Genomic DNA, 69,924 nt, shown 5'->3' on the forward strand with positions numbered 1-69,924 from the left:
TTCAGAATTACACATTGCCTTGACTTTCTTCCATTCAATTTTGATAATATTATACACATATCACTCTTTACGTTTCAATTCCTTCTTAAATATTTACATTGTCATGTTTGTTTGATACACCTCCCCCTCCTCTGCCTCCCCGCCCCCTCCACTCCCGAACTTCGCCCCATCGATCCCTGCCCCTTCCCCTCACTAACCCCACCCCATTGATCCCTGCCCCTCCCCCTCACTAACCCCACCCCATTGATCCCTGCCCCTCCCCGCACCAAATCCCCATCGATCTGCCCCTCCCCCTCCGCTGCCTGACCCCGCCCCCTGTCCCGTAACTCCGCCCCTCCTGGAGCCGCGCCCCCTCCTGTAACCCCGCCCCACCCCTAACCCCGCCCCTTCTCTTCAAACCCCGCCCTTCCATTCCAAGACCCTCCCTCTATCCCAACCCCCACGCCCTCTTTTCTCCCTCCCCTCCTCACCCCCATTGCTTGGTGAACCAGGCTTTGCGATCAGGACTGCGCCTGCGCTCGCCCCGATCCGGCGGTTGCCGGAGGGGGCGGGGCGATCAGTTTGAAAGCCGCGCTCGAGGCTCCGAGACTGGCTGCGCGCGCGGAGGGGGAGGCTCGAGCTGGGTCTCGGGTTGTCTGAGGCGCGCGTTGTCTGAGGCCCGGGCCCGGGGACAGGGGACCGGGGACCGGGACTGGGCCCGTGGCAGGGGACCGGCCCAGGGCGCCGGGGCAGGGGACTGGGCCCGTGGCAGGGCGCCGGGGCAGGGGACTGGGCCCGTGGCAGGGGACCGGGCCCGAGGCAGGGGACCGGGCCCGTGGCAGGGGACCGGGCCCGAGGCAGGGGACCGGTGCCAAGCGGAGGAGCTATTGCGCTGAGTCACTTTGCTGCTGAGGTGAAGAAACCCTGGAGTTATTGGCGTTGACTTCTATTTTGTGTATTGAATGTCAATAACGCCAAAAATACGCTGCAGGGTTAAAATCAGGTTGCAATATGTGGTTTGGGATTTGAACCCCTAATCCAGGGGAATGCAAAAACATTTTGGTGATCTCCCAGTGCCTTGGCCAACATTCACCCCCACCATCAGGATCTCTGAAACAGATCGGGGCGGCATGTTGGTGCAGTGGTTAGCACTGCTGCCCCACCACACCGAGGACCCGGGGTCGATCCCGGCCCTGGGTCACTGTCCGTGTGGAGTTTGCACAATCCCCCCCGTGTTTGCGTGGGTTTCACCCCCACAACCCAAAAAGATGTGCAGGCGAGGTGGATTGGCCACACTAAATTGCCCCTTAATTGGGGAACAAAGAATTGGCTACACTAAACGTACATATAAAAAAGAAACCGATCACCTGATTGTTATAACATTGTGGAGCCTTGCTGTGCGCATGTTGGCTGCCCCCCCTTCTCGCTTTACAGCAGATCTTTGTCCCAGTTGGTGTAAAGTGCCTTTGGATGTCCTGTGGTTCGTGATCGATGCTCTACAAATGCAAGTGACTCCTTTTGTGCAGTACTGGAGGGAGGGACAACACGATGGTTAGCATCTGTGCCTCACCGGGCCTGGGACCCGGGCTTTTCTTTAGTTGTTTAATGCTTTTTCCTTTGTGGAGATGGGCAACTCTTTGAGTCCTTGGCTTGAATTAAAACATTGCAATGTTAACAGTACCAGACCAGACCCCCCCCCAATTTATATTAGGAAACCGGAGAAGAAACCCCAACAATTTTCCAATTTGTACACTATGAGGAAAGGATGCTGTATGCCTGGGAGTGATTCCACTAACAAAAACAAAAACGTATTAAAACAAACATTATTAACACAGGATTAACCCCATTGACATCCAAGGAGAAAACAGCTTTTCAATGAACAGTTTAGCAGTTCTTTTTTAAAAAGTCTGCGCTGACTTTCTCGTCTACTTCTAAAATTTCAATGGGGCAAGATCCACACTCGGGTCAAATGGCACTTATTAATAAAGTGTGGGGGAATCAGCTGGATGGCTGGTTTGTGACGCAGAGCAATGCCAACAGGGGGGAGTTCAATTCCCGTACCGGCTGAGGTTACCAGGAAGGCCTCGCCTTCTCAACCTTGACCCTCGCTTGAGGTGAGGTGGCCCACAGGTTAAATCACCACAAGTCAGCACTCTCTCTCTCTCTCTCTCTCAAAGGGAAGAGTAGCCTATGGCCCTCTGGGACGAGGGTGGCTTTCATTAATAAAGTTAACACTCAGGATTTGTTCACAAAGTCCTTGGGGAGAAACTTTCAGAAGGCAGTCTGAGAGACACAACTCTTTTCCTCAGAATCCAGAGCAGGGCTGGAAACGAAACTAAAAAGAGACGCAGCTCCTGCCAAGAGTGACATCACAGCCTGCCTAGCTGTTAACCCTTAATCACAGACATATAATCTGGATACCTTAACCTCAGTCCTTTTTAAAAAATATATATTTTATTGAAATTTTTCAAACAAAAGTTTTTCCCGTTTTTACAACTCAACAAGGGATTATACATTAAACATTATTTAAATAATACAGTGAGCTTACAACAAAACTGAAAAGAAAAAACAAATAGCAAAAACACAAAATAGTGCTCCCCCATCCCCCCTGGGTTGCTGCTGCTATCCTTTCTGTCTTTTCATTATCGTTGCGCGAGATAGTCAAGGAACGGTTGCCACCGCCTGGGGAACCCCTGAAACGATCCTCTCAACGCAAATTTTATTCGTTCCAATCTTATGAACCCTGCCATGTCGTTTATCCAGGCCTCCACGCCCGGGGGCTTCGCTTCCTTCCACATAAGTATAATCCTTCGCCGGGCTACTAGGGACGCAAAGGCCAAATGTTGGCCTCTTTCGCCTCCTGCACTCCCGGTTCTTCTGCAACGCCAAATATAGCTAACCCCCAGCCTGGCTTGACCCGAGCCCCCACAAAAAATTTTTTTTTAATGTTTATTTTATACATTGGAGTGTTGGTGGCCCAGACCGAGGGGGGTTTACACTGTTACCCGCCCCTCGGTGTACATTTGCTGGGAAGACCTTACACAGTGGTCTTTCCCCATTGCGCTTTGGCGGCTGCTGCCCCAAGCTTGAGTGCGTCCCTCAGCATGTAGTCATTGACCTTGGAATGTGCCAGTCTGCAACACTCGGTCGAGGACAATTCTTTGCACTGGAAGATCAGCAAGTTTCGGGCAGACCAAAGAGCGTCTTTTACCGAGTTGATGACCTTCCAGCAGCAGTTGATATTTGTCTCGGTGTGTGTCCCTGGAAACAGTCCGTAGAGCACAGAGTCCTGTGTCACAGATCTGTTTGGGATAAACCTTGACAAATACCACTGCATCTCTCTCCAGACCTTCTTTGCAAAGGCACATTCCACAAGGAGGTGTGTGACCGTCTCATTTCCCCCACAGTCACTCCGAGGGCAGCGTGCATTGGTGCAGAGCCTTCGGGTGTGCATGAAGAATCTGACAGGGAGGGCCCATCTCACCACCAGCCAAGCTAGGTCTTGGTGCTTGTTTGAAAGTTCTGGTGATGAGGCGTTCTGTCAGATGACTCTGACAGTCTGCTCAGGGAACCATCCAACGTCCTCCACGGTCTCCTTTTCCCTGAGGGCCTCGAGGACATTACGTGCTGACCACTGCTTCATTGCCTTGTGGTCAAAGGTGTTTTCCTTCAAAAACTTTTCCACGAAGGATAGGTGGTACGGCACGGTCCAATTACTTGGAGCGTTCCGCGGCAATGAAGCCAGGCCCATCCTTCGTAACACCGGGGACAGGTAGAACCTCCGTATGTAGTGACACTTGGTGTTTGCATACTGGGGGTCCACGCACAGCTTGATGCAGCTGGACACAAAGATGGCCAACAGGATGAGGGAGGCGTTGGGTACATTCCGCCCTCCCTTCTCCAGAGGTTTGTACATGGTGTCCCTTCGGACACGGTCCATCTTGGATCGCCAGATAAATTTGAAGATGGCCCGGGTGACTGCTGTGGCGTAGGGTCTGGTTATGGGCCAGACCTGCGCCACGTACAGGAGCACCGAGAGTACCTCACACCTGATGACCAGGGTTTTGCCCGCAATGGAGAGGGAGCGTTGCTCCCACCAGCCCAGTTTCTGTCTTACCTTTCCTATGCGCTCCTCCCAGTTTTTGGTGCACGCCCCAGCAGCTCCGAACCATATCCCCAGCACCTTCAGGTAATCTGACCTGACAGTGAAGGGGACAAAGGACCGGTCGGCCCAGTTCCCAAAGAACATGGCCTCGCTCTTGCCCCGGTTTACCTTGGCTCCCGAGGCCAGTTCAAACTGGTCGCAGGTGGTCAAGAGCCTGCGTACAGACGCAGGATCCGAGCAGAAGACGGCAACGTCGTCCATGTACAGGGAGGCCTTGACTTGCATGCCTCCACTGCCTGGGATCGTCACTCCTCTTATGCCCGGATCCCTCCTGATGGACTCGGCAAAAGGTTCTATGCAGCACACAAAAAGGGCAGAGGAGAGAGGGCAGCCCTGCCTGACTCCAGATTTGATCTGGAACTTTTCTGATTCCCACCCATTGATTGAGACTGCGCTATAGATGTTTGTGTAGAGCAGTTTGATCCAATTGCGAATTCCCTCCCCAAACCCCATTTTGGAGAGCACATCCATCATGTAGGTGTGTGATATTCTGTCAAAAGCCTTCTCCTGGTCAAGGCTGATGAGGCAAGTGTCCACCCCCCTGTCCTGCACGTAGGCGATCGTATCCCTGAGTAGCGCGAGGCTATCAGAGATCTTCCTGCCGGGTACAGCACAGGTCTGGTCAGGGTGGATCACCGACTCCAGAACAGACCTGACCCGATTGGCTATGACCTTTGCTAGAATTTTGTAGTCCACATTCAACAGTGAAATGGGTCGCCAATTTCGAATTTCTTCCCTTTCCCCCTTCTGCTTGTAGATGAGGGTGATGATGCCTTTCCTCATGGACTCTGACATGCTGCCTTCCAGAAGCATACTCTCGTACACTTCCAGCAGGTCTGGGCCGATCCAGTCCCACAGAGCCGAATACAACTCAACCGGTAAGCCGTCGCTTCCGGGCGTTTTGCTCGTCTCGAAGGACTTAACGGCCTTCGTCAGCTCGTCCAGAGTTAGTGGTTTGCCCAGGTTTTCCAGCTCGCTGTCGCCTATGACCTCCGTGATAGTCGACAGGAAAGTCTGGGAAACAGTGCTATCTGTTGGCTTCAGGTCATACAGTCCGGCATAAAAGGATTGGCTGATCCTCAGGATGTCAGACTGCGATGACTTTTCAGAGCCATCTTCTTCCTTCAGGCTGCTGATCACAGAGGTCTCTCTGTGCACCTTTTGGAAGAAGAAGCGTGAGCACTTTCCGTCCTGCTACACGGAGCGGACTCTGGAACGGAAGATAACCTTGGAGGCCTCCGAGGTGCAGAGCGAGGCTTGCTGGCTCTTCACCTCTTGGAGGTCCTCCTTGACATCCACCCCCATCGACTGCAGCTGGAGCAAATTTTGTATACTTTTCTGGAGCCTGGACATGACCCCTCATCTCTCTCTTACCTTTTGAACGCCCTTGAGGATGAAAAACCTCTTGATATTCCCCTTGATTGCTTCCCATCAGAGATGTGGGGCCTCAAAGAGGGGTTTCACGGTTCTCCAACCTTTGTAATCCCTCCTGAGTTCCTCGATGTTCTCAGGGGTCAGCAGTTTTACATTTAGCTTCCACGTCCCCCTGCCTACCCCCTGGTCTTCCTGCAGGTGGCAGTCGGCCAGTAGGAGGCAGTGGTCAGAGAAGAACACCGGCGTTACGTCGGTGGACCTGACCGTGAAAGCTCGGGACAGAAAAAAGAAGTCTATCCTGGAGCGGACGGACCCGTCTGGCCGTGACCATGTGTATCTACGCTGCGCGCCGTCTGCAGGGTTGCTGCAGACGTCGAGCAGCTTGGCGTCTTTTACCGTTTCCATCAGGAGTCTGGACGTAGCGTCTAATTTGCTGTCGGCTTTGCTGGATCGTCCAGCCGCATCGATGATGCAGTTGAAGTCACCACCCAGGATGACCGGCTTGGAGGTGGCCAACAGCAGTGGGAGTTGCTGAAGGACTGCCAGCCGCTCACTTTTTACGGCCGGGGCGTACACATTAATAAGTCTGAGAGGGGTGTTTTTGTATTTCACGTCTGCTACGAGGAGGCGCCCGCCCACCACCTCCTTAACGTCGGAGATGGTGAAGTTGCCTCCCCGCAGCAGAATACCCAGGCCGGAGGAGCGGCAGTCGTTCCCTCCTGACCAGATGGATGGCCCGTGGGACCACCAGCTCGACCAGCGCCTGTAGTTGCTGAGGTGCGGAATTCCCCACTCCTGCAGGAACAGTAGGTCAGCTTTTACATTTGCCAAATAGTTGAGTGTGGCTACACACCGCGAAGTATCTTTGTTGCTTCGCACATTTATGGATGCAATTTTTAAACCCATTATAAAAAGGTAGATTTACCAGTCTCAAGCGTCCAGAGTCTATACAGTTGGCTGTTCCAGCTGTTGAATGTTCCCCAGCATGCCGGTGGTGCTCGCAAACTTTAGCACAGTTGCAGGGCTGAGAAAACTGTTCTGGTCCGTACTGGCCCCGTGATTTGGATGCAGATGCATTGGGGGGGTGGTGTAGCCCTGGGGTTCGTCGTGGCAGTCAGTAGGTGTTGGGGTTGCAGGCCGGTCTTCACCTGGGTTGTTGCTGCTCGTTGCTATCGGGGGTTGGTCTGTGACCTTGTTTTCTTCCCGGTCGGTAGTCTGGGGGGTCTGTGCCTTCCGTTCCACGTTGGTGCTTTGCGTGCGTTGCCTCTTTATTTGAGGCCGATTCTTGCCCTGTTTTCCCTCATCGGATGAGGTGTCGGCACTAAGTGCGCCGGCTGAGAGGTGTCGCTTTTTGCCACTACCCCTCAGGGGGTTCTTCAGTTTGTTTTTTTGTTTCCTCTTTCGTTTGTCCCTGTTCACGGTTTCCCAGGGCTCTTTATTCTTTGTCCCATCCTCTTCCTCTTCCATTGAGTGTTCCTCATCAGATGGGGCTGGGGCTGGGTTGTCAGGAGGTGCTGGGGCCTCCTCTTTTTGTTGGGGGCCCTTCTGTTGCTTTTCCTCATTCTGAACCGTGGTGTCTTTTTCGGTGGAGGGTGTATGCACCTCCTCTCTGGTCGCCTTTTTGACTCCGCTGCTGATGATCTGTGCATATGTCGCCCCGCGGTTCGGGCAGGCCCTGTAAAGATGGCCGGCCTCCCCACACAGGGTGCAGCACTTGTCTTCCTTGCAGTCCTTAGTCATGTGTCCCTCCTGCCTGCAGTTCTTGCAGAAGGTCACACTGCAGTTTGCGGCAACATGCCCCGTTTTGCCACAGGCGTGGCATACTCGTGGCTGTCCCACGTAGTAGAGGTAGCCACGATTTACTCCAATAGCGAAATTGGAGGGGGGATGCAGGATGGCTCCGTTGCTGTCCGTTCTTAGGGTCACCTTGACCTGGTGCTCACTTGTCCAGATGCCGAAGGTGTCTTTCACTTGCACGCTGTCACTTTTCAGCTCAGCGTACCTGGCGAGGAACATGAGCACATCAGACACAGGGACGTGGGGGTTGTACGTGTGCAGTGTAACAACCCGATTTTGCTGTGCCGGTAGCGTAAACAGAGGCTCCGCAGTCAGGATCGACAGGGGACTCTGGTTACCTTTTTCCTTGAAGACGTTCAAGAATTTGATGCACGCTGCGACGCTCTTGAAGGTGACATCAAAGAAACCATTCTTGGGGAAGTTTTGCAAGCAGAAGATTTCTGTTGCTTTAAACCCACAACTCTCGAGCAGCACCCGCTTCACGAAGAGTATCCGATCCAAAGGTGACTCTCCATCCGTTTTCTTCACTGTGACTCGGACAGTGTTTCGCACTCCCCAGCCTGGTGGTCGGGATGCAGCTGCATCCATAGCTCGTACGTTGGGTGTGAAACTGTATCGGCGTTAGGCCTAAACCCGAGGTTTAGGCCAGCATGTAGATCCACCAATAGCAGCAAAGCTCCAAACGTTTCCTCTTTTGACGACTTCAATCCCTCAGAGTTCTCCAATCCACAATCGACATCGAAATCCTCAGCTTCTCTCAATCAAATGAGACTACACTTGATCTTAGCCAAAAGGCCGAGAAGCCGAGTAATGCACATTCAAGAGTGAAATGGGTGGTCAATTTCGAATGAGTTCCCTTTCGCCGTTGTGCTTGTAAGATGCGTTTGGTCATTCTTCATGACACCGGGGCCAGGTAGAAGGTGAGTAGCAGCAGCCACTTGCCGAAGCATTTTGTTGTGTGCTGAAAGAACTGAATAAAGTGTATATTTGTATGTGTTTGAGCTGTTTTTTGAGTTTGAAATTCCCCATCAAGGGGTGGTGTGCACCGTTGCTGGAGATACTGCAATACCAGGTCGATGCATGGAGTGGACGGAGCAAGCCCCTATTCCATCTCCCTGCTCCAAAAATCAATTTAATATATGGTCCCCAGATAAGGGACGTATCAGATATTAAACTGATAAGAACAGATTTTTTTTTTTTTTTTTTCAAAAAAATATACTTTATTCATAAAAATTTATCATGAGCATTACAGAAACATTTCAAATTGTCTTGACTGTACATTTCCGGCAGGGTTACATGTTGCCTTGACTTTCTTCCATTCAATTTTGATATTGTCGTACACATATCACTTTTTACATTACAATTCCTTCTTAAATATTTACAGTGGCATGTTTGTTTTATACATTGGAGTGTTGGTTGCCCAGACCGAGGGGGCTTTACACTGTTACCCGCCCCTCGGTGTACATTTGCTGGAAAGACTTTACACAGTGGTCTTTCCCCATTGCGCCTTGGCGGCAGCTGCCCCAAGCTTGAGTGCGTCCCTCAGCACGTAGTCCTGGACCTTGGAATGTGCCAGTCTGCAACACTCGGTCGAGGACAATTCTTTGCACTGGAAGATCATCAAGTTTCGGGCAGACCAAAGAGCGTCTTTTACCGAGTTGATGACCTTCCAGCAGCAGTTGATATTTGTCTCGGTGTGTGTCCCTGGAAACAGTCCGTAGAGCACAGAGTCCTGTGTCACAGATCTGTTTGGGATAAACCTTGACAAATACCACTGCATCTCTCTCCAGACCTTCTTTGCAAAGGCACATTCCACAAGGAGGTGTGTGACCGTCTCATTTCCCCCACAGCCACTCCGAGGGCAGCGTGCATTGGTGCAGAGCCTTCGGGTGTGCATGAAGAATCTGACAGGGAGGGCCCTTCTCACCACCAGCCAAGCTAGGTCTTGGTGCTTGTTTGAAAGTTCTGGTGATGAGGCGTTCTGCCAGATGACTCTGGCAGTCTGCTCAGGGAACCATCCAACGTCCTCCACGGTCTCCTTTTCCCTGAGGGCCTCGAGGACATTACGTGCTGACCACTGCTTCATTGCCTTGTGGTCAAAGGTGTTTTCCTTCAAAAACCTTTCCACAAAGGACAGGTGGTACGGTACGGTCCAACTACTTGGAGCGTTCCGCGGCAATGAGGCCAGGCCCATCCTTCGCAACACCGGGGACAGGTAGAACCTCAGTATGTAGTGACACTTGGTGTTTGCATACTGGGGGTCCACGCACAGCTTGATGCAGCTGGACACAAAGATGGCCAACAGGATGAGGGAGGCGTTGGGTACGTTCCGCCCTCCCTTCTCCAGAGGTTTGTACACGGTGTCCCTTCGGACACGGTCCATCTTGGATCGCCAGATAAATTTGAAGATGGCCCGGGTGACTGCTGTGGCGTAGGGTCGGGTTCTGGGCCAGACCTGCGCCACGTACAGTAGCACCGAGAGTACCTCACACCTGATGACCAGGGTTTTGCCCGCAATGGAGAGGGAGCGTTGCTCCCACCAGCCCAGTTTCTGTCTTACCTTTCCTATGCGCTCCTCCCAGTTTTTGGTGCACGCCCCAGCAGCTCCGAACCATATCCCCAGCACCTTCAGGTAATCTGACCTGACAGTGAAGGGGACAAAGGACCGGTCGGCCCAGTTCCCAAAGAACATGGCCTCGCTCTTGCCACGGTTTACCTTGGCTCCCGAGGCCAGTTCAAACTGGTCGCAGGTGGTCAAGAGCCTGCGCACAGACGCAGGATCAGAGCAGAAGACGGCAACGTCGTCCATGTACAGGGAGGCCTTGACTTGCATGCCTCCACTGCCTGGGATCGTCACTCCTCTTATGCCCGGATCCGTCCTGATGGACTCGGCAAAAGGTTCTATGCAGCACACAAAAAGGGCAGAGGAGAGAGGGCAGCCCTGCCTGACTCCAGATTTGATCTGGAACTTTTCTGATTCCCACCCATTGATTGAGACTGCGCTATAGATGTTTGTGTAGAGCAGTTTGATCCAATTGCGAATTCCCTCCCCAAACCCCATTTTGGAGAGCACATCCATCATGTACAAAGAACAAAGAACAAAGAAATGTACAGCACAGGAACAGGCCCTTCGGCCCTCCAAGCCCGTGCCGACCATACTGCCCGACTAAACTACAATCTTCTACACTTCCTGGGTCCGTATCCTTCTATTCCCATCCTATTCATATATTTGTCAAGATGCCCCTTAAATGTCCCTATCGTCCCTGCCTCCACTACCTCCTCCGGTAGTGAGTTCCAGGCACCCACTACCCTCTGCGTAAAAAACTTGCCTCGTACATCTACTCTAAACTTTGCCCCTCTCACCTTAAACCTATGCCCCCTAGTAATTGACCCCTCTACCCTGGGGAAAAGCCTCTGACTATCCACTCTGTCTATGCCCCTCATAATTTTGTATACCTCTATCAGGTCTCCCCTCAACCTCCTTCGTTCCAGTGAGAACAAACCGAGTTTATTCAATCGCTCCTCATAGCTTATGCCCTCCATACCAGGCAACATTCTGGTAAATCTCTTCTGCACCCTCTCTAAAGCCTCCACATCCTTCTGGTAGTGTGGCGACCAGAATTGAACACTATACTCCAAGTGTGGCCTAACTAAGGTTCTATACAGCTGCAACATGACTTGCCAATTCTTATACTCAATGCCCCGGCCAATGAAGGCAAGCATGCCGTATGCCTTCTTGACTACCTTCTCCACCTGTGTAGCCCCTTTCAGTGATCTGTGGACCTGTACTCCTAGATCTCTTTGACTTTCAATACTCTTGAGGGTTCTACCATTCACTGTATATTCCCTACCTGCATTAGCCCTTCCAAAATGCATTACCTCACATTTGTCCAGGTTAAACTCCATCTGCCATCTCTCCGCCCAAGTCTCCAGACAATCTAAATCCTGCTGTATCCTCAGACAGTCCTCATCGCTATCCGCAATTCCACCAACCTTTGTGTCGTCTGCAAACTTACTAATCAGACCAGTTACATTTTCCTCCAAATCATTTATATATACTACAAAGAGCAAAGGTCCCAGCACTGATCCCTGTGGAACACCACTGGTCACAGCCCTCCAATTAGAAAAGCATCCCTCCATTGCTACCCTCTGCCTTCTATGGCCTAGCCAGTTCTGTATCCACCTTGCCAGTTCACCCCTGATCCCGTGTGACTTCACCTTTTGTACTAGTCTACCATGAGGGACCTTGTCAAAGGCCTTACTGAAGTCCATATAGACAACATCTACTGCCCTACCTGCATCAATCATCTTAGTGACCTCCTCGAAAAACTCTATCAAGTTAGTGAGACACGACCTCCCCTTCACAAAACCGTGCTGCCTCTCACTAATACGTCCATTTGCTTCCAAATGGGAGTAGATCCTGTCTCGAAGAATTCTCTCCAGTAATTTCCCTACCACTGAAGTAAGGCTCACCGGCCTGTAGTTCCCGGGATTATCCCTGCCACCCTTCTTAAACAGAGGAACAACATTGGCTATTCTCCAGTCCTCCGGGACATCCCCATGTAGGTGTGCGATATTCTGTCAAAAGCCTTCTCCTGGTCAAGGCTGATGAGGCAAGTGTCCACCCCCCTGTCCTGCACGTAGGCGATCGTATCCCTGAGTAGCGCGAGGCTATCAGAGATCTTTCTGCCGGGTACAGCACAGGTCTGGTCAGGGTGGACCACCGACTCCAGAGCAGACTTGACCCGATTGGCGATGACCTTTGCTAGTATTTTGTAGTCCACATTCAACAGTGAAATGGGTCGCCAATTTCGAATTTCTTCCCTTTCCCCCTTCTGCTTGTAGATGAGGGTGATGATGCCTTTCCTCATGGACTCTGACATGCTGCCTTCCAGAAGCATACTCTCGTACACTTCCAGCAGGTCTGGGCCGATTCAGTCCCACAGAGCCGAATACAACTCAACCGGTAAGCCGTCGCTTCCGGGAGTTTTACTCGTCTCGAAGGACTTGGCGGCCTTTGTCAGCTCGTCCAGAGTTAGTGGTTTGTCCAGGTTTTCCAGCTCGCTGTCGCCTATGACCTCCGTGATAGTCGACAGGAAGGTCTGGGAAACAGTGCTATCTGTTGGCTTCAGGTCATACAGTCCGGCATAAAAGGATTGGCTGATCCTCAGGATGTCAGACTGCGATGACTTTTCAGAGCCATCTTCTTCCTTCAGGCTGCTGATCACAGAGGTCTCTCTGTGCACCTTTTGGAAGAAGAAGCGTGAGCACTTTTCGTCCTGCTCCACGGAGCGGACTCTGGAACGGAAGATAACCTTGGAGGCCTCCGAGGTGTAGAGCGAGGCTTGCTGGCTCTTCACCTCTTGGAGATCCTCCTTGACATCCACCCCCATCGACTGCAGCTGGAGCAAATTTTGCATACTTTTCTGGAGCCTGGACATGACCCCTCGTCTCTCTCTCACCTTTTGAACCCCCTTGAGGATGAAAAACCTCTTGATATTCCCCTTGATTGCTTCCCACCAGAGATGTGGGGCCTCAAAGAGGGGTTTCACGGTTCTCCAACCTTTGTAATCCCTCCTGAGTTCCTCGATGTTCTCAGGGGTCAGCAGTTTTACATTTAGCTTCCACGTCCCCCTGCCTACCCCCTGGTCTTCCTGCAGGTGGCAGTCGGCCAGTAGGAGGCAGTGGTCAGAGAAGAACACCGGCGTTACGTCGGTGGACCTGACCGTGAAAGCTCGGGACACAAAAAAGAAGTCTATCCTGGAGCGGACGGACCCGTCTGGCCGTGACCATGTGTATCTACGCTGCGCGCCGTCTGCAGGGTTGCTGCAGACGTCGAGCAGCTTGGCGTCTTTTACCGTTTCCATCAGGAGTCTGGACGTAGCATCCAGTTTGCTGTCGGCTTTGCTGGATCGTCCAGCCGCATCGATGATGCAGTTGAAGTCACCACCCAGGATGACCGGCTTGGAGGTGGCCAACAGCAGTGGGAGTTGCTGAAGAACTGCCAGCCGCTCACTTTTTACGGCCGGGGCGTACACATTAATAAGTCTGAGAGGGGTGTTTTTGTATTTCACGTCTGCTACGAGGAGGCGCCCGCCCACCACCTCCTTAACGTCGGAGATGGTGAAGTTACCTCCCCGCAGCAGAATACCCAGGCCGGAGGAGCGGCAGTCGTTTCCTCCTGACCAGATGGATGGCCCGTGGGACCACCAGCTCGACCAGCGCCTGTAGTTGCTGAGGTGCGGAATTCCGCACTCCTGCAGGAACAGTAGGTCAGCTTTTAAATTTGCCAAATAGTTGAGTGTGGCTACACACCGCGAAGTGTCTTTGATGCTTCGCACATTTATGGATGCAATTTTTAAACCCATTATAAAAGGATAGATTTACCAGTCTCAAGAGTCCAGAGTCTATACAGTTGGCTGTTCCAGCTGTTGAATGTTCCCCAGCATGCCGGTGGTGCTCGCAAACTTTAGCACAGTTGCAGGGCTGAGAAAACTGTTCTGGTCCGTACTGGCCCCGTGATTTTGATGCAGATGCATTGGGGGGGTGGTGTAGCCCTGGGGTTTGTCGTGGCAGTCAGTAGGTGTTGGGGTTGCAGGCCGGTCTTCACCTGGGTTGTTGCTGCTCGTTGCTATCGGGGGTTGGTCTGTGACCTTGTTTTCTTCCCGGTCGGTGGTCTGGGGGGTCTGTGCCTTCCGTTCCAGGTTGGTGCTTTGCCTCTTTATCTGAGGCCGATTCTTGTCCTGTTTTCCCTCATCGGATGAGGTGTCGGCACTAAGTGCGCCGGCTGAGAGGTGTCGCTTTTTGCCACTACCCCTCAGGGGGTTCTTCAGTTTGTTTTTTTGTTTTCTCTTTCGTTTGTCCCTGTTCACGGTTTCCCAGGGCTCTTTATTCTTTGTCCCATCCTCTTCCTCTTCCATTGAGTGTTCCTCATCAGATGGGGCTGGGTTGTCAGGAGGTGCTGGGGCCTCCACTTTTTGTTGGGGGCCCTTTTGTTGCTTTTCCTCATTCTGAGCCGTGGTGTCTTTTTCGGTGGAGGGTGTATGCACCTCCTCTCTGGTCGCCTTTTTAACTCCGCTGCTGATGATTTGAGCGTATGTCGCCCCGCGTTTCAGGCAGGCCCTGTAAAGATGGCCGGCCTCCCCACACAGGTTGCAGCACTTGTCTTCTTTGCAGTCCTTAGTCATGTGTCCCTCCTGCCTGCAGTTCTTGCAGAAGGTCACACTGCAGTTTGCGGCAACATGCCCCGTTTTGCCACAGGTGTGGCATACACGTGGCTGTCCCACGTAGTAGAGGTAGCCACGATTTACTCCAATAGCGAAATTGGAGGGGGGATGCAGGATGGCTCCGTTGCTGTCCGTTCTTAGGGTCACCTTGACCTGGTGCTCACTTGTCCAGATGCCGAAGGTGTCTTTCACTTGCACGCTGTCACTTTTCAGCTCAGCGTACCTGGCGAGGAACGTGAGCACATCAGATACAGGGACGTGGGGGTTGTACGTGTGCAGTGTAACAACCCGATTTCGCTGTGCCGGTAGCGTAAACAGAGGTTCCGCAGTCAGGATCGACAAGGGACTCTGGTTACCTTTTTCCTTGAAGACGTTCAAGAATTTGATGCACGCTGCGACGCTCTTGAAGGTGACATCAAAGAAACCATTCTTGGGGAAGTTTTGCAAGCAGAAGATCTCTGTTGCTTTAAACCCACAGCACTCGAGCAGCACCTTCTTCACGAAGTGTTTCCGGTCCAAAGGTGACTCTCCATCCGTTTTCTTCACTGTGACTCGGACAGTGTTTCGCACGCCCCAGCCTGGTGGTCGGGATGCAGCTGCATCCATAGCTCGTACGTTGGGTGTGAAACTGTATCGGCGTTAGGCCTAAACCCGAGGTTTAGGCCAGCATGTAGATCCACCAATAGCAGCCAAGCTCCAAACGTTTCTTCTTTGACGACTTCAATCCCTCCGAGTTGTCCAATCCACAATAGACATGGAAATCCTCAGCTTCCCTCGATCAAATGAGACTACACTTGATGTTAGGCAAAAGGCCGAGAAGCCGAGTAATGCACATTGAAGAGTGAAATGGGTGGTCAATTTCGAATGAGTTCCCTTTCGCTGTTGTGCTTGTAAGATGCGTTTGGTCATTCTTCATGACACCCCCGGGGCCAGGTAGAAGGTGAGTAGCAGCAGCCAGTTGCCGAAGCATTTTGTTGTGTGCTGGAAGAACTGTGAATAAAGTGTATATTTGTATGTGTTTGAGCTGTTTTTTGAGTTTGAAATTCCCCATGAAGGGGTGGTGTGCACCGTTGCTGGAGATACTGCAATACCAGGTCGATGCGTGGAGTGGACGGAGCAAGCCCCTATTCCATCTCCCTGCTCCAAAAATCAATTTAATATATGGTCCCCAGATAAGGGACGTATCAGATATTAAACTGATAAGAACAGATTTTTTTTTTTTTTTTTTTTTCAAAAAAATATACTTTATTCATAAAAATTTATCATGAGCATTACAGAAACATTTCAAATTGTCTTGACTGTACATTTCCGGCAGGGTTACATGTTGCCTTGACTTTCTTTCATTCAATTTTGATATTGTCATACACATATCACTCTTTACATTACAATTCCTTCTTAAATATTTACATTGTCATGTTTGTTTTATACATTGGAGTGTTGGTTGCCCAGACCGAGGGGCTTTACACTGTTACGCGCCCCTCGGTGTACATTTGCTGGAAAGACTTTACACAGTGGTCTTTCCCCATTGCGCCTTGGCGGCAGCTGCCCCAAGCTTGAGTGCGTCCCTCAGCACGTAGTCCTGGACCTTGGAATGTGCCAGTCTGCAACACTCGGTCGAGGACAATTCTTTGCACTGGAAGATCAGCAAGTTTCGGGCAGACCAAAGAGCGTCTTTTACCGAGTTGATGACCTTCCAGCAGCAGTTGATATTTGTCTCGGTGTGTGTCCCTGGAAACAGTCCGTAGAGCACAGAGTCCTGTGTCACAGATCTGTTTGGGATAAACCTTGACAAATACCACTGCATCTCTCTCCAGACCTTCTTTGCAAAGGCACATTCCACAAGGAGGTGTGTGACCGTCTCATTTCCGCCACAGCCACTCCGAGGGCAGCGTGCATTGGTGCAGAGCCTTCGGGTGTGCATGAAGAATCTGACAGGGAGGGCCTTTCTCACCACCAGCCAAGCTAGGTCTTGGTGCTTGTTTGAAAGTTCTGGTGATGAGGCGTTCTGCCAGATGACTCTGGCAGTCTGCTCAGGGAACCATCCAACGTCCTCCACGGTCTCCTTTTCCCTGAGGGCCTCGAGGACATTACGTGCTGACCACTGCTTCATTGCCTTGTGGTCAAAGGTGTTTTCCTTCAAAAACTTTTCCACAAAGGACAGGTGGTACGGTACGGTCCAACTACTTGGAGCGTTCCGCGGCAATGAGGCCAGGCCCATCCTTCGCAACACCGGGGACAGGTAGAACCTCAGTATGTAGTGACACTTGGTGTTTGCATACTGGGGGTCCACGCACAGCTTGATGCAGCTGGACACAAAGGTGGCCAACAGGATGAGGGAGGCGTTGGGTACGTTCCGCCCTCCCTTCTCCAGAGGTTTGTACGTGGTGTCCCTTCGGACACGGTCCATCTTGGATCGCCAGATAAATTTGAAGATGGCCCGGGTGACTGCTGTGGCGTAGGGTCGGGTTATGGGCCAGACCTGCGCCACGTACAGTAGCACCGAGAGTACCTCACACCTGATGACCAGGGTTTTGCCCGCAATGGAGAGGGAGCGTTGCTCCCACCAGCCCAGTTTCTGTCTTACCTTTCCTAGGCGCTCCTCCCAGTTTTTGGTGCACGCCCCAGCAGCTCCGAACCATATCCCCAGCACCTTCAGGTAATCTGACCTGACAGTGAAGGGGACAAAGGACCGGTCGGCCTAGTTCCCAAAGAACATGGCCTCGCTCTTGCCCCGGTTTACCTTGGCTCCAGAGGCCAGTTCAAACTGGTCGCAGGTGGTTAAGAGCCTGCGTACAGACGCAGGATCCGAGCAGAAGACGGCAACGTCGTCCATGTACAGGGAGGCCTTGACTTGCATGCCTCCACTGCCTGGGATCGTCACTCCTCTTATACCCGGATCCCTCCTGATGGACTCGGCAAAGGGTTCTATGCAGCACACAAAAAGGGCAGAGGAGAGAGGGCAGCCCTGCCTGACTCCAGATCTGATCTGGAACTTTTCTGATTCCCACCCATTGATTGAGACTGCGCTATATTTGTTTGTGTAGAGCAGTTTGATCCAATTGCGAATTCCCTCCCCAAACCCCATTTTGGAGAGCACATCCATCATGTAGGTGTGCGATATTCTGTCAAATGCCTTCTCCTGGTCAAGGCTGATGAGGCAAGTGTCCACCCCCCTGTCCTGCACGTAGGCGATCGTATCCCTGAGTAGCGCGAGGCTATCAGAGATCTTCCTGCCGGGTACAGCACAGGTCTGGTCAGGGTGGATCACCGACTCCAGAGCAGACCTGACCCGATTGGCGATGACCTTTGCTAGAATTTTGTAGTCCACATTCAACAGTGAAATGGGTCGCCAATTTCGAATTTCTTCCCTTTCCCCCTTCTGTTTGTAGATGAGGGTGATGATGCCTTTCCTCATGGACTCTGACATGCTGCCTTCCAGAAGCATACTCTCGTACACTTCCAGCAGGTCTGGGCCCATCCAGTCCCACAGAGCCGAATACAACTCAACCGGTAAGCCGTCGCTTCCGGGAGTTTTACTCGTCTCGAAGGACTTGGCGGCCTTTGTCAGCTCGTCCAGAGTTAGTGGTTTGTCCAGGTTTTCCAGCTCGCTGTCGCCTATGACCTCCGTGATAGTCGACAGGAAGGTCTGGGAAACAGTGCTATCTGTTGGCTTCAGGTCATACAGTCCGGCATAAAAGGATTGGCTGATCCTCAGGATGTCAGACTGCGATGACTTTTCAGAGCCATCTTCTTCCTTCAGGCTGCTGATCACAGAGGTGTCTCTGTGCACCTTTTGGAAGAAGAAGCGTGAGCACTTTTCGTCCTGCTCCACGGAGCGGACTCTGGAACGGAAGATAACCTTGGAGGCCTCCGAGGTGTAGAGCGAGGCTTGCTGGCTCTTCACCTCTTGGAGATCCTCCTTGACATCCACCCCCATCGACTGCAGCTGGAGCAAATTTTGCATACTTTTCTGGAGCCTGGACATGACCCCTCGTCTCTCTCTCACCTTTTGAACGCCCTTGAGGATGAAAAACCTCTTGATATTCCCCTTGATTGCTTCCCACCAGAGATGTGGGGCCTCAAAGAGGGGTTTCTCGGTTCTCCAACCTTTGTAATCCCTCCTGAGTTCCTCGATGTTCTCAGGGGTCAGCAGTTTTACATTTAGCTTCCACGTCCCCCTGCCTACCCCCTGGTCTTCCTGCAGGTGGCAGTCGGCCAGTAGGAGGCAGTGGTCAGAGAAGAACACCGGCGTTACGTCGGTGGACCTGACCGTGAAAGCTCGGGACACAAAAAAGAAGTCTATCCTGGAGCGGACGGACCCGTCTGGCCGTGACCATGTGTATCTACGCTGCGCGCCGTCTGCAGGGTTGCTGCAGACGTCGAGCAGCTTGGCGTCTTTTACCGTTTCCATCAGGAGTCTGGACGTAGCGTCTAGTTTGCTGTCGGCTTTGCTGGATCGTCCAGCCGCATCGATGATGCAGTTGAAGTCACCACCCAGGATGACCGGCTTGGAGGTGGCCAACAGCAGTGGGAGTTGCTGAAGAACTGCCAGCCGCTCACTTTTTACGGCCGGGGCGTACACATTAATAAGTCTGAGAGGGGTGTTTTTGTATTTCACGTCTGCTACGAGGAGGCGCCCGCCCACCACCTCCTTAACGTCGGAGATGGTGAAGTTGCCTCCCCGCAGCAGAATACCCAGGCCGGAGGAGCGGCAGTCGTTTCCTCCTGACCAGATGGATGGCCCGTGGGACCACCAGCTCGACCAGCGCCTGTAGTTGCTGAGGTGCGGAATTCCGCACTCCTGCAGGAACAGTAGGTCAGCTTTTACATTTGCCAAATAGTTGAGTGTGGCTACACACCGCGAAGTATCTTTGATGCTTCGCACATTTATGGATGCAATTTTTAAACCCATTATAAAAAGATAGATTTACCAGTCTCAAGAGTCCAGAGTCTATACAGTTGGCTGTTCCAGCTGTTGAATGTTCCCCAGCATGCCGGTGGTGCTCGCAAACTTTAGCACAGTTGCAGGGCTGAGAAAACTGTTCTGGTCCGTACTGGCCCCGTGATTTTGATGCAGATGCATTGGGGGGGTGATGTAGCCCTGGGGTTCGTCGTGGCAGTCAGTAGGTGTTGGGGTTGCAGGCCGGTCTTCACCTGGGTTGTTGCTGCTCGTTGCTATCGGGGGTTGGTCTGTGACCTTGTTTTCTTCCCGGTCGGTGGTCTGGGGGGTCTGTGCCTTCCGTTCCACGTTGGTGCTTTGCCTCTTTATCTGAGGCCGATTCTTGTCCTGTTTTCCCTCATCGGATGAGGTGTCGGCACTAAGTGCGCCGGCTGAGAGGTGTCGCTTTTTGCCACTACCCCTCAGGGGGTTCTTCAGTTTGTTTTTTTGTTTCCTCTTTCGTTTGTCCCTGTTCACTGTTTCCCAGGGCTCTTTATTCTTTGTCCCATCCTCTTCCTCTTCCATTGAGTGTTCCTCATCAGATGGGGCTGGGGTTGGGTTGTCAGGAGGTGCTGGGGCCTCCTCTTTTTGTTGGGGGCCCTTCTGTTGCTTTTCCTCATTCTGAACCGTGGTGTCTTTTTCGGTGGAGGGTGTATGCACCTCCTCTCTGGTCGCCTTTTTAACTCCGCTGCTGATGATTTCAGCGTATGTCGCCCCGCGTTTCGGGCAGGCCCTGTAAAGATGGCCGGCCTCCCCACACAGGTTGCAGCACTTGTCTTCTTTGCAGTCCTTAGTCATGTGTCCCTCCTGCCTGCAGTTCTTGCAGAAGGTCACACTGCAGTTTGCGGCAACATGCCCCGTTTTGCCACAGGTGTGGCATACACGTGGCTGTCCCACGTAGTAGAGGTAGCCACGATTTACTCCAATAGCGAAATTGGAGGGGGGATGCAGGATGGCTCCGTTGCTGTCCGTTCTTAGGGTCACCTTGACCTGGTGCTCACTTGTCCAGATGCCGAAGGTGTCTTTCACTTGCACGCTGTCACTTTTCAGCTCAGCGTACCTGGCGAGGAACGTGAGCACATCAGATACAGGGACGTGGGGGTTGTACGTGTGCAGTGTAACAACCCGATTTCGCTGTGCCGGTAGCGTAAACAGAGGTTCCGCAGTCAGGATCGACAAGGGGCTCTGGTTACCTTTTTCCTTGAAGACGTTCAAGAATTTGATGCACGCTGCGACGCTCTTGAAGGTGACATCAAAGAAACCATTCTTGGGGAAGTTTTGCAAGCAGAAGATCTCTGTTGCTTTAAACCCACAGCACTCGAGCAGCACCTTCTTCACGAAGTGTTTCCGGTCCAAAGGTGACTCTCCATCCGTTTTCTTCACTGTGACTCGGACAGTGTTTCGCACGCCCCAGCCTGGTGGTCGGGATGCAGCTGCATCCATAGCTCGTACGTTGGGTGTGAAACTGTATCGGCGTTAGGCCTAAACCCGAGGTTTAGGCCAGCATGTAGATCCACCAATAGCAGCCAAGCTCCAAACGTTTCTTCTTTGACGACTTCAATCCCTCCGAGTTCTCCAATCCACGATCGTCATCAAAATCCTCAGCTTCCCTCGATCAAATGAGACTACACTTGATCTTAGCCAAAAGGCCGAGAAGCGGAGTAATGCACATTCAAGAGTGAAATGGGTGGTCACTTTCGAATGAGTTCCCTTTCGCCGTTGTGCTTGTAAGATGCGTTTGGTCATTCTTCATGACACCGGGGCCAGGTAGATGGTGAGTAGCAGCAGCCAGTTGCCAAAGCATTTTGTTGTGTGCTGAAAGAACTGTGAATAAAGTGTATATTTGTATGTGTTTGAGCTGTTTTTTGAGTTTGAAATTCCCCATGAAGGGGTGGTGTGCACCGTTGCTGGAGATACTGCAATACCAGGTCGATGCGTGGAGTGGACGGAGCAAGCCCCTATTCCATCTCCCTGCTCCAAAAATCAATTTAATATATGGTCCCCAGATAAGGGACGTATCAGATATTAAACTGATAAGAACAGATTTTTTTTTTTTTTTTTTTTTTTCAAAAAAATATACTTTATTCATAAAAATTTATCATGAGCATTACAGAAACATTTCAAATTGTCTTGACTGTACATTTCCGGCAGGGTTACATGTTGCCTTGACTTTGACTTTCTTTCATTCAGTTTTGATATTGTCACACACATATCACTCTTTACATTACAATTCCTTCTTAAATATTTACAGTGTCATGTTTGTTTTATACATTGGAGTGTTGGTTGCCCAGACCGAGGGGCTTTACACTGTTACGCGCCCCTCGGTGTACATTTGCTGGAAAGACTTTACACAGTGGTCTTTCCCCATTGCGCCTTGGCGGCAGCTGCCCCAAGCTTGAGTGCGTCCCTCAGCACGTAGTCCTGGACCTTGGAATGTGCCAGTCTGCAACACTCGGTCGAGGACAATTCTTTGCACTGGAAGATCAGCAAGTTTCGGGCAGACCAAAGAGCGTCTTTTACCGAGTTGATGACCTTCCAGCAGCAGTTGATATTTGTCTCGGTGTGTGTCCCTGGAAACAGTCCGTAGAGCACAGAGTCCTGTGTCACAGATCTGTTTGGGATAAACCTTGACAAATACCACTGCATCTCTCTCCAGACCTTCTTTGCAAAGGCACATTCCACAAGGAGGTGTGTGACCGTCTCATTTCCCCCACAGCCACTCCGAGGGCAGCGTGCATTGGTGCAGAGCCTTCGGGTGTGCATGAAGAATCTGACAGGGAGGGCCTTTCTCACCACCAGCCAAGCTAGGTCTTGGTGCTTGTTTGAAAGTTCTGGTGATGAGGCGTTCTGCCAGATGACTCTGGCAGTCTGCTCAGGGAACCATCCAACGTCCTCCACGGTCTCCTTTTCCCTGAGGGCCTCGAGGACATTACGTGCTGACCACTGCTTCATTGCCTTGTGGTCAAAGGTGTTTTCCTTCAAAAACTTTTCCACAAAGGACAGGTGGTACGGTACGGTCCAACTACTTGGAGCGTTCCGCGGCAATGAGGCCAGGCCCATCCTTCGCAACACCGGGGACAGGTAGAACCTCAGTATGTAGTGACACTTGGTGTTTGCATACTGGGGGTCCACGCACAGCTTGATGCAGCTGGACACAAAGGTGGCCAACAGGATGAGGGAGGCGTTGGGTACGTTCCGCCCTCCCTTCTCCACAGGTTTGTACATGGTGTCCCTTCGGACACGGTCCATCTTGGATCGCCAGATAAATTTGAAGATGGCCCGGGTGACTGCTGTGGCGTAGGGTCGGGTTATGGGCCAGACCTGCGCCACGTACAGTAGCACCGAGAGTACCTCACACCTGATGACCAGGGTTTTGCCCGCAATGGAGAGGGAGCGTTGCTCCCACCAGCCCAGTTTCTGTCTTACCTTTCCTAGGCGCTCCTCCCAGTTTTTGGTGCACGCCCCAGCAGCTCCGAACCATATCCCCAGCACCTTCAGGTAATCTGACCTGACAGTGAAGGGGACAAAGGACCGGTCGGCCCAGTTCCCAAAGAACATGGCCTCGCTCTTGCCCCGGTTTACCTTGGCTCCAGAGGCCAGTTCAAACTGGTCGCAGGTGGTTAAGAGCCTGCGTACAGACGCAGGATCCGAGCAGAAGACGGCAACGTCGTCCATGTACAGGGAGGCCTTGACTTGCATGCCTCCACTGCCTGGGATCGTCACTCCTCTTATACCCGGATCCCTCCTGATGGACTCAGCAAAAGGTTCTATGCAGCACACAAAAAGGGCAGAGGAGAGAGGGCAGCCCTGCCTGACTCCAGATCTGATCTGGAACTTTTCTGATTCCCACCCATTGATTGAGACTGCGCTATAGATGTTTGTGTAGAGCAGTTTGATCCAATTGCGAATTCCCTCCCCAAACCCCATTTTGGAGAGCACATCCATCATGTAGGTGTGCGATATTCTGTCAAAAGCCTTCTCCTGGTCAAGGCTGATGAGGCAAGTGTCCACCCCCCTGTCCTGCACGTAGGCGATCGTATCCCTGAGTAGCGCGAGGCTATCAGAGATCTTCCTGCCGGGTACAGCACAGGTCTGGTCAGGGTGGATCACCGACTCCAGAGCAGACCTGACCCGATTGGCGATGACCTTTGCTAGAATTTTGTAGTCCACATTCAACAGTGAAATGGGTCGCCAATTTCGAATTTCTTCCCTTTCCCCCTTCTGCTTGTAGATGAGGGTGATGATGCCTTTCCTCATGGACTCTGACATGCTGCCTTCCAGAAGCATACTCTCGTACACTTCCAGCAGGTCTGGGCCCATCCAGTCCCACAGAGCCGAATACAACTCAACCGGTAAGCCGTCGCTTCCGGGAGTTTTACTCGTCTCGAAGGACTTGGCGGCCTTTGTCAGCTCGTCCAGAGTTAGTGGTTTGTCCAGGTTTTCCAGCTCGCTGTCGCCTATGACCTCCGTGATAGTCGACAGGAAGGTCTGGGAAACAGTGCTATCTGTTGGCTTCAGGTCATACAGTCCGGCATAAAAGGATTGGCTGATCCTCAGGATGTCAGACTGCGATGACTTTTCAGAGCCATCTTCTTCCTTCAGGCTGCTGATCACAGAGGTGTCTCTGTGCACCTTTTGGAAGAAGAAGCGTGAGCACTTTTCGTCCTGCTCCACGGAGCGGACTCTGGAACGGAAGATAACCTTGGAGGCCTCCGAGGTGTAGAGCGAGGCTTGCTGGCTCTTCACCTCTTGGAGATCCTCCTTGACATCCACCCCCATCGACTGCAGCTGGAGCAAATTTTGCATACTTTTCTGGAGCCTGGACATGACCCCTCGTCTCTCTCTCACCTTTTGAACGCCCTTGAGGATGAAAAACCTCTTGATATTCCCCTTGATTGCTTCCCACCAGAGATGTGGGGCCTCAAAGAGGGGTTTCACGGTTCTCCAACCTTTGTAATCCCTCCTGAGTTCCTCGATGTTCTCAGGGGTCAGCAGTTTTACATTTAGCTTCCACGTCCCCCTGCCTACCCCCTGGTCTTCCTGCAGGTGGCAGTCGGCCAGTAGGAGGCAGTGGTCAGAGAAGAACACCGGCGTTACGTCGGTGGACCTGACCGTGAAAGCTCGGGACACAAAAAAGAAGTCTATCCTGGAGCGGACGGACCCGTCTGGCCGTGACCATGTGTATCTACGCTGCGCGCCGTCTGCAGGGTTGCTGCAGACGTCGAGCAGCTTGGCGTCTTTTACCGTTTCCATCAGGAGTCTGGACGTAGCGTCTAGTTTGCTGTCGGCTTTGCTGGATCGTCCAGCCGCATCGATGATGCAGTTGAAGTCACCACCCAGAATGACCGGCTTGGAGGTGGCCAACAGCAGTGGGAGTTGCTGAAGAACTGCCAGCCGCTCACTTTTTACGGCCGGGGCGTACACATTAATAAGTCTGAGAGGGGTGTTTTTGTATTTCACGTCTGCTACGAGGAGGCGCCCGCCCACCACCTCCTTAACGTCGGAGATGGTGAAGTTGCCTCCCCGCAGCAGAATACCCAGGCCGGAGGAGCGGCAGTCGTTTCCTCCTGACCAGATGGATGGCCCGTGGGACCACCAGCTCGACCAGCGCCTGTAGTTGCTGAGGTGCGGAATTCCGCACTCCTGCAGGAACAGTAGGTCAGCTTTTACATTTGCCAAATAGTTGAGTGTGGCTACACACCGCGAAGTATCTTTGATGCTTCGCACATTTATGGATGCAATTTTTAAACCCATTATAAAAAAGATAGATTTACCAGTCTCAAGAGTCCAGAGTCTATACAGTTGGCTGTTCCAGCTGTTCGATGTTCCCCAGCATGCCGGTGGTGCTCGCAAACTTTAGCACAGTTGCAGGGCTGAGAAAGCTGTTCTGGTCCGTACTGGCCCCGTGATTTTGATGTAGATGCATTGGGGGGGTGATGTAGCCCTGGCGTTCGTCATGGCAGTCAGTAGGTGTTGGGGTTGCAGGCCGGTCTTCACCTGGGTTGTTGCTGCTCGTCACTATCGGGGGTTGGTCTGTGACCTTGTTTCCTTCCCGGTCGGTGGTCTGGGGGGTCTGGGCCTTCCGTTCCACGTTGGTGCTTTGCCTCTTTATTTGAGGCCGATTCTTGTCCTGTTTTCCCTCATCGGATGAGGTGTCGGCGCTAAGTGCGCCGGCTGAGAGGTGTCGCTTTTTGCCACTACCCCTCGGGGGGTTCTTCAGTTTGTTTTTTTGTTTCCGCTTTCGTTTGTCCCTGTTCACTGTTTCCCAGGGCTCTTTATTCTTTGTCCCATCCTCTTCCTCTTCCATTGAGTGTTCCTCATCAGATGGGGCTGGGGTTGGGTTGTCAGGAGGTGCTGGGGCCTCTTCTTTTTGTTGGGGGCCCTTTTGTTGCTTTTCCTCATTCTGAGCCGTGGTGTCTTTTTCGGTGGAGGGTGTATGCACCTCCTCTCTGGTCGCCTTTTTAACTCCGCTGCTGATGATTTCAGCGTATGTCGCCCCGCGTTTCGGGCAGGCCCTGTAAAGATGGTCGGCCTCCCCACACAGGTTGCAGCACTTGTCTTCTTTGCAGTCCTTAGTCATGTGTCCCTCCTGCCTGCAGTTCTTGCAGAAGGTCACACTGCAGTTTGCGGCAACATGCCCCGTTTTGCCACAGGTGTGGCATACACGTGGCTGTCCCACGTAGTAGAGGTAGCCACGATTTACTCCAATAGCGAAATTGGAGGGGGGATGCAGGATGGCTCCGTTGCTGTCCGTTCTTAGGGTCACCTTGACCTGGTGCTCACTTGTCCAGATGCCGAAGGTGTCTTTCACTTGCACGCTGTCACTTTTCAGCTCAGCGTACCTGGCGAGGAACGTGAGCACATCAGATACAGGGACGTGGGGGTTGTACGTGTGCAGTGTAACAACCCGATTTCGCTGTGCCGGTAGCGTAAACAGAGGTTCCGCAGTCAGGATCGACAAGGGACTCTGGTTACCTTTCTCCTTGAAGACGTTCAAGAATTTGATGCACGCTGCGACGCTCTTGAAGGTGACATCAACAAAGCCATTCTTGGGGAAGTTTTGCAAGCAGAAGATCTCTGTTGCTTTAAACCCACAGCACTCGAGCAGCACCTTCTTCACGAAGTGTTTCCGGTCCAAAGGTGACTCTCCATCCGTTTTCTTCACTGTGACTCGGACAGTGTTTCGCACGCCCCAGCCTGGTGGTCGGGATGCAGCTGCATCCATAGCTCGTACGTTGGGTGTGAAACTGTATCGGCGTTAGGCCTAAACCCGAGGTTTAGGCCAGCATGTAGATCCACCAATAGCAGCCAAGCTCCAAACGTTTCTTCTTTGGCGACTTCAATCCCTCCGAGTTGTCCAATCCACGATCGTCATCGAAATCCTCAGCTTCCCTCGATCAAATGAGACTACACTTGATCTTAGCCAAAAGGCCGAGAAGCGGAGTAATGCACATTCAAGAGTGAAATGGGTGGTCAATTTCGAATGAGTTCCCTTTCGCCGTTGTGCTTGTAAGATGCGTTTGGTCATTCTTCATGACACCCCGGGGCCAGGTAGATGGTGAGTAGCAGCAGCCAGTTGCCAAAGCATTTTGTTGTGTGCTGAAAGAACTGTGAATAAAGTGTATATTTGTATGTGTTTGAGCTGTTTTTTGAGTTTGAAATTCCCCATGAAGGGGTGGTGTGCACCGTTGCTGGAGATACTGCAATACCAGGTCGATGCGTGGAGTGGACGGAGCAAGCCCCTATTCCATCTCCCTGCTCCAAAAATCAATTTAATATATGGTCCCCAGATAAGGGACGTATCAGATATTAAACTGATAAGAACAGATTTTTTTTTTTTTTTTTTTTTTTCAAAAAAATATACTTTATTCATAAAAATTTATCATCAGCATTACAGAAACATTTCAAATTGTCTTGATGTACATTTCCGGCAGGGTTACATGTTGCCTTGACTTTCTTCCATTCAATTTTGATATTGTCATACACATATCACTCTTTACATTACAATTCCTTCTTTAATATTTACACTGGCATGTTTGTTTTATACATTGGAGTGTTGATTGCCCAGACCGAGGGGCTTTACACTGTTACGCGCCTCTCGGTGTACATTTGCTGGAAAGACTTTACACTGTGGTCTTTCCCCATTGCGCCTTGGCGGCAGCTGCCCCAAGCTTGAGTGCGTCCCTCAGCACGTAGTCCTGGACCTTGGAATGTGCCAGTCTGCAACACTCGGTCGAGGACAATTCTTTGCACTGGAAGATCAGCAAGTTTCGGGCAGACCAAAGAGCGTCTTTTACCGAGTTGATGACCTTCCAGCAGCGGTTGATATTTGTCTCGGTGTGTGTCCCTGGAAACAGTCCGTAGAGCACAGAGTCCTGTGTCACAGATCTGTTTGGGATAAACCTTGACAAATACCACTGCATCTCTCTCCAGACCTTCTTTGCAAAGGCACATTCCACAAGGAGGTGTGTGACCGTCTCATTTCCCCCACAGCCACTCCGAGGGCAGCGTGCATTGGTGCAGAGCCTTCGGGTGTGCATGAAGAATCTGACAGGGAGGGCCTTTCTCACCACCAGCCAAGCTAGGTCTTGGTGCTTGTTTGAAAGTTCTGGTGATGAGGCGTTCTGCCAGATGACTCTGGCAGTCTGCTCAGGGAACCATCCAACGTCCTCCACGGTCTCCTTTTCCCTGAGGGCCTCGAGGACATTACGTGCTGACCACTGCTTCATTGCCTTGTGGTCAAAGGTGTTTTCCTTCAAAAACTTTTCCACAAAGGACAGGTGGTACGGTACGGTCCAACTACTTGGAGCGTTCCGCGGCAATGAGGCCAGGCCCATCCTTCGCAACACCGGGGACAGGTAGAACCTCAGTATGTAGTGACACTTGGTGTTTGCATACTGGGGGTCCACGCACAGCTTGATGCAGCTGGACACAAAGGTGGCCAACAGGATGAGGGAGGCGTTGGGTACGTTCCGCCCTCCCTTCTCCAGAGGTTTGTACATGGTGTCCCTTCGGACACGGTCCATCTTGGATCGCCAGATAAATTTGAAGATGGCTCGGGTGACTGCTGTGGCGTAGGGTCGGGTTATGGGCCAGACCTGCGCCACGTACAGTAGCACCGAGAGTACCTCACACCTGATGACCAGGGTTTTGCCCGCAATGGAGAGGGAGCGTTGCTCCCACCAGCCCAGTTTCTGTCTTACCTTTCCTATGCGCTCCTCCCAGTTTTTGGTGCACGCCCCAGCAGCTCCGAACCATATCCCCAGCACCTTCAGGTAATCGGACCTGACAGTGAAGGGGACAAAGGACCGGTCGGCCCAGTTCCCAAAGAACATGGCCTCGCTCTTGCCCCGGTTTACCTTGGCTCCAGAGGCCAGTTCAAACTGGTCGCAGGTGGTTAAGAGCCTGCGTACAGACGCAGGATCCGAGCAGAAGACGGCAACGTCGTCCATGTACAGGGAGGCCTTGACTTGCATGCCTCCACTGCCTGGGATCGTCACTCCTCTTATACCCGGATCCCTCCTGATGGACTCGGCAAAAGGTTCTATGCAGCACACAAAAAGGGCAGAGGAGAGAGGGCAGCCCTGCCTGACTCCAGATCTGATCTGGAACTTTTCTGATTCCCACCCATTGATTGAGACTGCGCTATAGATGTTTGTGTAGAGCAGTTTGATCCAATTGCGAATTCCCTCCCCAAACCCCATTTTGGAGAGCACATCCATCATGTAGGTGTGCGATATTCTGTCAAAAGCCTTCTCCTGGTCAAGGCTGATGAGGCAAGTGTCCACCCCCCTGTCCTGCACGTAGGCGATCGTATCCCTGAGTAGCGCGAGGCTATCAGAGATCTTCCTGCCGGGTACAGCACAGGTCTGGTCAGGGTGGATCACCGACTCCAGAGCAGACCTGACCCGATTGGCGATGACCTTTGCTAGAATTTTGTAGTCCACATTCAACAGTGAAATGGGTCGCCAATTTCGAATTTCTTCCCTTTCCCCCTTCTGTTTGTAGATGAGGGTGATGATGCCTTTCCTCATGGACTCTGACATGCTGCCCTCCAGAAGCATACTCTCGTACACTTCCAGCAGGTCTGGGCCCATCCAGTCCCACAGAGCCGAATACAACTCAACCGGTAAGCCGTCGCTTCCGGGAGTTTTACTCGTCTCGAAGGACTTGGCGGCCTTTGTCAGCTCGTCCAGAGTTAGTGGTTTGTCCAGGTTTTCCAGCTCGCTGTCGCCTATGACCTCCGTGATAGTCGACAGGAAGGTCTGGGAAACAGTGCTATCTGTTGGCTTCAGGTCATACAGTCCGGCATAAAAGGATTGGCTGATCCTCAGGATGTCAGACTGCGATGACTTTTCAGAGCCATCTTCTTCCTTCAGGCTGCTGATCACAGAGGTGTCTCTGTGCACCTTTTGGAAGAAGAAGCGTGAGCACTTTTCGTCCTGCTCCACGGAGCGGACTCTGGAGCGGAAGATAACCTTGGAGGCCTCCGAGGTGTAGAGCGAGGCTTGCTGGCTCTTCACCTCTTGGAGATCCTCCTTGACATCCACCCCCATCGACTGCAGCTGGAGCAAATTTTGCATACTTTTCTGGAGCCTGGACATGACCCCTCGTCTCTCTCTCACCTTCTGAACGCCCTTGAGGATGAAAAACCTCTTGATATTCCCCTTGATTGCTTCCCACCAGAGATGTGGGGCCTCAAAGAGGGGTTTCACGGTTCTCCAACCTTTGTAATCCCTCCTGAGTTCCTCGATGTTCTCAGGGGTCAGCAGTTTTACATTTAGCTTCCACGTCCCCCTGCCTACCCCCTGGTCTTCCTGCAGGTGGCAGTCGGCCAGTAGGAGGCAGTGGTCAGAGAAGAACACCGGCGTTACGTCGGTGGACCTGACCGTGAAAGCTCGGGACACAAAAAAGAAGTCTATCCTGGAGCGGACGGACCCGTCTGGCCGTGACCATGTGTATCTACGCTGCGCGCCGTCTGCAGGGTTGCTGCAGACGTCGAGCAGCTTGGCGTCTTTTACCGTTTCCATCAGGAGTCTGGACGTAGCGTCTAGTTTGCTGTCGGCTTTGCTGGATCGTCCAGCCGCATCGATGATGCAGTTGAAGTCACCACCCAGGATGACCGGCTTGGAGGTGGCCAACAGCAGTGGGAGTTGCTGAAGAACTGCCAGCCGCTCACTTTTTACGGCCGGGGCGTACACATTAATAAGTCTGAGAGGGGTGTTTTTGTATTTCACGTCTGCTACGAGGAGGCGCCCGCCCACCACCTCCTTAACGTCGGAGATGGTGAAGTTGCCTCCCCGCAGCAGAATACCCAGGCCGGAGGAGCGGCAGTCGTTTCCTCCTGACCAGATGGATGGCCCGTGGGACCACCAGCTCGACCAGCGCCTGTAGTTGCTGAGGTGCGGAATTCCGCACTCCTGCAGGAACAGTAGGTCAGCTTTTACATTTGCCAAATAGTTGAGTGTGGCTACACACCGCGAAGTATCTTTGATGCTTCGCACATTTATGGATGCAATTTTTAAACCCATTATAAAAAAGATAGATTTACCAGTCTCAAGAGTCCAGAGTCTATACAGTTGGCTGTTCCAGCTGTTCGATGTTCCCCAGCATGCCGGTGGTGCTCGCAAACTTTAGCACAGTTGCAGCGCTGAGAAAGCTGTTCTGGTCCGTACTGGCCCCGTGATTTTGATGCAGATGCATTGGGGGGGTGGTGTAGCCCTGGGGTTCGTTGTGGCAGTCAGTAGGTGTTGGAGTTGCAGGCCGGTCTTCACCTGGGTTGTTGCTGCTCGTTGCTATCGGGGGTTGGTCTGTGACCTTGTTTCCTTCCCGGTCGGTGGTCTGGGGGGTCTGTGCCTTCCGTTCCACGTTGGTGCTTTGCCTCTTTATTTGAGGCCGATTCTTGTCCTGTTTTCCCTCATCGGATGAGGTGTCGGCGCTAAGTGCGCCGGCTGAGAGGTGTCGCTTTTTGCCACTACCCCTCGGGGGGTTCTTCAGTTTGTTTTTTTGTTTCCGCTTTCGTTTGTCCCTGTTCACTGTTTCCCAGGGCTCTTTATTCTTTGTCCCATCCTCTTCCTCTTCCATTGAGTGTTCCTCATCAGATGGGGCTGGGTTGTCAGGAGGTGCTGGGGCCTCCTCTTTTTGTTGGGGGCCCTTCTGTTGCTTTTCCTCATTCTGAACCGTGGTGTCTTTTTCGGTGGAGGGTGTATGCACCTCCTCTCTGGTCGCCTTTTTAACTCCGCTGCTGATGATTTCAGCGTATGTCGCCCCGCGTTTCGGGCAGGCCCTGTAAAGATGGCCGGCCTCCCCACACAGGTTGCAGCACTTGTCTTCTTTGCAGTCCTTAGTCATGTGTCCCTCCTGCCTGCAGTTCTTGCAGAAGGTCACACTGCAGTTTGCGGCAACATGCCCCGTTTTGCCACAGGTGTGGCATACACGTGGCTGTCCCACGTAGTAGAGGTAGCCACGATTTACTCCAATAGCGAAATTGGGGGGGGGATGCAGGATGGCTCCGTTGCTGTCCGTTCTTAGGGTCACCTTGACCTGGTGCTCACTTGTCCAGATGCCGAAGGTGTCTTTCACTTGCACGCTGTCACTTTTCAGCTCAGCGTACCTGGCGAGGAACGTGAGCACATCAGATACAGGGACGTGGGGGTTGTACGTGTGCAGTGTAACAACCCGATTTCGCTGTGCCGGTAGCGTAAACAGAGGTTCCGCAGTCAGGATCGACAAGGGGCTCTGGTTACCTTTTTCCTTGAAGACGTTCAAGAATTTGATGCACGCTGCGACGCTCTTGAAGGTGACATCAAAGAAACCATTCTTGGGGAAGTTTTGCAAGCAGAAGATCTCTGTTGCTTTAAACCCACAGCACTCGAGCAGCACCTTCTTCACGAAGTGTTTCCGGTCCAAAGGTGACTCTCCATCCGTTTTCTTCACTGTGACTCGGACAGTGTTTCGCACGCCCCAGCCTGGTGGTCGGGATGCAGCTGCATCCATAGCTCGTACGTTGGGTGTGAAACTGTATCGGCGTTAGGCCTAAACCCGAGGTTTAGGCCAGCATGTAGATCCACCAATAGCAGCCAAGCTCCAAACGTTTCTTCTTTGACGACTTCAATCCCTCCGAGTTCTCCAATCCACGATCGTCATCAAAATCCTCAGCTTCCCTCGATCAAATGAGACTACACTTGATCTTAGCCAAAAGGCCGAGAAGCGGAGTAATGCACATTCAAGAGTGAAATGGGTGGTCAATTTCGAATGAGTTCCCTTTCGCCGTTGTGCTTGTAAGATGCGTTTGGTCATTCTTCATGACACCCCGGGGCCAGGTAGATGGTGAGTAGCAGCAGCCAGTTGCCGAAGCATTTTGTTGTGTGCTGAAAGAAGTGTGAATAAAGTGTATATTTGTATGTGTTTGAGCTGTTTTTTGAGTTTGAAATTCCCCATGAAGGGGTGGTGTGCACCGTTGCTGGAGATACTGCAATACCAGGTCGATGCGTGGAGTGGACGGAGCAAGCCCCTATTCCATCTCCCTGCTCCAAAAATCAATTTAATATATGGTCCCCAGATAAGGGACGTATCAGATATTAAACTGATAAGAACAGATTTTTTTTTTTTTTTTTTTTTTTCAAAAAAATATACTTTATTCATAAAAATTTATCATGAGCATTACAGAAACATTTCAAATTGTCTTGACTGTACATTTCCGGCAGGGTTACATGTTGCCTTGACTTTCTTTCATTCAATTTTGATATTGTCATACACATATCACTCTTTACATTACAATTCCTTCTTAAATATTTACATTGTCATGTTTATTTTATACATTGGAGTGTTGGTGGCCCAGACCGAGATGGGTTTACACTGTTACGCGCCCCTCGGTGTACATTTGCTGGAAAGACTTTACACAGTGGTCTTTCCCCATTGCGCCTTGGCGGCAGCTGCCCCAAGCTTGAGTGCGTCCCTCAGCACGTAGTCCTGGACCCTGGAATGTGCCAGTCTGCAACACTCGGTCGAGGACAATTCTTTGCACTGGAAGATCAGCAAGTTTCGGGCAGACCAAAGAGCGTCTTTTACCGAGTTGATGACCTTCCAGCAGCAGTTGATATTTGTCTCGGTGTGTGTCCCTGGAAACAGTCCGTAGAGCACAGAGTCCTGTGTCACAGATCTGTTTGGGATAAACCTTGACAAATACCACTGCATCTCTCTCCAGACCTTCTTTGCAAAGGCACATTCCACAAGGAGGTGTGTGACCGTCTCATTTCCCCCACAGCCACTCCGAGGGCAGCGTGCATTGGTGCAGAGCCTTCGGGTGTGCATGAAGAATCTGACAGGGAGGGCCCTTCTCACCACCAGCCAAGCTAGGTCTTGGTGCTTGTTTGAAAGTTCTGGTGATGAGGCGTTCTGCCAGATGACTCTGGCAGTCTGCTCAGGGAACCATCCAACGTCCTCCACGGTCTCCTTTTCCCTGAGGGCCTCGAGGACATTACGTGCTGACCACTGCTTCATTGCCTTGTGGTCAAAGGTGTTTTCCTTCAAAAACTTTTCCACAAAGGACAGGTGGTACGGTACGGTCCAACTACTTGGAGCGTTCCGCGGCAATGAGGCCAGGCCCATCCTTCGCAACACCGGGGACAGGTAGAACCTCAGTATGTAGTGACACTTGGTGTTTGCATACTGGGGGTCCACGCACAGCTTGATGCAGCTGGACACAAAGGTGGCCAACAGGATGAGGGAGGCGTTGGGTACGTTCCGCCCTCCCTTCTCCACAGGTTTGTACATGGTGTCCCTTCGGACACGGTCCATCTTGGATCGCCAGATAAATTTGAAGATGGCCCGGGTGACTGCTGTGGCGTAGGGTCGGGTTATGGGCCAGACCTGCGCCACGTACAGTAGCACCGAGAGTACCTCACACCTGATGACCAGGGTTTTGCCCGCAATGGAGAGGGAGCGTTGCTCCCACCAGCCCAGTTTCTGTCTTACCTTTCCTATGCGCTCCTCCCAGTTTTTGGTGCACGCCCCAGCAGCTCCGAACCATATCCCCAGCACCTTCAGATAATCTGACCTGACAGTGAAGGGGACAAAGGACCGGTCGGCCCAGTTCCCAAAGAACATGGCCTCGCTCTTGCCCCGGTTTACCTTGGCTCCAGAGGCCAGTTCAAACTGGTCGCAGGTGGTTAAGAGCCTGCGTACAGACGCAGGATCCGAGCAGAAGACGGCAACGTCGTCCATGTACAGGGAGGCCTTGACTTGCATGCCTCCACTGCCTGGGATCGTCACTCCTCTTATACCCGGATCCCTCCTGATGGACTCGGCAAAAGGTTCTATGCAGCACACAAAAAGGGCAGAGGAGAGAGGGCAGCCCTGCCTGACTCCAGATCTGATCTGGAACTTTTCTGATTCCCACCCATTGATTGAGACTGCGCTATAGATGTTTGTGTAGAGCAGTTTGATCCAATTGCGAATTCCCTCCCCAAACCCCATTTTGGAGAGCACATCCATCATGTAGGTGTGCGATATTCTGTCAAAAGCCTTCTCCTGGTCAAGGCTGATGAGGCAAGTGTCCACCCCCCTGTCCTGCACGTAGGCGATCGTATCCCCGAGTAGCGCGAGGCTATCAGAGATCTTCCTGCCGGGTACAGCACAGGTCTGGTCAGGGTGGATCACCGACTCCAGAGCAGACCTGACCCGATTGGCGATGACCTTTGCTAGAATTTTGTAGTCCACATTCAACAGTGAAATGGGTCGCCAATTTCGAATTTCTTCCCTTTCCCCCTTCTGTTTGTAGATGAGGGTGATGATGCCTTTCCTCATGGACTCTGACATGCTGCCTTCCAGAAGCATACTCTCGTACACTTCCAGCAGGTCTGGGCCCATCCAGTCCCACAGAGCCGAATACAACTCAACCGGTAAGCCGTCGCTTCCGGGAGTTTTACTCGTCTCGAAGGACTTGGCGGCCTTTGTCAGCTCGTCCAGAGTTAGTGGTTTGTCCAGGTTTTCCAGCTCGCTGTCGCCTATGACCTCCGTGATAGTCGACAGGAAAGTCTGGGAAACAGTGCTATCTGTTGGCTTCAGGTCATACAGTCCGGCATAAAAGGATTGGCTGATCCTCAGGATGTCAGACTGCGATGACTTTTCAGAGCCATCTTCTTCCTTCAGGCTGCTGATCACAGAGGTGTCTCTGTGCACCTTTTGGAAGAAGAAGCGTGAGCACTTTTCGTCCTGCTCCACGGAGCGGACTCTGGAACGGAAGATAACCTTGGAGGCCTCCGAGGTGTAGAGCGAGGCTTGCTGGCTCTTCACCTCTTGGAGATCCTCCTTGACATCCACCCTCATCGACTGCAGCTGGAGCAAATTTTGCATACTTTTCTGGAGCCTGGACATGACCCCTCGTCTCTCTCTCACCTTTTGAACGCCCTTGAGGATGAAAAACCTCTTGATATTCCCCTTGATTGCTTCCCACCAGAGATGTGGGGCCTCAAAGAGGGGTTTCACGGTTCTCCAACCTTTGTAATCCCTCCTGAGTTCCTCGATGTTCTCAGGGGTCAGCAGTTTTACATTTAGCTTCCACGTCCCCCTGCCTACCCCCTGGTCTTCCTGCAGGTGGCAGTCGGCCAGTAGGAGGCAGTGGTCAGAGAAGAACACCGGCGTTACGTCGGTGGACCTGACCGTGAAAGCTCGGGACACAAAAAAGAAGTCTATCCTGGAGCGGACGGACCCGTCTTGCCGTGACCATGTGTATCTACGCTGCGCGCCGTCTGCAGGGTTGCTGCAGACGTCGAGCAGCTTGGCGTCTTTTACCGTTTCCATCAGGAGTCTGGACGTAGCGTCTAGTTTGCTGTCGGCTTTGCTGGATCGTCCAGCCGCATCGATGATGCAGTTGAAGTCACCACCCAGGATGACCGGCTTGGAGGTGGCCAACAGCAGTGGGAGTTGCTGAAGAACTGCCAGCCGCTCACTTTTTACGGCCGGGGCGTACACATTAATAAGTCTGAGAGGGGTGTTTTTGTATTTCACGTCTGCTACGAGGAGGCGCCCGCCCACCACCTCCTTAACGTCGGAGATGGTGAAGTTGCCTCCCCGCAGCAGAATACCCAGGCCGGAGGAGCGGCAGTCGTTTCCTCCTGACCAGATGGATGGCCCGTGGGACCACCAGCTCGACCAGCGCCTGTAGTTGCTGAGGTGCGGAATTCCGCACTCCTGCAGGAACAGTAGGTCAGCTTTTACATTTGCCAAATAGTTGAGTGTGGCTACACACCGCGAAGTATCTTTGATGCTTCGCACATTTATGGATGCAATTTTTAAACCCATTATAAAAAGGATAGATTTACCAGTCTCAAGAGTCCAGAGTCTATACAGTTGGCTGTTCCAGCTGTTCGATGTTCCCCAGCATGCCGGTGGTGCTCGCAAACTTTAGCACAGTTGCAGGGCTGAGAAAGCTGTTCTGGTCCGTACTGGCCCCGTGATTTTGATGCAGATGCATTGGGGGGGTGATGTAGCCCTGGCGTTCGTCATGGCAGTCAGTAGGTGTTGGGGTTGCAGGCCGGTCTTCACCTGGGTTGTTGCTGCTCGTTACTATCGGGGGTTGGTCTGTGACCTTGTTTCCTTCCCGGTCGGTGGTCTGGGGGGTCTGTGCCTTCCGTTCCACGTTGGTGCTTTGCCTCTTTATTTGAGGCCGATTCTTGTCCTGTTTTCCCTCATCGGATGAGGTGTCGGCGCTAAGTGCGCCGGCTGAGAGGTGTCGCTTTTTGCCACTACCCCTCGGGGGGTTCTTCAGTTTGTTTTTTTGTTTCCGCTTTCGTTTGTCCCTGTTCACTGTTTCCCAGGGCTCTTTATTCTTTGTCCCATCCTCTTCCTCTTCCATTGAGTGTTCCTCATCAGATGGGGCTGGGGTTGGGTTGTCAGGAGGTGCTGGGGCCTCTTCTTTTTGTTGGGGGCCCTTTTGTTGCTTTTCCTCATTCTGAGCCGTGGTGTCTTTTTCGGTGGAGGGTGTATGCACCTCCTCTCTGGTCGCCTTTTTAACTCCGCTGCTGATGATTTGAGCGTATGTCGCCCCGCGTTTCGGGCAGGCCCTGTAAAGATGGCCGGCCTCCCCACACAGGTTGCAGCACTTGTCTTCTTTGCAGTCCTTAGTCATGTGTCCCTCCTGCCTGCAGTTCTTGCAGAAGGTCACACTGCAGTTTGCGGCAACATGCCCCGTTTTGCCACAGGTGTGGCATACTCGTGGCTGTCCCACGTAGTAGAGGTAGCCACGATTTACTCCAATAGCGAAATTGGAGGGGGGATGCAGGATGGCTCCGTTGCTGTCCGTTCTTAGGGTCACCTTGACCTGGTGCTCACTTGTCCAGATGCCGAAGGTGTCTTTCACTTGCACGCTGTCACTTTTCAGCTCAGCGTACCTGGCGAGGAACGTGAGCACATCAGATACAGGGACGTGGGGGTTGTACGTGTGCAGTGTAACAACCCGATTTCGCTGTGCCGGTAGCGTAAACAGAGGTTCCGCAGTCAGGATCGACAAGGGACTCTGGTTACCTTTCTCCTTGAAGACGTTCAAGAATTTGATGCACGCTGCGACGCTCTTGAAGGTGACATCAAAGAAGCCATTCTTGGGGAAGTTTTGCAAGCAGAAGATCTCTGTTGCTTTAAACCCACAGCACTCGAGCAGCACCTTCTTCACGAAGTGTTTCCGGTCCAAAGGTGACTCTCCATCCGTTTTCTTCACTGTGACTCGGACAGTGTTTCGCACGCCCCAGCCTGGTGGTCGGGATGCAGCTGCATCCATAGCTCGTACGTTGGGTGTGAAACTGTATCGGCGTTAGGCCTAAACCCGAGGTTTAGGCCAGCATGTAGATCCACCAATAGCAGCCAAGCTCCAAACGTTTCCTCTTTGACGACTTCAATCCCTCCGAGTTGTCCAATCCACGATCGTCATCGAAATCCTCAGCTTCCCTCGATCAAATGAGACTACACTTGATCTTAGCCAAAAGGCCGAGAAGCCGAGTAATGCACATTGAAGAGTGAAATGGGTGGTGAATTTCGAATGAGTTCCCTTTCGCCGTTGTGCTTGTAAGATGCGTTTGGTCATTCTTGATGACACCCCTGGGGCCAGGTAGAAGGTGAGTAGCAGCAGCCAGTTGCCGAAGCATTTTGTTGTGTGCTGGAAGAAGTGTGAATAAAGTGTATATTTGTATGTGTTTGAGCTGTTTTTTGAGTTTGAAATTCCCCATGAAGGGGTGGTGTGCACCGTTGCTGGAGATACTGCAATACCAGGTCGATGCGTGGAGTGGACGGAGCAAGCCCCTATTCCATCTCCCTGCTCCAAAAATCAATTTAATATATGGTCCCCAGATAAGGGACGTATCAGATATTAAACTGATAAGAACAGATTTTTTTTTTTTTTTTTTTTTTTTTTTTTTTTTTTTTCCAAAAAAATATACTTTATTCATAAAAATTTATCATCAGCATTACAGAAACATTTCAAATTGTCTTGATGTACATTTCCGGCAGGGTTACATGTTGCCTTGACTTTCTTCCATTCAATTTTGATATTGTCATACACATATCACTCTTTGCATTACAATTCCTTCTTTAATATTTACACTGGCATGTTTGTTTTATACATTGGAGTGTTGGTTGCCCAGACCGAGGGGCTTTACACTGTTACGCGCCCCTCGGTGTACATTTGCTGGAAAGACTTTACACAGTGGTCTTTCCCCATTGCGCCTTGGCGGCAGCTGCCCCAAGCTTGAGTGCGTCCCTCAGCACGTAGTCCTGGACCCTGGAATGTGCCAGTCTGCAACACTCGGTCGAGGACAATTCTTTGCACTGGAAGATCAGCAAGTTTCGGGCAGACCAAAGAGCGTCTTTTACCGAGTTGATGACCTTCCAGCAGCAGTTGATATTTGTCTCGGTGTGTGTCCCTGGAAACAGTCCGTAGAGCACAGAGTCCTGTGTCACAGATCTGTTTGGGATAAACCTTGACAAATACCACTGCATCTCTCTCCAGACCTTCTTTGCAAAGGCACATTCCACAAGGAGGTGTGTGACCGTCTCATTTCCCCCACAGCCACTCCGAGGGCAGCGTGCATTGGTGCAGAGCCTTCGGGTGTGCATGAAGAATCTGACAGGGAGGGCCCTTCTCACCACCAGCCAAGCTAGGTCTTGGTGCTTGTTTGAAAGTTCTGGTGATGAGGCGTTCTGCCAGATGACTCTGGCAGTCTGCTCAGGGAACCATCCAACGTCCTCCACGGTCTCCTTTTCCCTGAGGGCCTCGAGGACATTACGTGCTGACCACTGCTTCATTGCCTTGTGGTCAAAGGTGTTTTCCTTCAAAAACTTTTCCACAAAGGACAGGTGGTACGGTACGGTCCAACTACTTGGAGCGTTCCGCGGCAATGAGGCCAGGCCCATCCTTCGCAACACCGGGGACAGGTAGAACCTCAGTATGTAGTGACACTTGGTGTTTGCATACTGGGGGTCCACGCACAGCTTGATGCAGCTGGACACAAAGGTGGCCAACAGGATGAGGGAGGCGTTGGGTACGTTCCGCCCTCCCTTCTCCACAGGTTTGTACATGGTGTCCCTTCGGACACGGTCCATCTTGGATCGCCAGATAAATTTGAAGATGGCCCGGGTGACTGCTGTGGCGTAGGGTCGGGTTATGGGCCAGACCTGCGCCACGTACAGTAGCACCGAGAGTACCTCACACCTGATGACCAGGGTTTTGCCCGCAATGGAGAGGGAGCGTTGCTCCCACCAGCCCAGTTTCTGTCTTACCTTTCCTATGCGCTCCTCCCAGTTTTTGGTGCACGCCCCAGCAGCTCCGAACCATATCCCCAGCACCTTCAGATAATCTGACCTGACAGTGAAGGGGACAAAGGACCGGTCGGCCCAGTTCCCAAAGAACATGGCCTCGCTCTTGCCCCGGTTTACCTTGGCTCCAGAGGCCAGTTCAAACTGGTCGCAGGTGGTTAAGAGCCTGCGTACAGACGCAGGATCCGAGCAGAAGACGGCAACGTCGTCCATGTACAGGGAGGCCTTGACTTGCATGCCTCCACTGCCTGGGATCGTCACTCCTCTTATACCCGGATCCCTCCTGATGGACTCGGCAAAAGGTTCTATGCAGCACACAAAAAGGGCAGAGGAGAGAGGGCAGCCCTGCCTGACTCCAGATCTGATCTGGAACTTTTCTGATTCCCACCCATTGATTGAGACTGCGCTATAGATGTTTGTGTAGAGCAGTTTGATCCGATTGCGAATTCCCTCCCCAAACCCCATTTTGGAGAGCACATCCATCATGTAGGTGTGCGATATTCTGTCAAAAGCCTTCTCCTGGTCAAGGCTGATGAGGCAAGTGTCCACCCCCCTGTCCTGCACGTAGGCGATCGTATCCCTGAGTAGCGCGAGGCTATCAGAGATCTTCCTGCCGGGAACAGCACAGGTCTGGTCAGGGTGGATCACCGACTCCAGAGCAGACCTGACCCGATTGGCGATGACCTTTGCTAGAATTTTGTAGTCCACATTCAACAGTGAAATGGGTCGCCAATTTCGAATTTCTTCCCTTTCCCCCTTCTGTTTGTAGATGAGGGTGATGATGCCTTTCCTCATGGACTCTGACATGCTGCCTTCCAGAAGCATACTCTCGTACACTTCCAGCAGGTCTGGGCCCATCCAGTCCCACAGAGCCGAATACAACTCAACCGGTAAGCCGTCGCTTCCGGGAGTTTTACTCGTCTCGAAGGACTTGGCGGCCTTTGTCAGCTCGTCCAGAGTTAGTGGTTTGTCCAGGTTTTCCAGCTCGCTGTCGCCTATGACCTCCGTGATAGTCGACAGGAAGGTCTGGGAAACAGTGCTATCTGTTGGCTTCAGGTCATACAGTCCGGCATAAAAGGATTGGCTGATCCTCAGGATGTCAGACTGCGATGACTTTTCAGAGCCATCTTCTTCCTTCAGGCTGCTGATCACAGAGGTGTCTCTGTGCACCTTTTGGAAGAAGAAGCGTGAGCACTTTTCGTCCTGCTCCACGGAGCGGACTCTGGAACGGAAGATAACCTTGGAGGCCTCCGAGGTGTAGAGCGAGGCTTGCTGGCTCTTCACCTCTTGGAGATCCTCCTTGACATCCACCCCCATCGACTGCAGCTGGAGCAAATTTTGCATACTTTTCTGGAGCCTGGACATGACCCCTCGTCTCTCTCTCACCTTTTGAACGCCCTTGAGGATGAAAAACCTCTTGATATTCCCCTTGATTGCTTCCCACCAGAGATGTGGGGCCTCAAAGAGGGGTTTCACGGTTCTCCAACCTTTGTAATCCCTCCTGAGTTCCTCGATGTTCTCAGGGGTCAGCAGTTTTACATTTAGCTTCCACGTCCCCCTGCCTACCCCCTGGTCTTCCTGCAGGTGGCAGTCGGCCAGTAGGAGGCAGTGGTCAGAGAAGAACACCGGCGTTACGTCGGTGGACCTGACCGTGAAAGCTCGGGACACAAAAAAGAAGTCTATCCTGGAGCGGACGGACCCGTCTGGCCGTGACCATGTGTATCTACGCTGCGCGCCGTCTGCAGGGTTGCTGCAGACGTCGAGCAGCTTGGCGTCTTTTACCGTTTCCATCAGGAGTCTGGACGTAGCGTCTAGTTTGCTGTCGGCTTTGCTGGATCGTCCAGCCGCATCGATGATGCAGTTGAAGTCACCACCGAGGATGACCGGCTTGGAGGTGGCCAACAACAGTGGGAGTTGCTGAAGAACTGCCAGCCGCTCACTTTTTACGGCCGGGGCGTACACATTAATAAGTCTGAGAGGGGTGTTTTTGTATTTCACGTCTGCTACGAGGAGGCGCCCGCCCACCACCTCCTTAACGTCGGAGATGGTGAAGTTGCCTCCCCGCAGCAGAATACCCAGGCCGGAGGAGCGGCAGTCGTTTCCTCCTGACCAGATGGATGGCCCGTGGGACCACCAGCTCGACCAGCGCCTGTAGTTGCTGAGGTGCGGAATTCCGCACTCCTGCAGGAACAGTAGGTCAGCTTTTACATTTGCCAAATAGTTGAGTGTGGCTACACACCGCGAAGTATCTTTGATGCTTCGCACATTTATGGATGCAATTTTTAAACCCATTATAAAAAGGATAGATTTACCAGTCTCAAGAGTCCAGAGTCTATACAGTTGGCTGTTCCAGCTGTTGAATGTTCCCCAGCATGCCGGTGGTGCTCGCAAACTTTAGCACAGTTGCAGGGCTGAGAAAGCTGTTCTGGTCCGTACTGGCCCCGTGATTTTGATGCAGATGCATTGGGGGGGTGGTGTAGCCCTGGGGTTCGTCGTGGCAGTCAGTAGGTGTTGGGGTTGCAGGCCGGTCTTCACCTGGGTTATTGCTGCTCGTTGCTATCGGGGGTTGGTCTGTGACCTTGTTTTCTTCCCGGTCGGTGGTCTGGGGGGTCTGTGCCTTCCGTTCCACGTCGGTGCTTTGCCTCTTTATTTGAGGCCGATTCTTGTCCTGTTTTCCCTCATCGGATGAGGTGTCGGCACTAAGTGCGCCGGCTGAGAGGTGTCGCTTTTTGCCACTACCCCTCAGGGGGTTCTTCAGTTTGTTTTTTTGTTTCCTCTTACGTTTGTCCCTGTTCACGGTTTCCCAGGGCTCTTTATTCTTTGTCCCATCCTCTTCCTCTTCCATTGAGTGTTCCTCATCAGATGGGGCTGGGGTTGGGTTGTCAGGAGGTGCTGGGGCCTCCTCTTTTTGTTGGGGGCCCTTCTGTTGCTTTTCCTCATTCTGAACCATGGTGTCTTTTTCGGTGGAGGGTGTATGCACCTCCTCTCTGGTCGCCTTTTTGACTCCGCTGCTGATGATTTCAGCGTATGTCGCCCCGCGTTTCGGGCAGGCCCTGTAAAGATGGCCGGCCTCCCCACACAGGTTGCAGCACTTGTCTTCTTTGCAGTCTTTAGTCATGTGTCCCTCCTGCCTGCAGTTCTTGCAGAAGGTCACACTGCAGTTTGCGGCAACATGCCCCGTTTTGCCACAGGTGTGGCATACTCGTGGCTGTCCCACGTAGTAGAGGTAGCCACGATTTACTCCAATAGCGAAATTGGAGGGGGGATGCAGGATGGCTCCGTTGCTGTCCGTTCTTAGGGTCACCTTGACCTGGTGCTCACTTGTCCAGATGCCGAAGGTGTCTTTCACTTGCACGCTGTCACTTTTCAGCTCAGCGTACCTGGCACATCAGATACAGGGACGTGGGGGTTGTACGTGTGCAGTGTAACAACCCGATTTCGCTGTGCCGGTAGCGTAAACAGAGGTTCCGCAGTCAGGATCGACAAGGGACTCTGGTTACCTTTTTCCTTGAAGACGTTCAAGAATTTGATGCACGCTGCGACGCTCTTGAAGGTGACATCAAAGAAACCATTCTTGGGGAAGTTTTGCAAGCAGAAGATCTCTGTTGCTTTAAACCCACAGCACTCGAGCAGCACCTTCTTCACGAAGTGTTTCCGGTCCAAAGGTGACTCTCCATCCGTTTTCTTCACTGTGACTCGGACAGTGTTTCGCACGCCCCAGCCTGGTGGTCGGGATGCAGCTGCATCCATAGCTCGTACGTTGGGTGTGAAACTGTATCGGCGTTAGGCCTAAACCCGAGGTTTAGGCCAGCATGTAGATCCACCAATAGCAGCCAAGCTCCAAACGTTTTTTCTTTGGCAACTTCAATCCCTCCGAGTTCTCCAATCCACGATCGTCATCGAAATCCTCAGCTTCCCTCGATCAAATGAGACTACACTTGATCTTAGGCAAAAGGCCGAGAAGCCGAGTAATGCACATTGAAGAGTGAAATGGGTGGTGAATTTCGAATGAGTTCCCTTTCGCCGTTGTGCTTGTAAGATGCGTTTGGTCATTCTTGATGACACCCCTGGGGCCAGGTAGAAGGTGAGTAGCAGCAGCCAGTTGCCGAAGCATTTTGTTGTGTGCTGGAAGAAGTGTGAATAAAGTGTATATTTGTATGTGTTTGAGCTGTTTTTTGAGTTTGAAATTCCCCATGAAGGGGTGGTGTGCACCGTTGCTGGAGATACTGCAATACCAGGTCGATGCGTGGAGTGGACGGAGCAAGCCCCTATTCCATCTCCCTGCTCCAAAAATCAATTTAATATATGGTCCCCAGATAAGGGACGTATCAGATATTAAACTGATAAGAACAGATTTTTTTTTTTTTTTTTTTTTTTTTTTCAAAAAAATATACTTTATTCATAAAAATTTATCATGAGCATTACAGAAACATTTCAAATTGTCTTGACTGTACATTTCCGGCAGGGTTACATGTTGCCTTGACTTTCTTTCATTCAATTTTGATATTGTCGTACACATATCACTCTTTACATTACAATTCCTTCTGAAATATTTACAGTGGCATGTTTGTTTTATACATTGGAGTGTTGATTGCCCAGACCGAGGGGCTTTACACTGTTACGCGCCCCTCGGTGTACATTTGCTGGAAAGACTTTACACTGTGGTCTTTCCCCATTGCGCCTTGGCGGCAGCTGCCCCAAGCTTGAGTGCGTCCCTCAGCACGTAGTCCTGGACCTTGGAATGTGCCAGTCTGCAACACTCGGTCGAGGACAATTCTTTGCACTGGAAGATCAGCAAGTTTCGGGCAGACCAAAGAGCGTCTTTTACCGAGTTGATGACCTTCCAGCAGCAGTTGATATTTGTCTCGGTGTGTGTCCCTGGAAACAGTCCGTAGAGCACAGAGTCCTGTGTCACAGATCTGTTTGGGATAAACCTTGACAAATACCACTGCATCTCTCTCCAGACCTTCTTTGCAAAGGCACATTCCACAAGGAGGTGTGTGACCGTCTCATTTCCCCCACAGCCACTCCGAGGGCAGCGTGCATTGGTGCAGAGCCTTCGGGTGTGCATGAAGAATCTGACAGGGAGGGCCCTTCTCACCACCAGCCAAGCTAGGTCTTGGTGCTTGTTTGAAAGTTCTGGTGATGAGGCGTTCTGCCAGATGACTCTGGCAGTCTGCTCAGGGAACCATCCAACGTCCTCCACGGTCTCCTTTTCCCTGAGGGCCTCGAGGACATTACGTGCTGACCACTGCTTCATTGCCTTGTGGTCAAAGGTGTTTTTCTTCAAAAACTTTTCCACGAAGGACAGGTGGTACGGTACGGTCCAACTACTTGGAGCGTTCCGCGGCAATGAGGCCAGGCCCATCCTTCGCAACACCGGGGACAGGTAGAACCTCAGTATGTAGTGACACTTGGTGTTTGCATACTGGGGGTCCACGCACAGCTTGATGCAGCTGGACACAAAGGTGGCCAGCAGGATGAGGGAGGCGTTGGGTACGTTCCGCCCTCCCTTCTCCAGAGGTTTGTACATGGTGTCCCTTCGGACACGGTCCATCTTGGATCGCCAGATAAATTTGAAGATGGCCCGGGTGACTGCTGTGGCGTAGGGTCGGGTTATGGGCCAGACCTGCGCCACGTACAGTAGCACCGAGAGTACCTCACACCTGATGACCAGGGTTTTGCCCGCAATGGAGAGGGAGCGTTGCTCCCACCAGCCCAGTTTCTGTCTTACCTTTCCTATGCGCTCCTCCCAGTTTTTGGTGCACGCCCCAGCAGCTCCGAACCATATCCCCAGCACCTTCAGGTAATCGGACCTGACAGTGAAGGGGACAAAGGACCGGTCGGCCCAGTTCCCAAAGAACATGGCCTCGCTCTTGCCCCGGTTTACCTTGGCTCCAGAGGCCAGTTCAAACTGGTCGCAGGTGGTTAAGAGCCTGCGTACAGACGCAGGATCCGAGCAGAAGACGGCAACGTCGTCCATGTACAGGGAGGCCTTGACTTGCATGCCTCCACTGCCTGGGATCGTCACTCCTCTTATACCCGGATCCCTCCTGATGGACTCGGCAAAAGGTTCTATGCAGCACACAAAAAGGGCAGAGGAGAGAGGGCAGCCCTGCCTGACTCCAGATCTGATCTGGAACTTTTCTGATTCCCACCCATTGATTGAGACTGCGCTATAGATGTTTGTGTAGAGCAGTTTGATCCAATTGCGAATTCCCTCCCCAAACCCCATTTTGGAGAGCACATCCATCATGTAGGTGTGCGATATTCTGTCAAAAGCCTTCTCCTGGTCAAGGCTGATGAGGCAAGTGTCCACCCCCCTGTCCTGCACGTAGGCGATCGTATCCCTGAGTAGCGCGAGGCTATCAGAGATCTTCCTGCCGGGTACAGCACAGGTCTGGTCAGGGTGGATCACCGACTCCAGAGCAGACCTGACCCGATTGGCGATGACCTTTGCTAGAATTTTGTAGTCCACATTCAACAGTGAAATGGGTCGCCAATTTCGAATTTCTTCCCTTTCCCCCTTCTGTTTGTAGATGAGGGTGATGATGCCTTTCCTCATGGACTCTGACATGCTGCCTTCCAGAAGCATACTCTCGTACACTTCCAGCAGGTCTGGGCCCATCCAGTCCCACAGAGCCGAATACAACTCAACCGGTAAGCCGTCGCTTCCGGGAGTTTTACTCGTCTCGAAGGACTTGGCGGCCTTTGTCAGCTCGTCCAGAGTTAGTGGTTTGTCCAGGTTTTCCAGCTCGCTGTCGCCTATGACCTCCGTGATAGTCGACAGGAAAGTCTGGGAAACAGTGCTATCTGTTGGCTTCAGGTCATACAGTCCGGCATAAAAGGATTGGCTGATCCTCAGGATGTCAGACTGCGATGACTTTTCAGAGCCATCTTCTTCCTTCAGGCTGCTGATCACAGAGGTGTCTCTGTGCACCTTTTGGAAGAAGAAGCGTGAGCACTTTTCGTCCTGCTCCACGGAGCGGACTCTGGAACGGAAGATAACCTTGGAGGCCTCCGAGGTGTAGAGCGAGGCTTGCTGGCTCTTCACCTCTTGGAGATCCTCCTTGACATCCACCCCCATCGACTGCAGCTGGAGCAAATTTTGCATACTTTTCTGGAGCCTGGACATGACCCCTCGTCTCTCTCTCACCTTTTGAACGCCCTTGAGGATGAAAAACCTCTTGATATTCCCCTTGATTGCTTCCCACCAGAGATGTGGGCCTCAAAGAGGGGTTTCACGGTTCTCCAACCTTTGTAATCCCTCCTGAGTTCCTCGATGTTCTCAGGGGTCAGCAGTTTTACATTTAGCTTCCACGTCCCCCTGCCTACCCCCTGGTCTTCCTGCAGGTGGCAGTCGGCCAGTAGGAGGCAGTGGTCAGAGAAGAACACCGGCGTTACGTCGGTGGACCTGACCGTGAAAGCTCGGGACACAAAAAAGAAGTCTATCCTGGAGCGGACGGACCCGTCTGGCCGTGACCATGTGTATCTACGCTGCGCTCCGTCTGCAGGGTTGCTGCAGACGTCGAGCAGCTTGGCGTCTTTTACCGTTTCCATCAGGAGTCTGGACGTAGCGTCTAGTTTGCTGTCGGCTTTGCTGGATCGTCCAGCCGCATCGATGATGCAGTTGAAGTCACCACCCAGGATGACCGGCTTGGAGGTGGCCAACAGCAGTGGGGGTTGCTGAAGAACTGCCAGCCGCTCACTTTTTACGGCCGGGGCGTACACATTAATAAGTCTGAGAGGGGTGTTCTTGTATTTCACGTCTGCTACGAGGAGGCGCCCGCCCACCACCTCCTTAACGTCGGAGATGGTGAAGTTGCCTCCCCGCAGCAGAATACCCAGGCCGGAGGAGCGGCAGTCGTTTCCTCCTGACCAGATGGATGGCCCGTGGGACCACCAGCTCGACCAGCGCCTGTAGTTGCTGAGGTGCGGAATTCCGCACTCCTGCAGGAACAGTAGGTCAGCTTTTACATTTGCCAAATAGTTGAGTGTGGCTACACACCGCGAAGTATCTTTGATGCTTCGCACATTTATGGATGCAATTTTTAAACCCATTTTAAAAAAGATAGATTTACCAGTCTCAAGAGTCCAGAGTCTATACAGTTGGCTGTTCCAGCTGTTCGATGTTCCCCAGCATGCCGGTGGTGCTCGCAAACTTTAGCACAGTTGCAGGGCTGAGAAAACTGTTCTGGTCCGTACTGGCCCCGTGATTTGGATGCAGATGCATTGGGGGGGTGGTGTAGCCCTGGGGTTCGTCGTGGTGGTCAGTAGGTGTTGGGGTTGCAGGCCGGTCTTCACCTGGGTTGTTGCTGCTCGTTGCTATCGGGGGTTGGTCTGTGACCTTGTTTTCTTCCCGGTCGGTGGTCTGGGGGGTCTGTGCCTTCCGTTCCCCGTTGGTGCTTTGCCTCTTTATCTGAGGCCGATTCTTGTCCTGTTTTCCCTCATCGGATGAGGTGTCGGCACTAAGTGCGCCGGCTGAGAGGTGTCGCTTTTTGCCACTACCCCTCAGAGGGTTCTTCAGTTTGTTTTTTTGTTTCCGCTTTCGTTTGTCCCTGTTCACTGTTTCCCAGGGCTCTTTATTCTTTGTCCCATCCTCTTCCTCTTCCATTGAGTGTTCCTCATCAGATGGGGCTGGGGTTGGGTTGTCAGGAGGTGCTGGGGCCTCTTCTTTTTGTTGGGGGCCCTTTTGTTGCTTTTCCTCATTCTGAGCCGTGGTGTCTTTTTCGGTGGAGGGTGTATGCACCTCCTCTCTGGTCGCCTTTTTAACTCCGCTGCTGATGATTTCAGCGTATGTCGCCCCGCGTTTCGGGCAGGCCCTGTAAAGATGGCCAGCCTCCCCACACAGGTTGCAGCACTTGTCTTCTTTGCAGTCCTTAGTCATGTGTCCCTCCTGCCTGCAGTTCTTGCAGAAGGTCACACTGCAGTTTGCGGCAACATGCCCCGTTTTGCCACAGGTGTGGCATACTCGTGGCTGTCCCACGTAGTAGAGGTAACCACGATTTACTCCAATAGCGAAATTGGAGGGGGGATGCAGGATGGCTCCGTTGCTGTCCGTTCTTAGGGTCACCTTGACCTGGTGCTCACTTGTCCAGATGCCGAAGGTGTCTTTCACTTGCACGCTGTCACTTTTCAGCTCAGCGTACCTGGCGAGGAACGTGAGCACATCAGATACAGGGACGTGGGGGTTGTACGTGTGCAGTGTAACAACCCGATTTCGCTGTGCCGGTAGCGTAAACAGAGGTTCCGCAGTCAGGATCGACAAGGGGCTCTGGTTACCTTTTTCCTTGAAGACGTTCAAGAATTTGATGCACGCTGCGACGCTCTTGAAGGTGACATCAAAGAAACCATTCTTGGGGAAGTTTTGCAAGCAGAAGATCTCTGTTGCTTTAAACCCACAGCACTCGAGCAGCACCTTCTTCACGAAGTGTTTCCGGTCCAAAGGTGACTCTCCATCCGTTTTCTTCACTGTGACTCGGACAGTGTTTCGCACGCCCCAGCCTGGTGGTCGGGATGCAGCTGCATCCATAGCTCGTACGTTGGGTGTGAAACTGTATCGGCGTTAGGCCTAAACCCGAGGTTTAGGCCAGCATGTAGATCCACCAATAGCAGCCAAGCTCCAAACGTTTCTTCTTTGACGACTTCAATCCCTCCGAGTTCTCCAATCCACGATCGTCATCAAAATCCTCAGCTTCCCTCGATCAAATGAGACTACACTTGATCTTAGCCAAAAGGCCGAGAAGCGGAGTAATGCACATTGAAGAGTGAAATGGGTGGTCAATTTCGAATGAGTTCCCTTTCGCCGTTGTGCTTGTAAGATGCGTTTGGTCATTCTTCATGACACCCCGGGGCCAGGTAGATGGTGAGTAGCAGCAGCCAGTTGCCAAAGCATTTTGTTGTGTGCTGAAAGAAGTGTGAATAAAGTGTATATTTGTATGTGTTTGAGCTGTTTTTTGAGTTTGAAATTCCCCATGAAGGGGTGGTGTGCACCGTTGCTGGAGATACTGCAATACCAGGTCGATGCGTGGAGTGGACGGAGCAAGCCCCTATTCCATCTCCCTGCTCCAAAAATCAATTTAATATATGGTCCCCAGATAAGGGACGTATCAGATATTAAACTGATAAGAACAGATTTTTTTTTTTTTTTTTTTTTTTTTTTTCAAAAAAATATACTTTATTCATAAAAATTTATCATGAGCATTACAGAAACATTTCAAATTGTCTTGACTGTACATTTCCGGCAGGGTTACATGTTGCCTTGACTTTCTTTCATTCACTTTTGATATTGTCGTACACATATCACTCTTTACATTACAATTCCTTCTTAAATATTTACAGTGGCATGTTTGTTTTATACATTGGAGTGTTGATTGCCCAGACCGAGGGGCTTTACACTGTTACGCGCCCCTCGGTGTACATTTGCTGGAAAGACTTTACACTGTGGTCTTTCCCCATTGCGCCTTGGCGGCATCTGCCCCAAGCTTGAGTGCGTCCCTCAGCACGTAGTCCTGGACCTTGGAATGTGCCAGTCTGCAACACTCGGTCGAGGACAATTCTTTGCACTGGAAGATCAGCAGGTTTCGGGCAGACCAAAGAGCGTCTTTTACCGAGTTGATGACCTTCCAGCAGCAGTTGATATTTGTCTCGGTGTGTGTCCCTGGAAACAGTCCGTAGAGCACAGAGTCCTGTGTCACAGATCTGTTTGGGATAAAGCTTGACAAATACCACTGCATCTCTCTCCAGACCTTCTTTGCAAAGGCACATTCCACAAGGAGGTGTGTGACCGTCTCATTTCCCCCACAGCCACTCCGAGGGCAGCGTGCATTGGTGCAGAGCCTTCGGGTGTGCATGAAGAATCTGACAGGGAGGGCCCTTCTCACCACCAGCCAAGCTAGGTCTTGGTGCTTGTTTGAAAGTTCTGGTGATGAGGCGTTCTGCCAGATGACTCTGGCAGTCTGCTCAGGGAACCATCCAACGTCCTCCACGGTCTCCTTTTCCCTGAGGGCCTCGAGGACATTACGTGCTGACCACTGCTTCATTGCCTTGTGGTCAAAGGTGTTTTTCTTCAAAAACTTTTCCACGAAGGACAGGTGGTACGGTACGGTCCAACTACTTGGAGCGTTCCGCGGCAATGAGGCCAGGCCCATCCTTCGCAACACCGGGGACAGGTAGAACCTCAGTATGTAGTGACACTTGGTGTTTGCATACTGGGGGTCCACGCACAGCTTGATGCAGCTGGACACAAAGGTGGCCAGCAGGATGAGGGAGGCGTTGGGTACGTTCCGCCCTCCCTTCTCCAGAGGTTTGTACATGGTGTCCCTTCGGACACGGTCCATCTTGGATCGCCAGATAAATTTGAAGATGGCCCGGGTGACTGCTGTGGCGTAGGGTCGGGTTATGGGCCAGACCTGCGCCACGTACAGTAGCACCGAGAGTACCTCACACCTGATGACCAGGGTTTTGCCCGCAATGGAGAGGGAGCGTTGCTCCCACCAGCCCAGTTTCTGTCTTACCTTTCCTATGCGCTCCTCCCAGTTTTTGGTGCACGCCCCAGCAGCTCCGAACCATATCCCCAGCACCTTCAGGTAATCGGACCTGACAGTGAAGGGGACAAAGGACCGGTCGGCCCAGTTCCCAAAGAACATGGCCTCGCTCTTGCCCCGGTTTACCTTGGCTCCAGAGGCCAGTTCAAACTGGTCGCAGGTGGTTAAGAGCCTGCGTACAGACGCAGGATCCGAGCAGAAGACGGCAACGTCGTCCATGTACAGGGAGGCCTTGACTTGCATGCCTCCACTGCCTGGGATCGTCACTCCTCTTATACCCGGATCCCTCCTGATGGACTCGGCAAAAGGTTCTATGCAGCACACAAAAAGGGCAGAGGAGAGAGGGCAGCCCTGCCTGACTCCAGATCTGATCTGGAACTTTTCTGATTCCCACCCATTGATTGAGACTGCGCTATAGATGTTTGTGTAGAGCAGTTTGATCCAATTGCGAATTCCCTCCCCAAACCCCATTTTGGAGAGCACATCCATCATGTAGGTGTGCGATATTCTGTCAAAAGCCTTCTCCTGGTCAAGGCTGATGAGGCAAGTGTCCACCCCCCTGTCCTGCACGTAGGCGATCGTATCCCTGAGTAGCGCGAGGCTATCAGAGATCTTCCTGCCGGGTACAGCACAGGTCTGGTCAGGGTGGATCACCGACTCCAGAGCAGACCTGACCCGATTGGCGATGACCTTTGCTAGAATTTTGTAGTCCACATTCAACAGTGAAATGGGTCGCCAATTTCGAATTTCTTCCCTTTCCCCCTTCTGTTTGTAGATGAGGGTGATGATGCCTTTCCTCATGGACTCTGACATGCTGCCTTCCAGAAGCATACTCTCGTACACTTCCAGCAGGTCTGGGCCCATCCAGTCCCACAGAGCCGAATACAACTCAACCGGTAAGCCGTCGCTTCCGGGAGTTTTACTCGTCTCGAAGGACTTGGCGGCCTTTGTCAGCTCGTCCAGAGTTAGTGGTTTGTCCAGGTTTTCCAGCTCGCTGTCGCCTATGACCTCCGTGATAGTCGACAGGAAAGTCTGGGAAACAGTGCTATCTGTTGGCTTCAGGTCATACAGTCCGGCATAAAAGGATTGGCTGATCCTCAGGATGTCAGACTGCGATGACTTTTCAGAGCCATCTTCTTCCTTCAGGCTGCTGATCACAGAGGTGTCTCTGTGCACCTTTTGGAAGAAGAAGCGTGAGCACTTTTCGTCCTGCTCCACGGAGCGGACTCTGGAACGGAAGATAACCTTGGAGGCCTCCGAGGTGTAGAGCGAGGCTTGCTGGCTCTTCACCTCTTGGAGATCCTCCTTGACATCCACCCCCATCGACTGCAGCTGGAGCAAATTTTGCATACTTTTCTGGAGCCTGGACATGACCCCTCGTCTCTCTCTCACCTTTTGAACGCCCTTGAGGATGAAAAACCTCTTGATATTCCCCTTGATTGCTTCCCACCAGAGATGTGGGGCCTCAAAGAGGGGTTTCACGGTTCTCCAACCTTTGTAATCCCTCCTGAGTTCCTCGATGTTCTCAGGGGTCAGCAGTTTTACATTTAGCTTCCACGTCCCCCTGCCTACCCCCTGGTCTTCCTGCAGGTGGCAGTCGGCCAGTAGGAGGCAGTGGTCAGAGAAGAACACCGGCGTTACGTCGGTGGACCTGACCGTGAAAGCTCGGGACACAAAAAAGAAGTCTATCCTGGAGCGGACGGACCCGTCTGGCCGTGACCATGTGTATCTACGCTGCGCGCCGTCTGCAGGGTTGCTGCAGACGTCGAGCAGCTTGGCGTCTTTTACCGTTTCCATCAGGAGTCTGGACGTAGCGTCTAGTTTGCTGTCGGCTTTGCTGGATCGTCCAGCCGCATCGATGATGCAGTTGAAGTCACCACCCAGGATGACCGGCTTGGAGGTGGCCAACAGCAGTGGGAGTTGCTGAAGAACTGCCAGCCGCTCACTTTTTACGGCCGGGGCGTACACATTAATAAGTCTGAGAGGGGTGTTCTTGTATTTCACGTCTGCTACGAGGAGGCGCCCGCCCACCACCTCCTTAACGTCGGAGATGGTGAAGTTGCCTCCCCGCAGCAGAATACCCAGGCCGGAGGAGCGGCAGTCGTTTCCTCCTGACCAGATGGATGGCCCGTGGGACCACCAGCTCGACCAGCGCCTGTAGTTGCTGAGGTGCGGAATTCCGCACTCCTGCAGGAACAGTAGGTCAGCTTTTACATTTGCCAAATAGTTGAGTGTGGCTACACACCGCGAAGTATCTTTGATGCTTCGCACATTTATGGATGCAATTTTTAAACCCATTTTAAAAAAGATAGATTTACCAGTCTCAAGAGTCCAGAGTCTATACAGTTGGCTGTTCCAGCTGTTCGATGTTCCCCAGCATGCCGGTGGTGCTCGCAAACTTTAGCACAGTTGCAGGGCTGAGAAAACTGTTCTGGTCCGTACTGGCCCCGTGATTTGGATGCAGATGCATTGGGGGGGTGGTGTAGCCCTGGGGTTCGTCGTGGTGGTCAGTAGGTGTTGGGGTTGCAGGCCGGTCTTCACCTGGGTTGTTGCTGCTCGTTGCTATCGGGGGTTGGTCTGTGACCTTGTTTTCTTCCCGGTCGGTGGTCTGGGGGGTCTGTGCCTTCCGTTCCCCGTTGGTGCTTTGCCTCTTTATCTGAGGCCGATTCTTGTCCTGTTTTCCCTCATCGGATGAGGTGTCGGCACTAAGTGCGCCGGCTGAGAGGTGTCGCTTTTTGCCACTACCCCTCAGAGGGTTCTTCAGTTTGTTTTTTTGTTTCCTCTTACGTTTGTCCCTGTTCACGGTTTCCCAGGGCTCTTTATTCTTTGTCCCATCCTCTTCCTCTTCCATTGAGTGTTCCTCATCAGATGGGGCTGGGGTTGGGTTGTCAGGAGGTGCTGGGGCCTCCTCTTTTTGTTGGGGGCCCTTCTGTTGCTTTTCCTCATTCTGAACCGTGGTGTCTTTTTCGGTGGAGGGTGTATGCACCTCCTCTCTGGTCGCCTTTTTAACTCCGCTGCTGATGATTTCAGCGTATGTCGCCCCGCGTTTCGGGCAGGCCCTGTAAAGATGGCCGGCCTCCCCACACAGGTTGCAGCACTTGTCTTCTTTGCAGTCCTTAGTCATGTGTCCCTCCTGCCTGCAGTTCTTGCAGAAGGTCACACTGCAGTTTGCGGCAACATGCCCCGTTTTGCCACAGGTGTGGCATACACGTGGCTGTCCCACGTAGTAGAGGTAGCCACGATTTACTCCAATAGCGAAATTGGAGGGGGGATGCAGGATGGCTCCGTTGCTGTCCGTTCTTAGGGTCACCTTGACCTGGTGCTCACTTGTCCAGATGCCGAAGGTGTCTTTCACTTGCACGCTGTCACTTTTCAGCTCAGCGTACCTGGCGAGGAACGTGAGCACATCAGATACAGGGACGTGGGGGTTGTACGTGTGCAGTGTAACAACCCGATTTCGCTGTGCCGGTAGCGTAAACAGAGGTTCCGCAGTCAGGATCGACAAGGGACTCTGGTTACCTTTTTCCTTGAAGACGTTCAAGAATTTGATGCACGCTGCGACGCTCTTGAAGGTGACATCAAAGAAACCATTCTTGGGGAAGTTTTGCAAGCAGAAGATCTCTGTTGCTTTAAACCCACAGCACTCGAGCAGCACCTTCTTCACGAAGTGTTTCCGGTCCAAAGGTGACTCTCCATCCGTTTTCTTCACTGTGACTCGGACAGTGTTTCGCACGCCCCAGCCTGGTGGTCGGGATGCAGCTGCATCCATAGCTCGTACGTTGGGTGTGAAACTGTATCGGCGTTAGGCCTAAACCCGAGGTTTAGGCCAGCATGTAGATCCACCAATAGCAGCCAAGCTCCAAACGTTTCTTCTTTGACGACTTCAATCCCTCAGAGTTCTCCAATCCACGATCGTCATCGAAATCCTCAGCTTCCCTCGATCAAATGAGACTACACTTGATCTTAGCCAAAAGGCCGAGAAGCGGAGTAATGCACATTGAAGAGTGAAATGGGTGGTGAATTTCGAATGAGTTCCCTTTCGCCGTTGTGCTTGTAAGATGCGTTTGGTCATTCTTCATGACACCCCGGGGCCAGGTAGAAGGTGAGTAGCAGCAGCCAGTTGCCAAAGCATTTTGTTGTGTGCTGAAAGAAGTGTGAATAAAGTGTATATTTGTATGTGTTTGAGCTGTTTTTTGAGTTTGAAATTCCCCATGAAGGGGTGGTGTGCACCGTTGCTGGAGATACTGCAATACCAGGTCGATGCGTGGAGTGGACGGAGCAAGCCCCTATTCCATCTCCCTGCTCCAAAAATCAATTTAATATATGGTCCCCAGATAAGGGACGTATCAGATATTAAACTGATAAGAACAGATTTTTTTTTTTTTTTTTTTTTTTTTTCTCAAAAAAAAATATACTTTATTCATAAAAATTTATCATGAGCATTACAGAAACATTTCAAATTTACTTGACTGTACATTTCCGGCAGGGTTACATGTTGCCTTGACTTTCTTTCATTCACTTTTGATATTGTCGTACACATATCACTCTTTACATTACAATTCCTTCTGAAATATTTACAGTGGCATGTTTGTTTTATACATTGGAGTGTTGATTGCCCAGACCGAGGGGCTTTACACTGTTACGCGCCCCTCGGTGTACATTTGCTGGAAAGACTTTACACTGTGGTCTTTCCCCATTGCGTCTTGGCGGCAGCTGCCCCAAGCTTGAGTGCGTCCCTCAGCACGTAGTCCTGGACCTTGGAATGTGCCAGTCTGCAACACTCGGTCGAGGACAATTCTTTGCACTGGAAGATCAGCAAGTTTCGGGCAGACCAAAGAGCGTCTTTTACCGAGTTGATGACCTTCCAGCAGCAGTTGATATTTGTCTCGGTGTGTGTCCCTGGAAACAGTCCGTAGAGCACAGAGTCCTGTGTCACAGATCTGTTTGGGATAAACCTTGACAAATACCACTGCATCTCTCTCCAGACCTTCTTTGCAAAGGCACATTCCACAAGGAGGTGTGTGACCGTCTCATTTCCCCCACAGCCACTCCGAGGGCAGCGTGCATTGGTGCAGAGCCTTCGGGTGTGCATGAAGAATCTGACAGGGAGGGCCCTTCTCACCACCAGCCAAGCTAGGTCTTGGTGCTTGTTTGAAAGTTCTGGTGATGAGGCGTTCTGCCAGATGACTCTGGCAGTCTGCTCAGGGAACCATCCAACGTCCTCCACGGTCTCCTTTTCCCTGAGGGCCTCGAGGACATTACGTGCTGACCACTGCTTCATTGCCTTGTGGTCAAAGGTGTTTTTCTTCAAAAACTTTTCCACGAAGGACAGGTGGTACGGTACGGTCCAACTACTTGGAGCGTTCCGCGGCAATGAGGCCAGGCCCATCCTTCGCAACACCGGGGACAGGTAGAACCTCAGTATGTAGTGACACTTGGTGTTTGCATTCTGGGGGTCCACGCACAGCTTGATGCAGCTGGACACAAAGGTGGCCAGCAGGATGAGGGAGGCGTTGGGTACGTTCCGCCCTCCCTTCTCCAGAGGTTTGTACATGGTGTCCCTTCGGACACGGTCCATCTTGGATCGCCAGATAAATTTGAAGATGGCCCGGGTGACTGCTGTGGCGCAGGGTCGGGTTATGGGCCAGACCTGCGCCACGTACAGCAACACCGAGAGTACCTCACACCTGATGACCAGGGTTTTGCCCGCAATGGAGAGGGAGCGTTGCTCCCACCAGCCCAGTTTCTGTCTTACCTTTCCTAGGCGCTCCTCCCAGTTTTTGGTGCACGCCCCAGCAGCTCCGAACCATATCCCCAGCACCTTCAGGTAATCTGACCTGACAGTGAAGGGGACAAAGGACCGGTCGGCCCAGTTCCCAAAGAACATGGCCTCGCTCTTGCCACGGTTTACCTTGGCTCCCGAGGCCAGTTCAAACTGGTCGCAGGTGGTCAAGAGCCTGCGCACAGACGCGGGATCCGAGCAGAAGACGGCAACGTCGTCCATGTACAGGGAGGCCTTGACTTGCATGCCTCCACTGCCTGGGATCGTCACTCCTCTTATGCCCGGATCCCTCCTGATGGACTCGGCAAAAGGTTCTATGCAGCACACAAAAAGGGCAGAGGAGAGAGGGCAGCCCTGCCTGACTCCAGATTTGATCTGGAACTTTTCTGATTCCCACCCATTGATTGAGACTGCGCTATAGATGTTTGTGTAGAGCAGTTTGATCCAATTGCGAATTCCCTCCCCAAACCCCATTTTGGAGAGCACATCCATCATGTAGGTGTGTGATATTCTGTCAAAAGCCTTCTCCTGGTCAAGGCTGATGAGGCAAGTGTCCACCCCCCTGTCCTGCACGTAGGCGATCGTATCCCTGAGTAGCGCGAGGCTATCAGAGATCTTCCTGCCGGGTACAGCACAGGTCTGGTCAGGGTGGATCACCGACTCCAGAGCAGACCTGACCCGATTGGCGATGACCTTTGCTAGAATTTTGTAGTCCACATTCAACAGTGAAATGGGTCGCCAATTTCGAATTTCTTCCCTTTCCCCCTTCTGCTTGTAGATGAGGGTGATGATGCCTTTCCTCATGGACTCTGACATGCTGCCTTCCAGAAGCATACTCTCGTACACTTCCAGCAGGTCTGGGCCCATCCAGTCCCACAGAGCCGAATACAACTCAACCGGTAAGCCGTCGCTTCCGGGAGTTTTACTCGTCTCGAAGGACTTGGCGGCCTTTGTCAGCTCGTCCAGAGTTAGTGGTTTGTCCAGGTTTTCCAGCTCGCTGTCGCCTATGACCTCCGTGATAGTCGACAGGAAGGTCTGGGAAACAGTGCTATCTGTTGGCTTCAGGTCATACAGTCCGGCATAAAAGGATTGGCTGATCCTCAGGATGTCAGACTGCGATGACTTTTCAGAGCCATCTTCTTCCTTCAGGCTGCTGATCACAGAGGTGTCTCTGTGCACCTTTTGGAAGAAGAAGCGTGAGCACTTTTCGTCCTGCTCCACGGAGCGGACTCTGGAACGGAAGATAACCTTGGAGGCCTCCGAGGTGTAGAGCGAGGCTTGCTGGCTCTTCACCTCTTGGAGATCCTCCTTGACATCCACCCCCATCGACTGCAGCTGGAGCAAATTTTGCATACTTTTCTGGAGCCTGGACATGACCCCTCGTCTCTCTCTCACCTTTTGAACGCCCTTGAGGATGAAAAACCTCTTGATATTCCCCTTGATTGCTTCCCACCAGAGATGTGGGGCCTCAAAGAGGGGTTTCACGGTTCTCCAACCTTTGTAATCCCTCCTGAGTTCCTCGATGTTCTCAGGGGTCAGCAGTTTTACATTTAGCTTCCACGTCCCCCTGCCTACCCCCTGGTCTTCCTGCAGGTGGCAGTCGGCCAGTAGGAGGCAGTGGTCAGAGAAGAACACCGGCTTTACGTCGGTGGACCTGACCGTGAAAGCTCGGGACACAAAAAAGAAGTCTATCCTGGAGCGGACGGACCCGTCTGGCCGTGACCATGTGTATCTACGCTGCGCGCCGTCTGCAGGGTTGCTGCAGACGTCGAGCAGCTTGGCGTCTTTTACCGTTTCCATCAGGAGTCTGGACGTAGCGTCTAGTTTGCTGTCGGCTTTGCTGGATCGTCCAGCCGCATCGATGATGCAGTTGAAGTCACCACCCAGGATGACCGGCTTGGAGGTGGCCAACAGCAGTGGGAGTTGCTGAAGAACTGCCAGCCGCTCACTTTTTACGGCCGGGGCGTACACATTAATAAGTCTGAGAGGGGTGTTTTTGTATTTCACGTCTGCTACGAGGAGGCGCCCGCCCACCACCTCCTTAACGTCGGAGATGGTGAAGTTGCCTCCCCGCAGCAGAATACCCAGGCCGGAGGAGCGGCAGTCGTTTCCTCCTGACCAGATGGATGGCCCGTGGGACCACCAGCTCGACCAGCGCCTGTAGTTGCTGAGGTGCGGAATTCCGCACTCCTGCAGGAACAGTAGGTCAGCTTTTACATTTGCCAAATAGTTGAGTGTGGCTACACACCGCGAAGTATCTTTGATGCTTCGCACATTTATGGATGCAATTTTTAAACCCATTATAAAAAGATAGATTTACCAGTCTCAAGAGTCCAGAGTCTATACAGTTGGCTGTTCCAGCTGTTGAATGTTCCCCAGCATTCCGGTGGTGCTCGCAAACTTTAGCACAGTTGCAGGGCTGAGAAAACTGTTCTGGTCCGTACTGGCCCCGTGATTTTGATGCAGATGCATTGGGGGGGTGGTGTAGCCCTGGGGTTCGTTGTAGCAGTCAGTAGGTGTTGGGGTTGCAGGCCGGTCTTCACCTGGGTTGTTGCTGCTCGTTACTATCGGGGGTTGATCTGTGACCTTGTTTCCTTCCCGGTCGGTGGTCTGGGGGGTCTGTGCCTTCCGTTCCACGTTGGTGCTTTGCCTCTTTATTTGAGGCCGATTCTTGTCCTGTTTTCCCTCATCGGATGAGGTGTCGGCGCTAAGTGCGCCGGCTGAGAGGTGTCGCTTTTTGCCACTACCCCTCGGGGGGTTCTTCAGTTTGTTTTTTTGTTTCCGCTTTCGTTTGTCCCTGTTCACTGTTTCCCAGGGCTCTTTATTCTTTGTCCCATCCTCTTCCTCTTCCATTGAGTGTTCCTCATCAGATGGGGCTGGGGTTGGGTTGTCAGGAGGTGCTGGGGCCTCTTCTTTTTGTTGGGGGCCCTTTTGTTGCTTTTCCTCATTCTGAGCCGTGGTGTCTTTTTCGGTGGAGGGTGTATGCACCTCCTCTCTGGTCGCCTTTTTAACTCCGCTGCTGATGATTTGAGCGTATGTCGCCCCGCGTTTTGGGCAGGCCCTGTAAAGATGGCCGGCCTCCCCACACAGGTTGCAGCACTTGTCTTCTTTGCAGTCCTTAGTCATGTGTCCCTCCTGCCTGCAGTTCTTGCAGAAGGTCACACTGCAGTTTGCGGCAACATGCCCCGTTTTGCCACAGGTGTGGCATACTCGTGGCTGTCCCACGTAGTAGAGGTAGCCACGATTTACTCCAATAGCGAAATTGGAGGGGGGATGCAGGATGGCTCCGTTGCTGTCCGTTCTTAGGGTCACCTTGACCTGGTGCTCACTTGTCCAGATGCCGAAGGTGTCTTTCACTTGCACGCTGTCACTTTTCAGCTCAGCGTACCTGGCGAGGAACGTGAGCACATCAGATACAGGGACGTGGGGGTTGTACGTGTGCAGTGTAACAACCCGATTTCGCTGTGCCGGTAGCGTAAACAGAGGTTCCGCAGTCAGGATCGACAAGGGACTCTGGTTACCTTTTTCCTTGAAGACGTTCAAGAATTTGATGCACGCTGCGACGCTCTTGAAGGTGACATCAAAGAAACCATTCTTGGGGAAGTTTTGCAAGCAGAAGATCTCTGTTGCTTTAAACCCACAGCACTCGAGCAGCACCTTCTTCACGAAGTGTTTCCGGTCCAAAGGTGACTCTCCATCCGTTTTCTTCACTGTGACTCGGACAGTGTTTCGCACGCCCCAGCCTGGTGGTCGGGATGCAGCTGCATCCATAGCTCGTACGTTGGGTGTGAAACTGTATCGGCGTTAGGCCTAAACCCGAGGTTTAGGCCAGCATGTAGATCCACCAATAGCAGCCAAGCTCCAAACGTTTCTTCTTTGACGACTTCAATCCCTCCGAGTTCTCCAATCCACGATCGTCATCGAAATCCTCAGCTTCCCTCGATCAAATGAGACTACACTTGATCTTAGCCAAAAGGCCGAGAAGCGGAGTAATGCACATTGAAGAGTGAAATGGGTGGTGAATTTCGAATGAGTTCCCGTTCGCCGTTGTGCTTGTAAGATGCGTTTGGTCATTCTTCATGACACCCCGGGGCCAGGTAGATGGTGAGTAGCAGCAGCCAGTTGCCAAAGCATTTTGTTGTGTGCTGAAAGAAGTGTGAATAAAGTGTATATTTGTATGTGTTTGAGCTGTTTTTTGAGTTTGAAATTCCCCATGAAGGGGTGGTGTGCACCGTTGCTGGAGATACTGCAATACCAGGTCGATGCGTGGAGTGGACGGAGCAAGCCCCTATTCCATCTCCCTGCTCCAAAAATCAATTTAATATATGGTCCCCAGATAAGGGACGTATCAGATATTAAACTGATAAGAACAGATACTACACTTGATCTTAGCCAAAAGGCCGAGAAGCGATGGCCAATGTTCTTGAGTTGCCCGAGTGCCATATGCCCTCCCTCTTTTACAGCACGCTGACAGCATTCCAAAGACTCTTCGATGAAAGCACTGACACTTTCACTCTTGCCACATTGCTCCTGGCCTTTGCCATTGAAACAGGAGATTCATATTGACAGAACCTGCCTCTTTTCCCCTTTGTCAATCAGACTGCATGACAGTTATGTAAATGAGCAGTACTCCACCTATCCACACGTACGTCACTGTCACCGCTGCATGTCTTGCCAGTGAGAATGCAGCAGCAGCAACCTGCCTTTTCCCCGTGGCCCTGCAAATATTTTCCCTTCAGATAATTATCCCATTGTCTTTTGAAAGGCAGGCTTGAAACTGCCCACAGCACCCTCTCTCAGGCAGTGCATTGCAGATTCTTGTTTTAAAAATATATTTATTAAAGTTTTTTAACAACACAATTTTTTCCCCTTACAAACAATAACCCCCCCCTCCGTAACAAAATCGCACTGAGCAAGATATATACATGGCAAAATGGTATATTTACATAGCTTTATACACTGGCTCTCGCCCGCACGTGCCAGTTTCCCCCACCCTCCATGTTATCTCCTGCTCATCCATCCCCTCAAACAATCTCTCGTTCCCCCCTCCCCTCCACCCCCCCCCCCAGGGTTGCTGCTGACCGACCTTCCTCTAACGCTCCGCGTAGTCTAGGAACGGTTGCCACCGCCTGCAGAACCCTCTCAGGGCAAACTTAATCCTCTCCAGCTTTCTGAACCCAGTGCATTGCAGATTCTAACCACTCGAGCCAGGCAGGAAGATTTCCCCTCACGCCCAAAGACTGTATCATGAAAGGAATTCTGCTAGCCCAAGTCTCGCTCGCTCCTGTGATACTGGTTTTGGCTTGTTAAACGAGGCCCTCTTGTTGAAACCATTGTGTGAGAACAGTCAATGTTTAGGCCATTCGCACCATTATTGGACATCAGCTCCTGCGAACGGCAGCCTTTGTTCAAAGCTGGCTGCAGCAGACAAACTGTCTGTTGGCTCAATTGTGTTAGTGTAGCTGGACTGCTTTTGTCATACAAGGTGACTTACACGCCAGGATCTTTGAGATGTTAGCCATTGTTCACTTTTTAAAAAAAATGTCATTCGGATTTTAACATACATCGTGCAGATAGATAAACGGGTACGATATAATTGGGATTACGGTGACCAAGGATGGGAACTGAATGTCCCTGGATATTCAGTATTTCGGAAGGACAGGCATAAAAGAAAAGGTGGTGGCGTGGCCCTGCTGGTTAAAGCGGAAATGAACACAATGGTGAGAAAGGATATTAGCTTTGACAATGTGGAGTCTGTATGGGTGGAGTTGAGAAATACCAAGGGGCAAAAAACATTAGAAGAGAAAATGCTGGAAAATCTCAGCAGGTCTGGCAGGGAGAGAAAAGAGCTAACGTCCCGAGTCCAGGTGATCCCCCGCCAAAGCCCAAAGAGCTTTGACAAAGGGTCACCCAGACCCAAAACATCATCTCTCCCCGCCCCCCCCCCCCCCCCCACAGATGCCGCCAGTTCCTTGATTGTCAAGGTTTCACGGTTCAATAGTTCAGATTCTCACTGGGGCTTCACATTTGAAATGAAAATGAAAATCGCTTATTGTCACAAGTAGGCTTCAAATGAAGTTACTGTGAAAAGCTCCTAGTCGCCACATTCCAGCGCCTGTTCGGGGAGACTGGTACGGGAATTGAACCGTGATGCGGGGGCCTGGAAACCTTAGAAAAAGTTGCATTCCTGGGATGGAGTGACCCCCCTCCCCCGCTAAAGGTTCATCCCAGAGAACATCGATCAAGCTGAAAGTGAAAACAAATGTGCAAAAGAAAAATCAGTTGGAGCAACTTTTGTTTTATTTACAGTAGAAATGGTTCTTACTTCACAGCTATTCAGGGAGAGGTTTGAAATCAATGTCCAGAAGAAAGTTTTGTAATGGATGAATAATTTTGGCCACTATTTGAGGAGATGTGTGCCAAAAATGAGACTGAAGGGTCAGTGTGACAATCATTGCCTCACCCTTCACATTCCCATTGGTGGGAATTGTTATTCAAACTCTTTATAAATGGGCAGTACAGTGGGTTAGCCCTGCTACCTCACGGCGCCGAGGTCCCAGGTTCAATCCCGGCTCTGGTCATTATCCGTGTGGAGTTTGCACATTCTCCCTGTGTTTGCGTGAGTTTCGCCCACACAACCCAAAAGATGTGCAGGTTCGGTGGATTGGCCATGCAAAATTGCCCATAGGTTAGATGGGGTTACTGGTTTATGGGAATAGGGTGGGGGTGTGGGCTTAAGAGGGGTGTGCTTTCCAAGAGCCGGTGCAGACTCGATGGGCCGAATGGCCACCTTTGGCACTGTAAATTCTATGATGTCAGTTTCCTCTTGCGTGCAGCTTTTTTGTCTGTGTTTGGATCGCGGCTGTAATTGGGTGAGGAGCTGAGTGACCTGGTGGAACCAAACTGAGTGTCAGCGAGCAGGTTATTGCTCAGCAAGTGCTGCTTGATAGAGCCGTCATCAACACCTTCAGAATAATTACTCATCATCAATATCAGAACAGCAAATATATTTGACAGGCCCAGATGCGGGTTAATTTTATAACCCACCTATACTCTGTCCACTGACACTTTCAATCACTTCAGTTTAATCTGTTTCAGTATTTAACACACATTCAGGAGAAATCAAGCGACACCGTCAGAGGGTTCCTTACATTTTGGATCATCGTGTTGCTCTATGTGTGGGTCTATGTATTCATGCTGTGCTCAAGTGGCAGCGCCTCGGAGAACAACTGCCTCTGCTCAGACAGTCTGTGGTTTACCTTGTGTAGAGTAAAGGGTTAACTCAAACACCAGCGGAAGGAACTATGTCAATGTCACTCGTTGAGGGGAAGCTGAATGAGTGGTATCTTAGAGAGTAACTCCAGCGATGTCCTGCCCTGACTTTTTTTTTATTAAGGTATTTTTGGCATTGTAAACAGTTACAGTAATGTGCAAATATCAACCCAAAAGAGAAACATAGTGCAAAAGACCAAACCTCTCTCGTAAACAGTACCCGCCTATTTATCCCTTCCATTCTACTCTAATCTACCCCCCTCCCGCCCCTGCTGACGTTTAATTCCCCGCGAAGAAGTCGATGAATGGTTGCCACCTTCGGGCGAACCCTAATACAGATCCTCTCATGGAGAACTTAATTTTTTCCAGCCCCAAAAAGCTCGCCGTGTCCGAGAGCCATGCTTCGGCATTCGGGGGCTTTGAGTCCCTCCATGCCAGCAATATACGTCGCCGGGCTACCAGGGAAGCAAAGGCCAAGATGTCGGCCTCCCTCTCCTCCCGGACCCCCGGGTCTTCCAAGACCCCCAAAATTGCCACCACTGGACTCATCACCACCCTAGCTTTCAGTACCTGGGACATGACGCCCACAAACCCCTCCCAGTATCTACTAAGTTTTGGGCATGCCCAGAACATGTGGACGTGATTCGCTGACCCTCCCGCACTTGTCCTCCACCCCAGTAAATGTACTCATCCGGGCCACCGTCATGTGGGCCTGGTGGACGACCTTGAACTGGATCAGGCTGAGCCGAGCACATATTGCAGTTGAATTTACCCTACTCAGGGTTTCCGCCCATACCCCCTCCTCCATCTCCTCGCCGAGCTCCTCCTCCCACTTGAGCTTCAGTTCCTCTGTCTGGGACTCATCCCCTTTCATAAGTTCTCGGTAAATATCCGAGAGTTTCCCCTCTCCTACCTCTCCCCTAGAGACTACTCTGTCCTGGATCCCATTTGGTGGGAGGCGCGGACAGGATGGGACCTGTCTGCGTATGAAGTCACGCACTTGCAAGTACCAAAAGTCATTCCCTCTTTCTAGTCTGAATTTCTCCTCCAAAGCCTTCATGCTCGAGTAGTTCCCCCCGCAAGAACATATCGCCCATCCTTCCCACCGCTGCCACGCTCGGAATCCACCGTCCATACTCCCAGGGGCGAATCGGTGGTTGTCGCATCGCATATTGGAGACCAGGCCGATGCTCCCACCTCCCCTACATGCCTCCTCCACTGGCCCCAAATCCGCAGGGCTGCCACCGCTACGACCAGGGCTGCCAAACTGGTACCCCTGCACGAAGCCGGGTCCACTCGCCCCCAAATAAACCCCGTACCCACCATCCAATTCCTTACCATGGCTATGTTGGCCGCCCATAGTAGTTGCTGAGGTTCGGCAGCGCCAGCCCCCCCCTCGTTACGATTCCTGTCAAGCATCGCTTTCTTCACCCGCTGGGGGTTTCCCGCCCAGACAAAGCCCATAATAATCTTGTTGACCCTTTTGAAGAAGGACCGCGGGATGAAAATCGGGAGGCACTGAAAAATAAACCGGAATCTTGGGAGGATTGTCATCTTTACCGTCTGCACTCTCCCCGCAAGTGATAGCGGGAGTGCATCCCGTCTCCTAAACCCGCTCTTCATTTGCTCCACCACTCTAGTCAAATTTAGCTTATGCAGCCTGCCCCAGTCTCGCGCCACCTGTATCCCTAAGTCTGGGAAACTTTCTCCGACCATCCTAAATGCAGCCCCTTCAACCTGTTCTCCTGGCCCCTCGCCTGCACTACAAACATCTCACCCGTAGTCATGTTCAGTTTGTACCCTGAAAACCTGCCAAATTCTCTCAATATTCCTAGTATACTGTCCATCCCAGCCAGCGGGTCCAATACGTACAGGAGCAGGTCGTCAGCGATACCCTGTGCTCCACCCCTCCCCTAATCATTACCTCTCTGCCCCCGGGGGCATGATGATCACATTGAGTCGTCTTCTCAAGTTGGCTACCAGCTGTCTGCCTTTAACAAACCCTGTTTGGTCGTCCCCGATCACCTCCGGGACACAATCCTCAGTTTTAAGCGCCAAGACTTTAGCCAGGAGCTTGGTGTCGACGTTAATCAGGGAGATTGGTCTGTATGACCCACACGCTGTCCTGCCCTTACTTTACCATTGGAAATAGTTAGTTTGCTGCTGGGGGAGGGGCGATGGGGAGATATTGCTGAACTTGTGAGAGCAGCAGGGGGCCGGCTGACAAATTCCTTTGTCGCTGGAGAATGGGGGTGGGGGGAGGGGTGGGCAGGCCCATGGATGAAGGAAGCCTCCATACTTTCCTCTTCTCTGGAAAGCTTCAATGAAGATTCAGATTATTTGGAGGGAACAGGATTCAGAGCAGAACGAGGAAAAAATAAACCAAGTTTCAGATGCGAGTAAGGACATTTTTCAGTGACGATGGGGATTGGGGAAGAAAGTGGAGGGACATCATGCAACCTATTAAGATGTTTAAATGTAGGAATTGATTCTGTGTCAAATTGGAGAGTGTGGTCAGAGAGTGAAGAGTTCTTCCTCTGAGGAAGGGGCGTAAGGGAGAATGCGTTTACGTTTCAAGCATTACCTCTTTTTCCAGAACAAAGAAACAAAGGCCTGAATTTTATTTAATTTTTAACCCCAGGGAGGGTTTTTAGGCGGGGCGGAACGAGGTGGGAAATTGAAGGGACAGGATTCCCGTCCTGCCCAGCCTGACCTCACAATGAGTTTACACTGGGGCAGGCAAGGCCTCAGATGGGGAGCTGCCACCCTTGTCCCAATTGAGGATCATAAGTGGCCAATTATTGGCCACTGCAGGGCTGTTTCCCAGCCTCAATCTTTAGGGTGGTGGGCCACCCAGATTCGGACACGCCTGCCCTCCTCTGACCCTACTACGCTCCAGAAACCCCCTCTTTACCCTCGAGGTCTTGTTTGCCCACACAAAGCCCATGATGCTCCTACCTACCCGCTTAAAACAGGCCTTGGTAATCATAATAGGAAGGCACTGGAACACAAAAAGAAACCTCGGGAGGATCATCATTTTAATCGACTGTACCCTGCCCGCTAGCGAGAGTGGCAACACATCCCATCGTTTGAAGTCCTCCTCCATCTGCTCCACCAGCCGCGTCAAATTAAGTTTGTGCAGGGCTCCCAACTCCTAGCTACCTGGATCCCCAAGTACCAAAAGCTCCTTTCCGCCCTCCTCAACGTCGTCTATCCCTCTTCCCTGGTCCCCTGGATGCACCACAAAGAGTTCACTTTTCCCTACATTGAGCTTATAGCCCGAGAAGTCCCCAAACTCCCTTAAGATCTGCATGACCTCCACCATCCCCTCCACTGGATCTGCCACATACAGCAACAGGTCGTCTGCACACAGCGACACCCGATGCTCCTCTCCCACTCGGACCACCCCCTTCCATTTCCTGGACTCCCTTAATGCCATGGCCAAAGGCTCAATTGCTAATGCAAACAACAGGGGGGACAGGGGGCACCCCTGCCTCGTCCCTCGATACAGCCGAAAATACTCCGACCTCCGCCGATTCGTAACCACACTCGCCACCGGGGCTCTATATAGGAGCTTAACCCAACTGATAAACCCCTCCCCAAACCCAAACCTCCGCAGCACTTTCCAGAGATACTCCCACTCCACTCGGTCACAGGCCTTCTCCGCATCCCTAGCTGCCACTATCTCCGCCTCTCCCTCCACCGATGGCATCATAATCACGTTTAGGAGCCTCCACACATTGGTGTTTAGCTGCCTGCCCTTTACAAATCCCGTCTGGTCCTTGTGAATCACCCCCGGGACACAGTCCTCAATCCTCGTAGCCAGCACTTTTGCCAGCAACTTAGCGTCCACATTAAGAAGCGAAATCAGCCTATACGACCCGCATTGCAGTGGGTCCTTGTCCCGCTTCAGGATCAGAGACATTGTCGCGGGCAGGGTCCCCCCCTCCCTTGCCTCATTGAAAGTCGTCACCAGCAACGGGGCTAGCAGGTCCGCATACTTCCTGTAAAGCTCGACCGGGAACCCATCTGGTCCCGGGGCCTTCCCCGCCTGCATGCTCCCAAGTCCTGCAATCAGCTCCTCCAACCCAATTGGCGCCCCCAAACCAGCCACCTCCTGCTCCTCCACCCTCGGGAACCTCAGCTGATCCAGAAATCGTCGCATCCCCTCTTCCCCCGCTGGGGGCTGAGATCTGTACAGCTCCTCATAAAAGGCCTTAAATGCCTCATTTACTTTCACCGCAATCCGCATCGTAGTTCCCCTGCCATCCTTGACTCCGCCTATCTCCCTCGCTGCCTTCCTCTTACGGAGCTGATGTGCCAGCATCCGGCTCGCCTTCTCCCCATACTCGTACGTCGCCCCCTGTGCTTTCCTCCACTGTGCCTCTGCCTTCCCTGTGGTCAACAGGTCGAACTCCGTCTGGAGACTTCGCCGCTCCCTGAGTAGTCCCTCTTCAGGGGCCTCTGCATATCTCCTGTCCACCCTCAGGATCTCCCCCACTGACCTCTCCCTTTCCCTGCCCTCTCTCTTCTCTCTGTGAGCCTTGATGGAGATTAACTCTCCCCTGACCACGGCCTTCAGCGCCTCCCATACTACCCCCACCTGCACCTCCCCGTTGTCGTTGGTCTCCAAATACCTTTCAATGCACCCCCGTACCATCCTGCACACCTCCTCATCTGCCAGCAAACCCACATCTAGACGCCACAGTGGGCGTTGGTCCCTCCCCTCTCCCAACTCCAGCTCCACCCGGTGCGGGGCGTGGTCTGAGATGGCTATGGCCGAGTACTCCGTTCCCTCCACTTTCGGGATCAGAGCCCTGCTGACGATCATTGTCCACAAAGAAGTCAATGAATGGTTGCCACCTCCGGGCGAACCCTAACAACGACCCTCTCAAGGTGAACTTGATTTTCTCCAAGCCCAGGAAACTCGCCATGTCTGACAGCCAGGCTTCTGACTTCGGGGGGTTTGAGTCCCTCCAAGCTAGAAGTATCCGTCTCCGGGCAACAGGGAAGCAAAGGCCAAAACGTCGGCCTCTTTC

The 69,924-nt window shown here is 52.1% G+C and overlaps 9 non-coding genes and 1 pseudogene across 9 annotated transcripts; all 10 read right to left on the reverse strand.

Annotated features, from left to right (window-relative positions):
- Nucleotides 1–8,350: 8,350 nt before the first annotated feature.
- LOC140407954 (U2 spliceosomal RNA) lies at nucleotides 8,351–8,532 on the reverse strand. The gene has a single exon (XR_011939910.1). It is a non-coding gene; the product is annotated as a U2 spliceosomal RNA (small nuclear RNA).
- A 7,066-nt stretch (nucleotides 8,533–15,598) lies between these two features.
- LOC140407958 (U2 spliceosomal RNA) lies at nucleotides 15,599–15,783 on the reverse strand. The gene has a single exon (XR_011939914.1). It is a non-coding gene; the product is annotated as a U2 spliceosomal RNA (small nuclear RNA).
- Nucleotides 15,784–21,371: 5,588 nt separating this feature from the next.
- LOC140407962 (U2 spliceosomal RNA) lies at nucleotides 21,372–21,558 on the reverse strand. The gene has a single exon (XR_011939918.1). It is a non-coding gene; the product is annotated as a U2 spliceosomal RNA (small nuclear RNA).
- A 5,597-nt stretch (nucleotides 21,559–27,155) lies between these two features.
- On the reverse strand, nucleotides 27,156–27,342 carry LOC140407961 (U2 spliceosomal RNA). Its single transcript, XR_011939917.1, has one exon. It is a non-coding gene; the product is annotated as a U2 spliceosomal RNA (small nuclear RNA).
- A 5,584-nt stretch (nucleotides 27,343–32,926) lies between these two features.
- Nucleotides 32,927–33,113, reverse strand: LOC140407963 (U2 spliceosomal RNA). The gene has a single exon (XR_011939919.1). It is a non-coding gene; the product is annotated as a U2 spliceosomal RNA (small nuclear RNA).
- Nucleotides 33,114–38,706: 5,593 nt separating this feature from the next.
- Nucleotides 38,707–38,908, reverse strand: LOC140408011 (U2 spliceosomal RNA; annotated as a pseudogene).
- Nucleotides 38,909–44,486: 5,578 nt separating this feature from the next.
- Nucleotides 44,487–44,677, reverse strand: LOC140407994 (U2 spliceosomal RNA). The gene has a single exon (XR_011939948.1). It is a non-coding gene; the product is annotated as a U2 spliceosomal RNA (small nuclear RNA).
- Nucleotides 44,678–50,267: 5,590 nt separating this feature from the next.
- LOC140407997 (U2 spliceosomal RNA) lies at nucleotides 50,268–50,459 on the reverse strand. The gene has a single exon (XR_011939951.1). It is a non-coding gene; the product is annotated as a U2 spliceosomal RNA (small nuclear RNA).
- A 5,591-nt stretch (nucleotides 50,460–56,050) lies between these two features.
- Nucleotides 56,051–56,244, reverse strand: LOC140407975 (U2 spliceosomal RNA). The gene has a single exon (XR_011939930.1). It is a non-coding gene; the product is annotated as a U2 spliceosomal RNA (small nuclear RNA).
- A 5,590-nt stretch (nucleotides 56,245–61,834) lies between these two features.
- LOC140408111 (U2 spliceosomal RNA) lies at nucleotides 61,835–62,025 on the reverse strand. Its single transcript, XR_011940035.1, has one exon. It is a non-coding gene; the product is annotated as a U2 spliceosomal RNA (small nuclear RNA).
- Nucleotides 62,026–69,924: the final 7,899 nt, after the last annotated feature.

This window comes from Scyliorhinus torazame, chromosome 2 (genome assembly GCF_047496885.1).
Source record: "Scyliorhinus torazame isolate Kashiwa2021f chromosome 2, sScyTor2.1, whole genome shotgun sequence".
Taxonomy (NCBI): domain Eukaryota; kingdom Metazoa; phylum Chordata; class Chondrichthyes; order Carcharhiniformes; family Scyliorhinidae; genus Scyliorhinus; species Scyliorhinus torazame.